General features: G+C 33.0%; 3 protein-coding genes, 1 non-coding gene and 1 pseudogene across 9 annotated transcripts in view; 2 read left to right on the top strand and 3 right to left on the bottom strand.

Annotated features, from left to right (window-relative positions):
• The first annotated feature begins 7042 nt into the window (after positions 1-7042).
• On the top strand, positions 7043-11084 carry LOC130949211 (lysM domain receptor-like kinase 3; annotated as a pseudogene).
• Positions 11085-11536: 452 nt separating this feature from the next.
• LOC130951246 (extensin-like) lies at positions 11537-15860 on the bottom strand. 4 transcript variants are annotated; one of them, XR_009073893.1, is made up of 3 exons: positions 15186-15860; positions 12694-12790; positions 11537-11725 (listed from the first exon to the last, which is right to left on the bottom strand). XR_009073893.1 is itself a non-coding variant. In XM_057879891.1 (2 exons), exon 1 carries the CDS (start codon positions 15708-15710, stop codon positions 15186-15188), a length of 525 nt encoding a protein of 174 aa, XP_057735874.1. In that variant the 5' UTR covers positions 15711-15848; the 3' UTR covers positions 11782-12790. The 4 variants fall into 4 exon arrangements, 2 of the variants coding, with proteins under 2 accessions (XP_057735874.1, XP_057735873.1); XR_009073892.1 differs by lacking the exon at positions 11537-11725 and adding an exon at positions 11751-12575; XM_057879891.1 differs by lacking the exon at positions 11537-11725 and having other exon boundaries at positions 11782-12790; positions 15186-15848.
• Positions 15861-27416: 11556 nt separating this feature from the next.
• Positions 27417-28235, bottom strand: LOC130949212 (uncharacterized). The gene has a single exon (XM_057877998.1). The coding sequence runs from the start codon at positions 28233-28235 to the stop codon at positions 27417-27419; it is 819 nt and encodes a 272-aa protein (XP_057733981.1).
• A 12933-nt stretch (positions 28236-41168) lies between these two features.
• Positions 41169-41276, top strand: LOC130952249 (small nucleolar RNA R71). Its single transcript, XR_009074429.1, has one exon. It is a non-coding gene; the product is annotated as a small nucleolar RNA R71 (small nucleolar RNA).
• Positions 41277-67317: 26041 nt separating this feature from the next.
• LOC130947396 (protein PHYTOCHROME-DEPENDENT LATE-FLOWERING) overlaps positions 67318-72089 on the bottom strand; it is a 10444-nt gene continuing 5672 nt past the window's right edge. For 2 of the 3 annotated variants that reach the window (XM_057876092.1, XM_057876091.1), the window contains 2 exons: positions 69461-69499; positions 67318-69377 (listed from right to left, as the gene is read on the bottom strand). In XM_057876092.1, the coding sequence (XP_057732075.1) occupies positions 67923-69377; positions 69461-69499 (1494 nt within the window). In that variant the 3' untranslated portion in view covers positions 67318-67922. The remainder of the gene's footprint in view (positions 69378-69460; positions 69500-72089) is intronic. The other variant, XR_009072639.1, reaches the window with a different exon arrangement.

Consider the following 72089-nt stretch of genomic DNA (forward strand, 5'->3'; position numbering starts at 1 on the left):
TTTGAAGTTTTATGATTGGCCAATGAGATATTATCGTGTTAATAAAATGTTTTTTGAAATCCACATTACCAAACTTATGATTGAAATTGTTAGTAATGCGACTGAGTCAAAACGTATACTGAGCATGTGGCAGCACCATGTTTCGTATGGATTTCTAGCAGACTCAATGATACTTTTACGTGGATTGGATATTACTATATTAGACAAAGTCCATGGCTTTGGGTAACATAAGTTCTAACTTCTAAGGCAAACCAAAAACCAGGACCATACAACCTTGGTTTTACCATCAACAAGAGAAAATGCTAGTGGTAATGAATTTTTGTTCCCATATTAAGTGGTTGCATTGCAATAAACAATTTGAACACCTTGACACTTGTATGTAATGTTATGTGATTAAGAGTTAAATTATGCATATAAAATTGAAAATATAAATTTAGTTAATATTTGCGATCAAAATATAAGGTGTATCGATATTGTTAAGTGGAAAGCTAATCATAGTTGTATAACACACAGAAACCAATTAAAACAAAATACCTAAGTGCTACAATATACCTCTATTTAACCAAGGTTACCAAACAAAATTGACATTAGTGACTAGTGAGGGAGATTTGACTCTATGGACAAATATAGGGATTATAGTATTATACTATCATAGAATGAATTAACGAGGCTTAAATAATTATGATAATTTATGTCTATATCTTCTGTTTGACTTTGTTCACGAGGCTTAAATAAAATTTTAGATGGATATTTTGGTAAAAAATTTTCCTCCATATGAGACTGTATAACGTCCCACCACTTCATTTACCTCCCTTGGATTTTTTATTTCGAGAAAGTACAGGAAAAACGCTTATTTTTAATCATGTAAATAATAAGTTAAAAAAAGAAAAAATAATTTTAATTTTAAAAGTTAAATTTTTAATTAATTAGATATAATTTTTGTTTTGAATTTGACTTTCAACAACCATAAACTCTTTCCCACGCCTGCACCACGCCTCACCCCTGCTCCCCACAAGGCCACAATTCCCGCTGTCTCTCGCGAACCACTGCACTTTCTCGTGTGTCCCACTACTAAACAACTAGTTATTGCAAACAGATATTTTCGACAGATTTTATCCCACGGAAATACAGACAGAATTTTAGAGAAATTTTTGTCGGAAAAAAAAATAAATGAGCATAAATTACAGATGAAAAAGAGAATCAGTCGATAATTCTGTCGAAAAAATTAATTTTTTCGTGGGAAATGGTTACAGACGGAAAATCCGTCTATAATTAAATAAACAAAATGCTGCATTTTCTTAAATTATTACAGACGAAAAATCCGTCTATAATTTAAAATTTTCCGTCGGAAAATATTGATGTAAACCTAACTTAACCCTAGTGTCTCGAGCTTCATTCACAATTCACAAACGTTCATTCACACTTCACACATGAGCTTCTTCCTCACGAGTTGCTTCTTCTCTGGTCGCACGAGCTTCTTCCGCCGTTGCCGCCGTTTGCATCGCACAATCTCTCTGTCATCTCTTACGTCGCACGAGCTCCTTCCGCCGCCGCTCTCGTCGCGTCTGCTCCTTTCATCGCCGTCGTCACAAAGCTCTCTCCGCCACCGCTCTTGTCGCGTTTGCTCCCTTAGTGAATTTCAGGTATAATCTGATTTTGTGATTTTGGTGCTTAGGGCTCAATTTTTCTGTGCCAATTTTAGGTTTATCAATTTTTCTTCACAGTTTCTATCTTCTTGTTGCTGTTGATGCTGATTGAGCTTTTTGTAGGTTTATCAATTATTTTACTATCAGCAAAAAGAGATTTTTTGTCGGTCATGTCTGCAACTATCCGTGAAAAACTCTGCCCAACTCGGTGAAAACTCGGTGGTTGTTGTTGAATGGCGAAGCTTGAAGCGAAGCTCGGAACGATAGTTGACTCCATTGGTAACTTCTTCTCTGGCAAAGACCAGCATCCCTGGTGTGACCCTGATATCGTCGCTGTAAGCCTTTTCTTTTTCTCGATTCCATTTTCTTCCTTCAGAATTGATATCAACTTGTGATTTCTTGTTATCTATTGGTCGTGATTTCAGTCTTGATGTTTAGGTCAAAATCGAAGTGGCGACCATTTAAGGAGTAGGGATCTTGTGGATAGGTGCCTAATAGTTGTGCTTCTCCTCTTATGGAGGAGGCTAGAGGTATTTGGTCCGACTTTCTCGTTACTGTTCTCTATGAGGAGTGGAGAAAGTGTAAAAGAGGTGAATTTCATATAATTTATTGTGCTGCTTAATTATTGTAGTGTTCAAGAGTTAAATGACTTGTGTGTTTTTCTACAGTTGATGTTTCAGATGGATAGTTTTCTACAGTTGATGTTTCAGATGGATTATGTAATATTTTTAATTTTTTTATCAATCAATTTTTGTGAATAGATTTAGTTATGTTCCAAAAGGATAGTTTTCTATGGTGATCACTCATTTTTTTTCTGTGATTTGTTCATGTAAATGATGAATGTAATTGTTGCAGGTTTTTGGAGCTATTTAGCAAGCTGTGCAGCGTTCTCCTCACTATTCCGAATCACATAATTTACATGGTTTAATTTGTGAGTCTCAAAACGATTACAGATCTGCTACTATTTCTTACAGGATAGCCCTCCATGCCATTAGCATTGCCTCGTTAGATAATCGAAACTCACAGATGAAAGATGTATCAATTAATTTGGCGAGATCACTTTATAAGGTACCTACACTACAGATCTCCAGTATTATCTTTTCCAAATAATGTTGCGATGTTTGCTAACTCATACTATTTGATATAGGCTGGAAATAATGTTGATGCTATACAGGAATGTGAAAATTTGAGGAAAGAAGGTTCACTTCGTATTCACAATTTATCTCTTTTTAGAGTTCTTCAAATTTTTTATTTTATTTTAAAGTATAAAGAATTTATTATTGTGCTTGAATATTAACTGATTCTTGTTTGCTATAAGTTATCAAAGCTTCCTTCTGTTTATAAATGAAAGCTTTAAACTCATGAATTGCCTCATGTAAAGAGGCATTTTTCCTGCAATCTTTGTGAAAGGATATTGTGACTGGTCTTGCTTGGAAAGATATTTCAATTTTTCTTTTCTGTTTACACTGTTGCAGTTTATCTTGTTTAAGGAATGCTTGACTTTAAAGTTTTTCAAGTATATGCAATCTTGTTGTGGCAACTTGGTAAAAATGATTTAGCACTCTCAATAGTCATAAGTCTTGCAGCAAGTGTTTCTTCTATGGAAAAGACAGCCATGGAGATCTCTGTTAGTTTCATCTTTAGATTATTATACTACATCAGTGGACTAGATGCAGTCATAAATAACATTAATGAAAATGCCAAAGGAGCTTATTCAAAGTTCAAAAGTTAATTTTGTTATGTCTACTATCGATGCTCTTGATGGACACAATCGTCTTGGATTTCTTGTCTCAAGTAACCTATATTTTCTCAAAGATCATGATGAAATTGCCAGGGTGCACTTTTTAATAGCACTTGGCAAACTGGTATCTTCCAACCCTCAGACTTCCCTCTTTCCTCAACCCCCATTCCCAAATCAATTTGCTGCATAAAGATGAAAGGGACAATGGTTTGGTATGGTTTTTGACAGGTGAAAAATGGGCATGATGGCTTCCTTGTAGTTCAGAGTGAAATTGCCTACCTCAGAAGAATTCTGCACATCTTCCCTAACTGTAGTTTGATAAGGTAGTCATTTTTTATTACAGGACGTTGCCTAACATTATTTTGATCTGATAGGTTACTCAGTGTTAATAGTTGTCCCTGTAGTTATGCTCAATTTTGTTAGATTTACAATTTATAATCTAATGAGCCTTGTTTGTAGTTCTTTGCCATTTTTTCTAGTTCTTTCCGAGGCTTGCTAAAATTCTTTTATTGAATATTTCTATGGGAAAGGAACCTTGTTGGCTATCTCTCACTATCTGGTAAAGAGTCGAACAGTTGCCATCTGGCTACAAGGTGTTGTAAACTGGACCATCTTGACCTTTCTGATAAAGAAGGTTTAAAATAAGCTTCTGATATTCATAGTGCTGTAGTAGTTGCCTGCTATGCTAATGGGAACAGCAACCCAAAGTCTACTTTTCAAACTTGTATAAATCAGTGTTCTCACTACAAGAGAAAGGCGTATTTGTAACAAAAAATATTGTTACAAAACGTCAAAATTTTGAAACAAAAGTTTTTTGTAACAAAAAAGGGTCCATTGCAGTAAGTCCCGTTACAAAAAGTTTTTGTAACAAAAAATGGAACTGTTACAATTCAATACCATATTTTGTAACAATTTTTTCTGATACAAAAAACCAGAAGCCGTTACAAAAGTGGTAATAAATTTTGATCTTGAAGGTATTTTTCGTGACAGTCAATTTTTTTTCCTATCAAAAAATTTTGTTACAAAATGTAACATGATTTTGTAACATTTTTTTTTCTTTAGTTACGAAAGCAAATTAATTATTTTGTAACAACTTTTTTTAATTACATATTACATGCATAATTTACTAAATTATTTTTTAAATTAACTAGTATATTAACGATTTTAATAAGCAAGTTTACATGTATATAATATGCAAAAACATACATAAGTCAAACAAGATCCTTTTAGCTAAAATTGTCTTGAAACAAAATAACATTACCTAGTGAGTACATTGATTAGTTCAACCAAAACATAAAAATTCTAACTTAGATTAGTGTCTCTATGCATCAAAATATTCTTGAGCCTTCAAGGTAGCATATGGTCACCATTTCAGCATTCTTGTAAATAAGAAAAACCGAAACAAAAAAGTTAGAAACAAGATATAACACTAATTATAATTTTTCCACTAAGTTTTATCCAAAATGTTTAGAAAAATTTCAGCAGAACCTCCCCTAAAACTTGGATATTTCCACCGTCCATGGTTCCAACAAACACAACCAATTCACAACTTATGTCTCAGCCATACCCAATCAAATTTATCAAATCAAATAATAGGACATTTGTCATTTTTCAACCATGACACAAGTAAAATGTGATAAATAAATCCATATACAAATTAAAGAGGGTAACAATGAAATGCCTTCTATTATAAGATAATTGAATGTGATAATAAAAAGATAGTTAGTATAAAATTGTTGTTAATCTGATATTTACACAATACTGAATGATGTTCAAATGAGTGATGATCATGTAACATTTTCTTTTGCCTCGGAAAGCTGAAAAGTCATTGTCACAAGTGATATTCAGAAACAAAACATATAATTTTATTCATAATGATATCAAAATCTAATACTTAAATACTCAAACCAGGAAACTAATTATTGAATAATTAATAGATCCTATGTCATAGATAATTAGAGAATTAAATAAAAGCTCATGAATAAGAACCATCTAATAAAAGTGTACATCAATTGAATAATAACTCTTAACAATATGATAACTTTTCCTTTGTGATAAAATCTCATGAATAAAAGCTCACCTTCCAAACCCATGCTTGACAATGTTCTGAAATGATAGCAAGTTAATCTCTTAGCAGTAAATTCAAGAGAAGGAAGCAACTAAGTGTGAAATCTCATATTTCTAGGGAGGTTTTCGGTAAAGATCCAAAATTTATGTTGAAAGCTTGGTTTAGTGGAAGGCCGTGTGAAATGAAAATTGAAGCCTTAGAGCAACAATATCCAGAAATTCAAATAAAAATGCAACAACAAAGCCAAAGTCCAGGTTCAAAATCAACAACAATATCAACCCAGCCAAAGCATTCCAAATTTTAAATAATCATAAACAAACCAACAAATCATGAGAACAAAAACTATAGATATTCAATTGGAGCAACCAAATCTGGAGCCAACAATCCTCAACAATTTGATCAAGACAGTCACAATCTAATCACAATTAAGCCACAAAAACACAAAGAATAACAGGACAGCAGCACATTTACCATGAATAATCACAAACAGCAATAAGATTGAATGAATTATTGTCTATTGCATTATTAAATTTTTTTTTGTCAATCCAATGACTCAAATTATGAACTGATCCTCCATTACTAATAAGTACTAAGTCTGATGAATTAGTGATGCCCATTTACCTTATAATAAGAGAAACTATTACTTCATAGTATTTTTTCTTTGAAAATCTCTTTACAGCAATATTCACATTTTGTTTTACATGTATCTTCTTCTTGCTATCACTTCAACTACATAACTTGGATGCAGATGGCTTTAAAGATTAGTATTTAACAGCATCTCATCAATTTTAATTCCATATATATAATAAATCAATATATCGTTTCATCCATCAGATTAGTATTCACTTTATTTGAATGAATATGAAAGTTCATGTTAATATACATTCATGAGCTTCAAACAATTTTATAATTCATAAACCTCTTAAAGTGAATTCCAAAAACAAACGCAAGGATCATGAAGGAAGCTAGATGACGGAAATTACATACCTTTTTAGACTCTGCATAAAGTCCCATGCCGGCAACAAAGAACAACACAAAACAATAATCAACAGCCCTAATATTCACAAGTTCTGATAATCAAAAACAATATCCCTAATCAGAAGTTCTAAAAAATTAAACCTAGACTTCCATGGCATTCATAAATTAAAACAGTTAATTTCAAAATAAAATCCCCTACCTCAATTAGCTGAAAGTCGGTAATTAATCGCAACAAACCCTTCGTTTGTTTTTAATTCCTAGTAGCAACAACTTTACTCTTGGAGCAGCAGCAACAATGATCTCAGTAACGACAAGCTCCACCGACGGCAGAGGCGCAGCCAGAAGCTTCAGCAGTGGCGGATCTGGCGGTGGTTCAGACAAAGACGACGCCGGTGACTGGTCGCAGCGATTGGACTGGTCGCGGCCCTCCCAGGTTCTCTATCTCTCACCTGGGGATCCTGTCTCTGCCCGTGGCTCTGCTTGACGGCGACGGACTCAAAGGTGGCGGCGGCGGCGTCACGCGCAGCAGCAGCCCGTGATGGTGACGATGGCGGCGCTGGCTTCATAGCGAGAAGGACGGCGGCGGCGGGCTTCACGGAAGAGACGACGATGGCGACCGGAACCCGCGAAGATGACGACAGAGGCGCCGCAGCAGTGGTTCGCGAGGCGTGGTGCAGCGGCAGCGAGCTTCATCTGCGGTGTTGTGCTTCTTCTCCTCTGGCTCCTTCCTCCGCATCGGTGCTAGCAACGATGGCGGCGAGCAGCTCGGCCCACCAGCGCTGGCCGTCCCCCTCTCCTCTCTTCTCTTCTCTAATTTCGTTTCTCCCTCTCTCCCTCAACGTTTTCTTTCTTTCTTTCTACTGATTTCTTTCTTTTTTATCTTTTTTCTACTGCTATGTGCTGGGTCTGTATGATTTTGGAAGGAAAGCAAAGTTGAAAGGGGTGTGGCGGCTGAAGGGAAGGGGGAAATTAGGGTTAGAGTCTTAGGAAGTATTTAGCAAATTAGGTTTTATTTTGAGGACAATTCACAATATAATTAGGATATAAAATGGTATTAAAAACTAAGTTTAATCTAATAAAATTATCTTTAAAAAAAGTATTATTTGTTCATCAATATATAAATTATTTTTTAATAAATATTTTAATTCAAAAAAAATTAGACATAATATGATTAATTCTCTTTATTTTCCAAAATATGAGTATTAAATTATAAAATATTAATTATTTAACTCGAATCATATAAAATTTTTATTCTCTTACAACTATTAAGTTTTATCATTTAAATATAGAAAATTATTCAATATTATAAGATTAAGTAAAATTTTTAATTTAATTATCAAAATTTAATTTAATTATTTTTAATACAATAATTTCTAAAAATAAAGTCTTTAATAAATTAATAAATTGAAATTAACTTATAATAACATTTTTCGAAAATTCTGAGTCTTACAAGAAAAAGATAGAGTTAGAGGATTGAGTAACTTAAATATTTTTAATAAAAATAAAGATAGTATAATAACTGAAAATTAATTTTAATTTAATAATAGGTATATAAAGATATTATTTAATTATAAAATTTTAAATTATTTTTAAATAAATATTTTAATTTTAAGAATTACAGTAATTTTTAAAATATTATTTTATTATTATTTCAAATTATAAATAAAAAATATTCCATTTAATATATAAATCTCTAAAAATTTATTTTGAATAAATATAATAAATAATAAATAATTTATTATTTAATTTTTAAAATAATTTTAAACTCAAACTATCATTAATTTGACTTAAATATTTTTAGTAAAATAAATTTTTGAATATAAAATCTTAAATAAATATAATAAATCATAAATAATTTATTATATTATTTTTTAAAAATTCAATGTCTTACATTTAGTATGTTGAAACAAAATTTTTTATTAGTTACAAAAAATCTTTGAATTTTGTGACAAATAAATAACTTGTTACAAAAATATTGTATTTTGTGACAAATTAATTTTTTGTTACAAAATATTTAGAACTTTTGAAACAAATAGATATTTTGTTACAAAATATTTTGAATTTTTGTAATAATATATTTTTTTGTTACAAAACATTATAACATTTTGTAACAAAACAACAATTCGATACGAAAGCCAACATAATTTGTAACAAAAGAAATCAAGTTGTTACAAAGTATTAAAATATTTTGTAACAAATTTTTTTATTGTTACAAAATATTCTTATTTTGTAACAATAACTAATTATTGTTACAAAAAATCTATAATTTGTAACAATTTTAAATTTGATACAAATTTTTTGTTACAAATGTTTCATTTTCTTGTAGTGTCTAGAGGTCCTGTAGCAATCCGATACCTATAGAGGTAGTAACTTTATTTTTCTTTTGCTTTATGCCTCATATATTCTCGAAACTTTGGTCCGACTTTCTTGTAGCTTATTTCTCCTCATTAAACACCCCCAAGTCTTAAAGAACCTTTGCCATGGTCTACCCGGATTCAAATAGCTCTGGATTCAGCCAGGGGACTTGAATATATTCATGAACATACAAAGCCTGTATATATCCATCGCGATATAAAGTCGGCAAACATATTATTAGACAAATCCTTCCACGAAAAGGTATGAAACATTTTGAAGACTTATGTGATCTTGTTACTCTTATCTTTGTGCTATAATTCTGAGATACTGTGTATTAGTTAATCTGCAGGATGCGAGTTTTGGACTAAGCAAAGCTGATTGATAAACCCCATTTTTAGGGTTTATCATGTGCTTAATCTAATAGACTTTATCCATTATTCTCACATTTATTCATACAATTCGTATGTTTTACATTTTCCTTCCTGATTTTGTGCCATGATTGATAACATGCTTCTTTGGCCTTATATTTGCTAATTTTAATCCTCTCTTATTACCATTTGATGCCGTAATATATGTGTTAAGTATTTTCAGAGATTACAGGGCAAGGATGGTTTAGAGGATGGAAAGGAAGCATGCAAAAGTGGAAGGAATACAAGAAGCTGAAGGAACTGTAAAGCTGTCAGCTCTGACCTCTTCACACTCAATCGACCATAACTTGAGCTACAGAAATCCAAATGAGGCGGTTCTAGTTGCGTTAGAAAGCTAACGTTCGGGGCTTCGAAATGATACATAATTTTCATAGTGGCCGTACAGCTAGATGATGCGCACGCGTGAATCACACGCACGCGTTGTTCCGCAGAAAATTCAGCGACCCAGAAATCGTCCCCAGCGATTTCTGGGCTGTTTTTGACCCAGTTCTCGGCCCATAAAACACAGATTAGAGGCTGAGAGTGGAGGAATCAAGGGGACTTCTTAGTTTTATACTTTTGGATTGGATATTTACAGAGTCACTACTTCCATTGAAGACTTCATCATTCTAGTTTGTTTCCTTACTTGTTACTTATTCTTCCATATCCTTAATCCTTAGTTACAATTGGATTGCTTTTATGAATTTAATTTTATTATTTATTTAATTACTTCCAATTTTATTCCAATTATCATGTCTTCTTTCTACTCCCTTTTCATGAATGCGGAATTGGCATCTATGTCAGTGGAGTAGGCTTTTAACTTGACTTTGGAGTTGATTAATATTTGATACCCTTGAGTTGGAATACTCAAGAGTTAATTGGTAATTAGAAGTTATTGGCCAGCTCTCTAGTTACTAACGCTAATCCCTCCCAAGGGAGAGGATTAGGACTTGTGAATAGAAATTGGCTTCTAACTTACTTGACTTTTTTTTACTCAGTAAAGGATAACTAAGTAGAACAACAACCTATTACTAATTAATCTTGGAAAATCCAACAAGGATAGAACTTTAAATCAATCTTCTCCTAGTCAAGGCTTTTATTGTTATTAATTATTTTCTTTGGAATTTTCTCTTCTTATTTCTCAATCCAAAACCCCAATTTACAAAACTCATAACCAATAATAAGGACACTTCCCTGCAATTCCTTGAGAGACGACCCGAGGTTTAAATACTTCGGTTATCAATTTTATTAGGGGTTAGTTACTTGTGACAACCAAAACTTTTGCACGAAAAGATTCCTTGTCGGTCTAGAAGCTATACTTTCAACGAGAACTTATTTATAAGAATTCTAGACCACGCAAGAATTTGTTCGTCACTGATTGATATTGGAAGTTCATCAGCTCCCACTGCTAATATGGCAGGTACATTTGGTTACATGCCACCAGAGTATGATGGATCATGTTTGTTACTTTAAATTGACACATTCTCATGGCAAAACAGAACATGCACTTAAGGGATCAAATTCAATTATACCATTGAACCATTTTATTCTCTTATTTGCAGGTATATATATGGTAGAGTTTCTCCTAAATTAGATGTCTTTGCTTTTGGGGCTTTATGAGCTTATTTCTACTAAAGAAGCTGTGATCAATGGTGGTGCTGAAATCAAGCGACTTATAGCTTTGGTGAATTTTGATACCCTACTATGCATTACTTCTTCTTTTGTATGTGATAAGTGATAACATTAGAGGGCCTAGTGACTTTACATAAGTAATTCAGATTATCTTTATGTTCCTTCTTTTCTAATTTTTCTGGTGATTTTTGTGCCAGTTTTATCAAGTTTTTGTCATGCACCACCCTCATTCACTTCCCTCCTCATCCAACAGTTAAGATATTATTTTCTTCCTCTTCTTCTTTTTTTAATAAGTCTCAATATATATATATATTGGGTGTAGAATGCCAGGATTTTATTGCTAGTATTAGAATTGCTGGTGTAGAATGCCAGGATTTTATTGCTAGTATTAGAATTGCTACTATTATAATACAAATATAATTAGTGGATCAGAGCCTAAGTCTGAGGTTAGATTCTCCATGAAACAAATTGATTGTACACATTCTAAAGGTGGCCTTTGTGTAGATTCTGTATTTATTATACCTAGTGATTTGAGAGAGCGTAAGAGAAGAGGCATTTTGAAATAGCCACACATGCAAATTAGGAAGTTTTTTGTTTAGTAATATCAGACTCTATTAGGGTCTAAAAGCGCATATATATATACTTCTGAACAAAATTGAGGATTTGGAGAAAATAATCTTCTTCTTATTTTTCACTCAAATTGTGGTTAGTGATTACATATTTATGGCTGAACAACCTAATTCTGTGTTACTTAGGTGTAAAAAATACACTGTCAGATTCATGAAATACACTGCCTGAACCAGAGAGAACAGTCCAAGATCTTCTGGTATCTCACCGCTTAAGACTCTCAGAATTCAGTCTTTGAAAAAGCTGAATCCAATTGATTTGAAGTGCTTGTCTTTCCATATATCACCACCCCACAAGGCAATTCAAAACAAGAAGATTAATTAGGAACCAGACAGAGAAATAGAAGTGGATCACAAAGATGTAAAAGCTGAAAAGGATGTCACACCAGAGTTATAGCCGATAGTTTTAGTATGGTTAAACAATATACTGGGAATTATAGTTGATGATCAATACACTTTGTTTATGTTTTGAATTATATTGATTTGCTTGTTTATAGTACTTTTCTTTTAGTTTGATAATACGATGAATTTGTTTATTTTTTGAAATATTATAAATATTCGAATACAAATTAGATAAAAATTTGTATTAAATTTATATTTATTTTGTATGAAAAGAAGTTTATTTCGCAATGAAAAAATCTAAAAAAATTATATTTTACCTTACTAATGGATTTACAGACGGATTTTCTGTCTGTATTCAGAGTTTGGGATGATTTTCCAAGATTCCAATTACCGACGGAAAATCCGTCGAAAAGTTTGACGTTTCAGGAAAATGGATGGAGAATTTACAAAGAAAAAATCCGTCGGTAACTGGTAAAAATCCGTCGGTAATTTTTCGATGAAAAAAATCCGTCGGTAAATAATTTCTGACGAGGCTTTTACAAAGGAACAAAAAACGTCGGTAACCAAAAATCCGTCTGTAATAAAGACTAAATCTGTCTGTAAATCTATCTGTATTAATCCATTTTCTAGTTGTGTCTTTAATTGCCGCACGCATCAGTGCTTCGTCGCGTCTCTCTAACCGCCGCATGCAGCCCAGCCTCATCGCACCTCCATCGCACTGCTGCAAGTAGCTCAGCTTTGTCTTCCATCGCGCCACAGTAATTGCCTCTGCCCTCTCGCCTTCATCGTTCATGCAGATGTTTATTTTGCATACAAATAAGATGTTTGTTCTTAATGTGAATGAGATTTTTATTTTTCATGCAAATAAGATGTTTGTTCTTAATACGGAACGGCTTACCTACACTCGGAGTTGGTGACGGTGGAAGACGACAGCGCTTAGAAGCTTTTTTGCTAGCAAAAAAGACTGCATGTTGGAGTAAGTGACAGACAACTAGCTGTGGTGAAAAGGAAATTTGGGTTAGAAAGAGATGTAATTAGGTCAAAATAAAATCAGATAAAAGTGATGAATTTAGAGTATAAAATTAAATGATTAGTGGATTTAAAATGTGATTTGTTATTCACGTTATCTGTATCTCTTATTGTTCACCAAACGAAATTGTTTTATTTCATTATTGTGAACCTGTATGATATAGGAAATTTAGTGAGTCAGGTTTCTTGTTAGTTCTAATGGATCACTGGCCAGGGTTTTTATTTTGGCTTTAGTCTTGTATCAAATTTAATATGATTATAGACTAAGTATAAATCCAGAATTAATTTACTCAGGAACGGTGATTTATTTAAACACTTTAACAATAATATAATATAATTTTTTTTCACAATAATAATATAAAAATATAACAGAAAGATGAATAATAAGACAACAATAAAATATATCTCTACTCTTTATTAGCTCTTCTAATGGAGAGAAAATGAAGACTCTCAATTTAATTTCATATTTTTTTATATATTTTAGAAAAAAGAACAAATAAGTTCTAATTTTTTAAATTTTTGACAAATATATTTCTGACAAAATTTAAATACAAAAAAATTCATAATTTTAATAAATGGAGGACAATTTAATCCTTCCGTTTATTTACCTCTCATATATCAAACAGAACTGACTGACGTGGTTACGTTCAAACGGTATTCAGGTATCTGTTACGGTGCCACGCTGGAAGGGGAATAAAGTTCGAAAGACAAATATGTCATTGACGTCATTTTGCAAATAAAGTTCAAAGGACAAATAGGTCATTGAGAATTTAGTTCATTATGCTTATATATGTATTATATATTACTATCTAATTGAAATATACCTATATTATATATCATATATTACTATCTAATTTAATAATCAAATGTGTCACATGACACTCTTGTTAAAATTGAGAGAAAAAAATTTATTTCAAAATTAAAAAACTTCCTTTCTAAATTCTCTCATCTATCACTCTCCATTTTTTCATTTCTCTCTACTATTTTTACTCTATATATAATTTATATTTTATATTAATAATTTGACAAATCAGAATATGTCATCCAATTTTTTTTTACAATTAAAATATTTTAAATGTAAAAGTATACACGTTAAATTATTTTAAATTTTAGATAACGAATGTTAAAATTAATTATTAATAAAAAATTAGACTTTTTCATATAAAAATAATAACAAAAATCTTATTATTTAATTTTTTATCTACAGATATTTTTGTCTTCTTAACCAGAGATTTTTGTCAACTTACAACTTTTTTATTTTGTAAAAGTAGTTTGATTTTATAAATCTTTTGTGTCATGCATAATTTATACTGTCAGAACAAAGTAAACTATAATTTAAAAAAAAAATATTTTTGTAATGTTATTACAGATAAAAATACTAGTTCTAATATAATACACAAATACACTAATACTAACTTAATACATGAATGATGCACAAGTGAATTAATATCTAACTTGATTTATAAATGAACTGATGCTAACTAATGCTACTGGTATGATAAAAATTGAACTAATGCAATTTAACAAATTCCAATATAATACACAAATGCACTAATTCTAATTAATGCTAACTAATGGGAGAAAATTGAACTAATGCAATTTAAAAAAAAGTAGAAATAGAACAAGTCCAATTTCTGCAATTTTAATATAAATAATCTAAATTACAGAATACAACAAGTTAACTAGATTTTAAAATACAAGCATAATTTTATAAACTAAATTCTCATAATAGAAATATAATAGAAGTATAATAATGAATTAAATTTTTAAGAACCTATTTGTCTTTCGAACTTTATTTGCAAAATGACGTCAATAATTTATTTGTCCTTTAAACTTTATTCCACTTCCAACGTGACACCGTAACGGACACTTTGATACCGTTTCAACCACGTCAGTAAGTTCCGTTTGGTGTATAAGAGACAAATAGATGGAATAATTAAATTGTCATCTATTTGTTAAAATCAAGAAATTTTTTTTATTTAAATTTTGTCAGAGATGTATTTGTCAAAAATTTAAAAAGTTAGGACCTATTTATCCTTTTCCCTATATTTTACTTAAATTATATATCATACGTGAACCTTTATTTATAGATAAACAATTATAATTAATTTTAATTATAGATAAATAATTATAATAGTTATATTCTATATTCTACATATGTAAAATGTAATTAAGTATCTTAGACATTAAATTTAGTTATAATTTCCGATAGATATAGGTCTTTTAAAAAGCATGAACCAAGAAGATGTCCTTAATATGATAATGCAAATGAAATATAAACAACTTAATAAGTCTACTGTTATTGGCACAATACAAGAACACAAGCTAATGGGAAGAAGCATCACCAGAAACAATGCACACCTAAAGTAACAAGTAATATGGAAGCGAAAGAAGGGCTACGAAAGTCAAGTACTGCATTGCTGGCTCCAACTTTTCGCCGTCATTGTAATCATCGTAATCCTCTCCTTCTACTTCCGGCCCTTCAGGATACAGTGATGGCCGTGGTGGTGGTGGTAGCAGTGATGGAAGTGGTGGTGATGGTGGTAATATTGGTGGCAATATTGGTGGCAATGGTGGCCATGGTGGCCGTGGTGGCCTTGTCGGCCATATCGGCCGTGGTGGCCGAGGTGATGGAAGCCCTGGTGGTGGTGGACTCTCTATCACAGGGACCGGTGGTGGTGGACACTCTATCACAGGGACCGGCGGTGGTGGGCACTTTATCTCCGGAGGCGGTGGAGGTGGCAATGGTGGGTTTTCATGACACTCATTGCACATTGTGTGTTGAGGTTGTTCATGATGGCGAGTGATCTCTGAAACAGTTGAGGGTACTGAAAATAAAACCCAGATTATGGACAAGGTGATGAACAACATGGCTAAATTTGTCATTTTCCTTTCACAGAGATGGAAATAGGAGCAAAAGAGAAAGAAATGTTGTGACTGAAAATGGGGAGATATAGTTGTTGTAATATATGGTGTTCAATGACCACACCATTTGTCGGTGTTTTATCTTTAAGGATGTTGTCTCATCAAGATCATCGTCATATAGCAGAGCGAGCATATGAAACACACACTTCCTAGCGAAAATCTGCACCAATATAACTTCTTTTATTCAACAAAGTTCGATAATTAATCATTTTGTATTCAATATATTATTATTATTATTATTATTATTATTATTATTATTATTATTATTATTACAGAATTGTTGGTCATATATCATGATAATTGATAATGGTTATTTTTATTTACTAGTGTTGTGATGCATAAGACATTACAAAAAATAAATCAATCTCGCTACTGTGTATATTTTTTATAATAAATACTATCTTAACATTAATTTTTTTAATAAATAAATAAATATTTTTTATTTTGTTAATTAAAAACTATTCTAAATACATAATTAATTAATAACAATCATATTTTTATACATATATTATGATATGGTATTAGAGTTTTATATTCGAAAAATTTAGACTTTGATACCTAGTAAATTTTAAAATTAAAAAAAATAATATAGGACAAATAAAATAAAAATAAAAAAGAAGGTCTATATAAAAATTAAACAAATTCAAAAAAGATAGTTAAAGGGGAGTGTATGTTAAAAATATAATCATTTATATTGTCTATTTTTATCCGTTTAAATTTTTGAAAAAAGTGATATCATAATTCATGATAAAGTAATAATATTTATAAATAGTTGAATATTTTAATAGTAATTTAAGAACTTATATTTTTAAAACATACATTAAAAATTCTCATTAAATACTGCTTTTATTTTTGTGTAACTAGCAAACCAATAATGATAAAAAAAAAAAAAACTAACACAAAAGTTGTGAATAGATTATCTCCAACACAACAAAAGATTTTTTTTTTTAGTGTATAGTGATAAATCCATGAAAACATATGATTCGATCAAAGTAGAAGTATGAACTATAACTTTGTAAGGCTATAATTAATCTTAGGTTGTAATGTACACCTTTGACGTCTTATACGTTTTATAATTTTTATACTTCGATATGTTCTCGAAACCGATGAAAAAAAAAATATTCATAGTGTATTCTAGTTGTCATATTTTTCAACAATATTCTCAAAAATATTCTCGAAAACGTCAAAAAAAAAATCTCGCTTTAGGAGGTTACATGTTTTTCTTTTTTAATAACAATTATGGCACTTTTGCATAATTAACAATAAATCATTGAGTTGTATACCCCCAATTTGAAGAGCGAGTTCTTATTTACAAACTACAACCCATAATTAACTACAAATTTCCTTTAAAAAGTTAACATATTTTTGTGAGGGTTAAACATGTCTTAAATGAATTATTAGTTTTTTGTTTCTTTACAGAGAAATAATGGAAAATATAAAGATATTTTAAAAAATCCAGGTGGATTTCTTACAATTTCTTTGTATATAATTATAACTTACTTAAAAGACAAATGGATAAATGAAAACGATATCATAGTATCTACCCTGTTTATAAACCAAAATACAAAAATAGAGTTGATGGTCAAATTACATTACAAAAAATGCATTTAATATATACCGTCGGATTTTGCGTTAGACGTTATCAATCAATTCAACGTCAAATTTTCTAATGGTTACGAAAAAAAATTCATTCCTAGAATAAATTACCGTCAGATCTATAACTAAATCTGATGACAAATAGGGAATCGAAAATAAATTTTATTAGTTCCAGGTATAGCGTTAGAAATTTTCGGCGGTAATACAAATGAGTGAAACACAGCGTTTAGATAGCAACGAACACATGACTGTTGATTTTTTTGCCAGTAAATCCAACAATAAATTTGGGATAATATTAAAACGTGAAGCTCCTCCCTCTCACTATTGCAAACTCTCTCTCTCTCTCTCTCTCTCTCTCTATTGTATCTCTCTCGTCTCTCTCCCTCTCTTCCATTAAAAAAAGGTTGTTGTGCCACCACCCAAAACTGCCGTTGGCCCGTCGCCGTTGCTTACTCCTGTCGTTGTCACAGATCAGCACGTTGTCATCACTGTTGTTGGAGTCTCCGTGGAAAGTCTTCGCCGCCGCTGTTGGTATCCCTTGCTGTCGGAAGTCATCACCACCGCTGAAGTCCACCATGCCAAATGTAAGGTTGTTATCCATTTTTCCTTTTGCTTGTTTGTTATATTACACCTAGGATTTACTAAATTTTAGCTCCACCACGATAGGTTTCACTGCTGCCTCCGGTTACTATCACGCTTCCACCATCCTGTAGCTACCATTAAAGATATTTTTTTATAATTTTTATTTTTAATTTTTTTATTGGTTAGGATTTTATTAAGTATTTTATTTGTAACACCCTACCATACAGAGTCTTATGCTTAAGTCATAATTCAGAGATGGCAATGTATTACGACCTCAAATATAAAAATCTAGTACGTATAGTAGTATGAATGAATGATTATAACTAGGAGCCTTTGTAGAAAAAGGGGTAAACAAAAATCGCAACTCGAAAGCGCAACACTCCGGTCGATAACGTAACGAACAAGGATAACCAACGCGAGATTATATATATACAAAGGAGTGTCAAAAACAGGAATATTAAGACTCAAGATCCGGCTGCGAAGATAACCGGTCCGAGCATAGCAATATATACATATGATAAAATAAGGAAAACCCCAAAGGAAACCCAAGGGGACACAAATACAGAAACCTATTCTCCAAAATCTCCCATAAGAGGAGTCATCACAGTTTGTATTATTTAATGGAGATAAAAGTATCTAAGCAAAACATATAAACCAAAACATAGCCCCGAGAACAAAGGATCTTCGCAAATCTAGAAGTCTCCAGCATGCCTCAGTGGGAAACCTCACGTCCTGCATCTGAAAACCACAAAATCCGCATGGGTGAGAACCAGAGGTCCCCAGCATGGTAACATCTTCCACATATATAATACATAATAATAGAGGAAAGCCAAAGGCAATCCTAAAGCTTCCTCCAGATAATATCAAAGCATATAAACAAGCTAAACCATATAAGGGCATCTGACTAAAGATTCTTCAGTCTAACTAATACTTCCCTTTCCAATTCCTTCAAACCTCCCAACCACCAGTAGGAGTATAAAGTAGCAATCACAGTTATATCAAGCAAGAAATATACAATTAGGAACAAGTAAGGCATTTAGACAATTAGCAAGTAATATGCAGTCAAATAGGCAATCTCAAACATTTCATATAGTATGCATATGATGAATGCCTGTCCCTAGTGGCTGATGATATCATCTGTCGGTTATAGAGCCAACCCGACAAGTCCTGGTAGCTAACCCTTGGACTGTCCCTCTGTCACGCATCCCCAACTCGAGTTATACTCGTTATAAACTTGATCATAATCATGATCTATGTCCATCACCCTCACTGGTGAACATTTACAGGGGTGAGCTCATCCGGGTCTTTCACAGTGCCCGGCCACACTTATGACATAGGGTCAAAAGAGCTTCGAGTCTCAACCTGGAGCACGTGGTGGCTAGCCACTACTTCCTCCCAGGGAAACTCTCATCTCCAATAGTGGAAGTGCTACATTCACAATTCATTCAACATCATATATGCATTTGTACATGGCCATACTCATGGCTCCGCCGTAACACGGCAATAATCTAGCCCTCCGGCTCACGGTTAAATCCATAACCAGCCCATTGGCATCACGGTTAAATCCATAACCAGCCATCTCATTAACAAATACGGCCTTTCGGCCCATGGCATAACAAGCACTTCCACCAACATCCTCCGCATCTCACATAATCATGCTTGATCCTCAATGATCATTCATTTTTCCCTTGCTTCACTCGCAAGTTACCACATTCACTAGCCTCTCTTCTTATAGCTAGACATATCCTAATGATTTAAGATATAAGTGGTGAGATCGGAGGCTTAGAAGTATGAGATTTGGCTTTCAAAACACAAAAATCAACTTTGGGATGAAAACAGGGCCACGCGTACGCGCACTCCACGCGCACGCGTGGATGGCCTCAAAAACTCATCGACGCGCAAGCGTCATGCACGCTAACGCGTGGATTAAAAATTTGCCAATCGACGCGCACGCGTCAACCACGCGTACGCGTGGGTGTTCTCGTGCCCCAGGCACAACACTGGCACAGTTCTGGCATAACTCTCTGGAAAATGGCTGGGCATTGGGTGCAACACAATCGGCGCGCCCGCGCACATCACGCGCACGCTTGGATGGCATTTTCTGGAAGATCGGCGTGTACGCGCCAGGTGCGCCCACGCGCAAGGGGTCATTCTGCTAAAAATTTTTCTAAGTTAAAAGCTACAGAATTCACAGATTCAACCCCCAATCTTCCGACGGACATAACTTCCTCATTTTAAATCGTTTTTCACCCGTTCTTCGAACGGCATGGACATCCCGGATCCAATTTCATTTCTAAACAGATTTGGCATAAAACAGAGATCCGTAGTCCAAGTTATGTCCCGTCAAAGTATGCCCAAAAACCATATTTTTCATACAAAACCACAAAGTGCCATTTTCAAAACAAGCCATTTACAACTCTTTTCAAAATCTATCAAAACATGCCAATTTCACCCCTTTTCTTTGAAAATCAATCAAAATGTATCAAATTCAACATCAAGCCTCCTCAACTCACACATTGACACTTTACCACAATTTACAAAATCACTATCTCATCATTTTAACCCACTTCACCCAAGTGGCTCAAACTCAAACATATTGACATATCATATACTATTCCTCATACCAATTCTCAACAACACCAATTCTAACAAATCATTATTGTATACAATCAACATCATATACACCATCAACATGGTTCAACCCACCATTCAACCATAACCAATCATCAAGCATATATCACAACATGCATATTTCTCATACATCATACCACCAAGGCATCATTAATCATCATCACATATATGACCACATCATATATATCAACAATTCAACAACATCAACAATTCAATGCCTATCTTAGGGCCTCTAGCCTAAGTATTTCCTACCACATTACATATTAGATACAGGAAACCGAAACCATACCTTAGCCGATTTCCCAAGCTCAACCGGCGCACTTCCAAACCACTTATCCACAAGCTCTCAAGGCCTCAACACCTCCAAGAATAGATTTTTCACCACCAAATCCTTCCCAAGCTTTTCAAAATCACCAATCAAGCTCCAATATCCATACATACACAACCTAAGCCACAACCATCATACCCATACACAACATCTCAAAACCCAAACATCATAAAACAACAAAATTACACTAGGGTTGAGAATCTTACCACACCCAAGATCCAAGGAGACAAGATTAACCTTCTCCTTCAAGAGAGTTGGGTCCTATAACATCAAAGAACCCAAAATCTCAACATTTCACCCATGAAACTCGAAAATAAGGGCTGGAATTTCGAACAGCAACACGTGGCTTATCTCAAGATTGATTGTATGGGTTTTGTAGAGCTCTCCGCGGTGAACGCGTGGCCGCAAACGGAGCGGTAATCGGAGCTCTAGATCAAAAGTTATGGTGGTTTGAAGATCAAGTGAGAGAAAGAACTTGAGAGAGTGTTCTTCCCTCCATGGCCTCCATTTTCAGCATGTGAGTATGTTTAGTGAGGAGAGAGAATGCTGAAAACTAGGGTTTTGGTTTAGTTATGTTGGGCCAAGGGCCCACTTTGGGTCCGTTTGGCCCGATTTGGCCCGTTCGGTCCAATCTTGGTCCGAATTCTATAAAATTGGTACCGAAATTCTCGTCTCAATCTCCTCTATCACATTTAGCCATAAAAATCCCATTTTAGGCTTTCTAGAATAAATTCTCATTTATGGGTTAATTAGCCGTTAATTAACCGGGTTTTACATTATTAAATATTGTTAATAAAATATGTGATTAGGGTTTGTTATATTAATTTAATTAGTTTAATTAGAAATTATATTAAGTTAGGTTAGGTAAGTGTAATTTATAGTAATTAGTTGGATAAACAGTAAACCCTAATTTATGGTGTAATTAGGGTTCAAATTTCTGTTTTGGTCTTACGAAAAGAATTGCTGCTTCTGGATATGTTGCTTATGCTATGGATTACCCAGGTTTTGGCCTTTAATTTCTAAAGGCTTACATGGTTACATTCCAAACTTTGATGATCTCGGTGATGATGTTATAGAACAATACGCGAAAAGAAAAGGAAATGTTACCATTCCAAAATTTCGTTAGAGGCATGGCCTTTGGTGATTTTATTATTGTTTATATCATAGTACAAATGTGATTTGGTGTCATTGTTCGGATGTTAAGATTGAAAAAAAATATTACCATCTAAAAAAATGTTACTATTCAAAATTAAAAAAGATTTAAGTTTATTATCGGTTAAATTTGTCGGTAGTTATTAATTTAATTACTAATAAATAATATATTACCGTCTGCTACAAGCTCAAGAGTTTTGACAATTAAAAGTTTATATCCACTGGTAATTAATTAACAGCAAACGAAAATTTCACCGGTAAATAGTTACTGGCGAAGTTTTTACCATCTGATTTAGTCTGCCACTAAATCCGATGATAAATAGATTACTGGCAGATTTTTTCAGTAAATCTAACGGTATTCGGTGACTTTCTTATAGTATTAGTCCCTAAAAGATGGGACATTATCCAAATTCTTCCTTGAAAAATTTTATGAATCAAATTAGTCTTTAAAAGATTACAAATTAATTATTTTTGTCATTTCGTCACAATTAATAGTTTTCGTCAATGACTGGTGATATAAAATGTTAACTGATAGCATACATGATACCTAGTATATCCAATTGGATGCTAAATAAATATATTTATGGAAATCTATCAATTTAGTATAGTTTTACAATTACACTACAAGAAACAATGTATTTTTTGACGGCTTATTGTCGATATAATTTAAAAAATATAATTAGAACTAAAACATTAAAATCGACAACCAACCCGTCTATTATTTTGGTGATGTTTTTACTATCATCAGATTGTCGACAAAGACGAGGATGAGAGTTTTTTTCTTTAAAATCGACGGATATACCGTTGATTTTAGTATTTAAAATATCGACATCGTGATGCCGTTGATAAATTTGGACGATCTAAATTGCTTTTGACAAATAGATGGATGGGGTAGATTTAATGTATAAAATAGACGGTTAAAGTGTTCATTTTTTCCTAAATAAAATCGACGATATCGATTTTTATCAACAAAAAATGATCACAACGCACACTTCTTGCGCTTCCTAATTTTATCAAAATTCACCATTTCATTCAAATTCCGTCATTTTACCACTTCTCGCACCCCAACCCTCCTTCTCCACTGCCACCGCACCGCCATCACTCCGTCATGCTTCCGCTACCGTCGCTCCGACACGCTTGCGCTACCGTCGCTTCGACATTCTCGCACGTCGTCGCTCTATCATGCTTGCATGCCATCGCTCCGCTGCTGTCGTGCTGCCATTGCTCATCAGACACTCGTGCTGCCATTGCTTTGTTGCTTTTGCACTACCGTTGCTCCACTACTGTCCTGTCACCGTTGCTCCGTCACTCTGCGTAGTTGTTGTCGCTGCCCTAATTGAAGGTACTCAATAAAAATCAGTTACTCTCTTTCTTTCTCTTTCTGCAATTTCATTCTTCATTAATGATGTTCATTTCTTCGATGATTTGTTATAATTATATCGACATTTTTATTATTTGTTGTGTGTGTTCGCTGTGACCTTGTTTGAATGTTTACATTTGCCTGTGTTGCAAATATAAGTGTTAAGAAAATTTGTTGTGACCTTTTTTAATTGATTCAGCTTCAGATTGAAATGGTTGGGAATGCTTCTAAGGTAATTCAAATTTACTTTCTGCTGCTTTTTGCTACTTAATCCATACAAAAAGGAATAAGAGTGATTCTAAGTTTGTCTATGCTTGTCATTGTTATTAATTTATTTCTTATGTCTAATTTGATTTTATTATTTATTTAAAGTTCATAAACCTGGGTGAGTTTATGATTTTGCATAATATCCTTTGCTTCTAACCTCATTCAAACCAACACATATTGTACATACATTCAACCTTTGATGATGAAGGGAACTCATGAACCAAGTATCTCCAAGAACAAAAGGATACCATCATACCAAGTGTTTAGTACTCACATCTTAGGCAACATAAATTTTGTGGGAAGCAGAGATTTAAATTCAAGAAGGATAAAAATAAAGAAGTGCCACATAAAATAATGCATTATTTGTCGTTGATTCCAAGGTTACAAAGGCTATATGCCTCATTGAGCTCTGCCCCTCATATATTGTGGCATCACCAAAATCGTAGAAACGACAGTGTGATGACACATCCTTCCTATGGTGAAGCATGGAAGCATTTTGACGCGAAGCATCCTTGTTTTGCAAGTGAACCACGTAAGTTATTACATTTAAAAGGTATGGGAGTTACGATCCATTCATTCTTGCACAAAACACTAGACAACTGTATTACATGCCCACAAAGTTATAAGTCTAATTAAAAGGTTGTGAATACCTGTAAACCACGAAAAATAATGGAGGAAGCACAAAATGAATCTGAAACTAAGGTGTATTAGAATGATGAGCCTCCACATGCTAAAATCATTTCAGAAACCGAGTTTCTACCATCATTAGCATCTACGTCAGGAGATGTTGATATGATACAACTTCAAGTGGCTGACCTCCAAGTTCCTAATGTAAACAATGAGGAGGATGATGGCATTGAGATCTATGATGATGATGATGATGCTTACATTGATGATGATGGAGGTTCGGAACTCTTGGATTGAGGTTTTAGTTGTAAATTCTTGGTTTGCAAATATATTAATTTACTATAATTCATATTTTGTAATTTCTTGTATTAGTTATGTTATGGATAATAATTTGCTTATTTCAATGTGTACAAGATATGATTGGTAGAGGCAGAGATCGCGTTCGTGGTCGTGGTCGAGGCCGAACGGGTGCGCTAAGATCATGCGTTCAACAAGCCAATGAGCCTCCTAACACCGCTATTTCTCCTCAATGTAGGAGATATTTCAAGAGTGCATGTTTCAGGCTGAACATGAGCGGCAAGCTACTATAGAGACTGGTGTAATTGATCCACTACTTATCTCTGAGGAAATAAAGCATATGGATTGAAATAGTGGGTGGAAAACGAAGAGGTATGGTATATGACATGGCCGTAGTGACGGATCCAGAAAATTTTGGTAGTAGGGGCAAAATTTATATAATATGATAATAATTTTTATAATAAAAATAATATTTGTATATAAAAAATTAAATATTAAATTATCTATTAATCACTATATATCTGTGTATAAATATATATATTATTTAACTTATTTTTAATTTGTATTTTATATTTTAATATATATTTTATACAGATAATTATTTTTTATGTACATATAGCATGATTATTGTTATGATTAAATTTTGTTATTGTAAAATATGATTAGCCTTCAAAATATCTAATATACAAATTAAAGCACTAAAATAGTAATTTAAATAATAATATATAATTTAAAATTCAATTCTTTTAGGTTTTATATTTTTAAAAAAATTAATTAATTTTTTTCTTAACACTACCATCAAAATTTTTCTCCTGCAATATATATTACTAAACAATTATTTAAAAATTCACAATTAGAAGCCGATTCTTATTGATATTCATAGTTAAAAAAGTTCTTTCAATTAATATAGTTGCTACGCAAAAATTAAAGTTAATTTGAAAAGAAGATAAATAATATTTTTTTGAGTTGATTTTTAAAAAAGAACACTAATTTCGTTTAAATCTGAGAATTGATCATTCTAACGAATATCTAATATAAAATTTTTAAATTGACGATTAAGTACCAAAAGTTGAGTAAAAAATTATTGTGGGGTCAAATTTAATAATTTAATGGGGGCAAACAAATATTATTATCATATACTACTCAAAAAAATTCCAAATTGTAGTGGGGGCGCTTGCCCCCACACCTATGCACTTAGAACCGTCCCTGGACATGGGTGAGGTAAGAAACTCTTCCATGGTGCGACCTCGGGTTGATAGGCCAACCACAACCACCAACACCGATATTTTGGATATTAGAAAACGAATCACAATACTCAATAAAGAAATTGAACAACATGCCGCTAAATATAGAGAGCTTGAAGGCCGCTACCAAAGGGAGAAAAGAGAGTGACAACAGACTGTTGAATCCTTGCATGAGGACCTCAACACCAATAACTCACAAATGGATCAGTTTAGTCATCAACTCAGCAGCGTGACTGAGTATGTGAGGGTCATGAATCCTAGTAGTTCTGGAACACGTGTCCCCCACCTCCTCCTTTTGCTTTTTCAAGCTCCTAGAAAAGCACAGCTCCAGGTAAAAAACTCTCACCTATGCTGCAGCCACAGGGTTCTCAAATGGAGGATGATTCTGATGATCTCGATGACTTAGATGAGGACTATTTAGACGAGTACAAATAGGGTTATTTACTATACTTTGAATATTTTGTATTATTAGTGGATTGCAATTTAGAAGAATATAAGTCTGAGTTTAGTTATTTATGTTATCTTAAATTTTTATTTTAGAGGATTATTTATTATTTTGATAAAATTATAAACTCATTATCTAATATTTAATATAAATTTTATTTTTATATTTAAAAATTTATTTGCCTTGTTATCTAATATTTAGTATAAATTTTATTTCTATATTTAAAAATTTATTTGCATTAATTGTCTGCTATTTTTCAAATAAAAAATAATTAAAAAATATATGGCTATTAAAATTGACGGCATCCTTGTTACTTTTTAAATTTAAAATAGATAAATAAAAATAAAAATTGATGACATGTTTGTCGGTATTTTAATAATTAAATCGATGGCTAGTTTGTCAAATTTAATGTATCAAACAAGTTTAATCACCTGTGCCATGCACGTGATAAGATTGAAATTATAATTTTAAGTTGTTACGTTAAATTTCATTTTAATTATAATAATTTAATTAATAAAAAATAACTTGTATGCATTGTTTTTCTTTTCTTAATATAGTATTAATTGTATTAACTATAAAATAGTTATTTAATCTACTTTTTTCAATAAATCAGGCATATATACTCAATATGACCATAAATAATCTAGTAATACTTAAATCTACCAACAGAGTTTTATATGTTGGTTTACTGTGAAGTAAGAAAATATTAAAATTAGCTCAAAATGAAGAACAAATTAATAGAAAATCCTAATGCAAAAAATTTTGTAATAAACAATAAATAATTTAAACCTACTGAATAACAATTCAATGTTATCCTTTGATACCTGCAAAATATATACGTGAAACAACACTGTATCAATGCTTGTATATAAAATTATATGATTAACGTAATTATAAAATTGTTTGTCAAGAGAATAAAATTATACGAATTTTAATGATAATTTTAATATTCTCAAACTATTAATGTACAATAAGAATTCATCTATTAGTTTCTAGAATTTCTAAATTTTTTTAAGTGATAGTAATAAATTTTAATAAATAAATAGATTTAGTAAGACATTTTATTATTACCTTTTTATTATAGGCTCTCAAAAACTTCTCTATATACTACATTCATCATGCAGTTATCTTCCAAGTGTCAATGATCTTGCAATAGCACTCGCAGATCATCTTTACTCGTTACCCTTGATAACGCAACATACAATTGACCATGGGTGAAAACTGGCCTTGGAAGGTAAATTCCAACTTTCGATAGAGTTTGTTCCTGGGACTTATTTATTGTCATTGCAAATGACATGATAATTGGGAATCGTCTTCCTTGAAACCTGACCGGCAATGTTTCATTATTTGGAATTAGATTCAGTCTTGGGATAAGAATAATACTTCCAGCTTTGTTACCAGTTAAAGTCTTGCATTCTATCACATGATTTTCCATTCTTCTAACTTGCATCCTCGTTCCATTGCACAAACCATTAGTTTGGTCTATATTCCGTAGCAACATAACAGGAGCGCCAACCTTCAGAACCAACTTGTGTGGTGGTAGACCTGAACAATTTATTCCATTTAGAATCTCCGGCGAGAAAGCATCTAACTCAAATTCTATATTTCCCTCTTCATCACACACAGAGTCTGAACTTAAGTAGACTCTTTCTTGTCCAGGTAACCCTTCAGTCATCTTGTTGTTGACATCAGTGACACAATCCAAAGTTGGTGCAAGAATTACTCTATCCTTGAAATAATTTTCAACGGATAAATTGGATAACATATCTGGATACACGAAATCAATGAGGTCATCCAAAGCTGTCTCAAAGTTCTTAATCAAAATGTCAGATGGTATATGAACGATCGATTCACCATCTGTTGAATCACCAGCCAAACCATCACCAATTTTGAGTAGCCATTCTGCAAAATTTCTGAGTTCTTGTATGTTGTTGTTTTCACCTAGTGACAATCTCATGTTTTTTGTAAGCTTCAAAACCTTACAGTTATGCCACAAATATGAAGAATTAATAGAAGATTGAATTATATCTTGCCTTGAGCCTCTGATAATCACAGGTAAAATTTGTCTAAAATCTCTTTCGAGAACAACAACTTTACCTTCAAATGAGCATTATACGAATCTGAGCACCTTAAGATGTCTCTGAGGCATTTGTCTAAAGCTTCGTAACAATACTTACTTATCATTGGAGTTTCATCCCATGTGATTAATTTGGCCTTGGATATTAACCTTGCAAGAGGACTTCCCTGTTTAATGCTACACAAAGAATCCTCATTTATAGCCAAAGAAATTTTAAACCTTGAATGTGCAGTTCTTCTATTAGGCAACAAAAGTGCAGCAATCCCACTCGAAGTAACATTTAAAACTATACCTCATTTAGACCTAATTGAGCATGATATAGTTGACCATAAGAATATTTTTCCACAATCACCTTGACCGTATAAGAAGAAAAGTCCACTCATATTACCGCTAACAACACCAATTATTTGATCGTATGCAAATTTCTGTTCATTAGTTAGCCTTTCTAAATACCCACTTAGTTCATTCGCAAGAGCATTAACGTCAAAATAATTGAAACAATTGACTATTACGACTTATATATATATATATATATATATATATATATATATATACTAATTACAAACGATATGAATTTTTAATAGAAATACTTGATACTAATAGAAAAAAAATTATATAAATAGAAATTATTTAATTTCAATTTCAATTTCATATAATAAAACAGTGGTCTTCAAAAATAATGGAATTTTTTTTGACATATGTATTATGCCATACGTATAAATTATACGGGTTATTATATAAATTCATATATATGCATAACAAAATAGTTTAATATTATATATTTTTTACATTAATTATATGTCAATATTTTAAAAAAGAGATAAAAGAAGAGGTCTATAAATATGTATAATATTATTGCTATATATGAAGCAGTTTTATATTGCTTTAATTATAGAGACTTACTATAATTATATAAAATTTAATTTGAGGAAATAATTTCCCTTGCCATAAATAATATACTAAAACTGTTAGTATATTATATTATTTATGGTTAATTGAATTTATCAATGATTTTTTCGTGTAAATCGTTATTACCCAATTTTTAATAATTATGTAATATACAAAATTTGAAATTGAAAATTGTTAATACTAATTCAATTAACTGGTTAATTAAGTAATAATTATCAAATTATTAAGGTGCAAAATCATTAATTTACTCAATTGATTTCCATATATTATTTATATTTTAAGTAATAATTTGAAATTATATTATTTACCCAGTTAATAATACTATTATTAAAAATTATTTTTTGCATTGCTTTTTAAATCAATTATTAAATAATTATTTTTGTTAAGATAATTGTTTATAAATTATTTCAAATTATATTTTGTTAAGATATAATTATTTAGATTATTACTCATGACACAGGTATAATTTTATTTTATACTAATTAATCAATTATAATTATATGACACATGTGTAATTTCAATTTTATCTACGGATTATTTTTCGTAATAATATACAACATATTATTTACCGTGATAATTTGATTTGATTGATTTCTAATTATTTACGTACATAAATGATTAAAATATATAACATAAATATCGTAATTATTATAATTCTATGATATAATTATAATTAACGTATTTTATCATAATTAAATATTGATTTGATATAATTATAATGAAAATACTTTCTCAAAATAATATAATCTACTATTATTCATCCACTAATTATTTGGCAATAAACCTTAATATGATTTTTTATATCTCCACTATGAGAAATAACTACTTAGATATACCAAATAATATGTAACATATTACTACTTGTATAAGTTAAGGCACAAAAACAGGATTTAATTAAGGTGATTAAAACTTTCACCAAACAAAATATGACCTCAATCGAATAAAAAAGGGTACTCAATTTTGCATTAATTAGCTAGTCGAAGAAATAACATACTCATTCATTAATCATGTTTCATTATATTTTTTAAATAATATATAGAAAACATATATCTTGTGTATAAAAATGTGACTATTAGTAATTTTATTAATAAACCTTTTTTTAAACTATTACTAATTTCAATTTTAATAGAAAATTTGAGGAAATAATTTCGCTTGCCATAAATAATATACTAAAACTGTTAGTGTATTATCTTCTATATGGTTAATTGAATTTATCAATGATTTTTCCGTGTAGATCGTTATTACCCAGTTTTTAATAACTACTTAATATACAAAATTTGAAATTGAAAATTGTTATTACTAATTCAATTAACTGGTTAATTGAGTAATAATTGTCAAATTATTAAGGTGCAAAATCATTGATTTACTCAATAGATTTCTATATATTATTTATATTTTAAGTAATAATTTGAAATTATATTATTTACCCAGTTAATAATACTATTATTAATAATTATTTTTTGCATTGATTTTTAAATCAATTATTAAATAATTATATTTGTTAAGATAAATGTTTATAAATTATTTTAAATTATATTTTGTTAAGATATAATTATTTAGATTATTACTCATGGCACGGGTATATATAATTTTATTTTATACCAATTAATCAATTATAATTATATGACACGGGTGTAATTTTAATTTTATCCACCGATTATTGGCAAATAAATTTTATTCCAATTATAAATAAAATCTGTTTTTATTGGCAAATAAATTGTCTTTAGGTCAACGATTTAATATATGTGTAGGTTCATTTTTTGTCAAATATAATAAAAATACAAATAAAAAAATAAAGGATAAAAATAAACTTAATAATATCTGACACTACTTCATTTTATTAAATTATTTAAAAATAGCACATTCACAAAAAATAATCGTAATATATAAATTGAGGCAATAATTTAAAATTTTATAATTATAATTTAATCAAATACTAATAGTAAAACCAAATTACTTAAACAATATTGAATCTATTCTAGTCCTTAGTCACGTATAGTATAGAATCATTCTTGTAACGACAACCAACTGAAATAACATCGTAAGTTTCAATATTTAGAATTCGTGCAAAATCAGACCATCCTCTTGTTAGATAAGCTTCATCATCCGCTATCCATGCAATGCGGTAAGGTATAGAATTGCCACACCGAAAAACCAAACTAACTCTTATTCCCCTCAATGGCATTGCATGCATGCAAAAGAAAGCTTGTAATTTCTGAAAAAAATAAAAATATGTTAAAAAATTATTCTAATAATAAACAGCTTAAACTAAGAAAATTTAAATATATTACTAATCGTTGAAATTGCATATCTGAATTTGTCATAAATTTAGCAAAACTTAACGCTTACATCCTTCGGTAAAGTAGAGACTATTGCCTCTTCTTTGAATGCTTACATCCATGTAGTTGGAACCCGAATCAGTGAAGACAACTCGATCGATGAGGTATTTCATGGATGTGATGCATTGTAAATAATTGTGGCAAAAGACAATCGAACTGGAGCATTAGACGATAAGAATAATTTATAATAACAACAAATAAAAAATTATCAAAAGAATAATATAATAGAATGAGTATATAAAAAAATTATAAATTGTACCTTAAAAGGATCAACTTCAATAAAAAATAAAAAATACATTCGTATTCTATGAAGTAGTAAAAAAAATACTAAATATAAAATTATGAATTGACTCTCAAATTTATATTCATGTACCACAGGAAAACACTATATATAGACTTTAGTAAAACAAAAATAAATATGTAAATTACCTATTATTAAGGTAATTTTTTAATAATGCATTAAATTTTGATTTGATATAATTATAATGAAAATATGTTTCTAAATTAGTATAATTATATATTATTTATTAAATATTAATTACAATATAATTATATTAAAGATATTTTTTATAAAATAATTTAAAAAAATTATTTGATATACGTGAATCGGGTAACAAAGATTTTTTATTATTATTATTACTATTATTGATATTATTATTATCATTAAAATTATTAAAAGTATTTTTAATTGATAATTGATAAGTAGTTTAATAGTGCATTAAATATTGATTTGATATAATTATAATGAAGATATGTTGCCAAATTAGTATTATTATATATTATTTATTTAGTATTAATTATAATATAATTACAATAAAATAATTTAGAATAGAAAAAAAATTTTATTCGTTTTGGAAGGAAAACAGAGGCATAAGAGATCGACACGTCACCTTTAGTAGTTGGGGAAAAACCCAATTTTAGTATATTAAGTAGATATTGACAGACGCGTTATCGATTTTACTAAATAGATAAAAATCTTAATATCATATTATAGATGGAAATGGTGTCAATTTTATTGAAAAATTATCGACGGTATCCGGCAAGCCGTCGATTTTATTAGAATTTTGAAAAATTATATATTTAAAAGCAACATCTTATGCCGTTGATTTTGCCATCTACTTTTAACATTATCAACAGCAAAGCCATCAATTTGGTCATCGATTTTAATGGTATTTCTTGTAGTGTTATAAAAATCCTAATTTTAATATAACCTAACGACACTAAATTTATAGATTTTCATAAATATATTTATTCAGCGTCTAATTGGATATGCTAAGTGTCATATATGATGTGAGTTAATGTTCTGTATCATCAATCATTAACGAAAACTATTAATTGAGTGACTTAAGGACAAAAATAATTAATTTATAATCTTTGAAAAATTAATTTAATTGATGAAATCTTTTAATAACAAATTTAAAGAGCAAATAATTTTTCAGAGACTAATTTGACTTTTAATCCTGAAAAAAATAATGCAACATCAACAACGCTAACAAACAAAGGCTTAAATAGTTATATATCCTAAAGCTATATGTATAGACAATCCCTCTTATATATGACACTTAAATATTTTATTATTCATAATTTATGTATGTTTATTAGTATAACTCGATAAAATACTTATATATTAGATAATTTATTCTCGAGTTGAGAACATGAGTGACGAAATAGTTTATTATACAATCTCAAGATTATTTGCAATTATAGTGACATATTAGTTGAACGTTTTTCCAGTGATTAGTATATAGTAATAGATATGGAATAGTAAATCTCATACTATATAAAATTTGATGCCAATATCAAAATAGATATGCAGATTGTAGATGACTGTTTTTCCGTGAATAGTATATATATAGTAATAGATATGGAATAGTAAATCTTATACTATATAAAATTCAACAATACTACACATATAAGTTTCTTTTACAGCTAAATTTAATTAAATTGGTCAAAGTATAACAAAAACTAGTTTTATTATCCAGTGCGTGCGAATACGCTCTCACTCTCCATACATATGATGTTTTAATGCGAGCTCTTTGACACGAAAGACCATTTTGAAACCTCATTTTAACATTAAACTTGAAAGGACTCTCAAAAATCTCTCAACCAACCTCTCTTTGCTACGTTGAATCACCAACAATAACACCAAACGAAAAATCTCTCAATGAACCTCTCTGTGCTAGATTTCAAATCATCAACAACAACACCGAACAGAAAAACTCTCAGCGAAGCTCTCTATGCATTTCTAAAAAACAAAAAGACGAAGCATTATTGAAAGTAACTTGATTTTGAATCATGCATTTCTGCTTCTATATAGTTATAGTGTTTCTTATGTGATTTAAGCCATGTTGATGATCTTCTGGTATATCATTATTTCAAGTTTCGGTGATTTAGATTTGGTGTGATTCTTGTCTATGCTTGTCATAGGCTTGGATTTGGAGTCTCTATGTAGTTGTTTCTTTTATTATTTAAGTCATGTTGATGAGTCTTCTCAGGTCATCATTTCTAATTTTCGGTATCATTTTGATATAGATTTAGTGTGATTCTTGTCATAGGCTTGGATTTAGAGTCTCTATATAGTTGTATTGTTTCTTATATGATTTAAGCCATGTTGATGATTTTTCTGGTGTAATCATTTGCAATTTTCGGATTTTATTATGAGTTACATTCAGTGTGATTCATATCATAGGCTTGGATTTAGAATTTGTATTGTTTCTTCTGTGATTTAAGCCATGTTGATGAGTCTTCTCGTGTTATCATTTCTTATTTTCGGTGTCATTTGGATTTAGATTTAGTGTAATTCTTGTCATAAGCTTGGATTTGGAGTCTCTATGTAGTTGTATTGTTTCTTATGTGATTTAAGCCATGTTAATGAGTCTTCTCATGTCATCATTTCTATTTTTTATGTCATTTTGATTTAAATTTAGTGTGATTCTTGTCATAGGCTTGGATTTGGAGTCTCTATGTAGTTGTATTATTTCGTATATGATTTAAGTCATGTTGATTTTCTGGTGCGTGATGCGTGAGCATCTTTCCTATTTTTTCCTAGTGAATTTGCATTTAATTTATTGAGTTTAATCAAGAATTAATTATCTTTTAGCCACTATGGATGCTACTTTGAGTCTTGTGCAATTCTGTTTATTTTAGGTAGCATTCGGCTGGATTTGATGAAGTTTCTGCAGAAGAAGAGATGAAGGCTAATGATGCTGTCAACCCTGACCTCTCTGCACTCAAACCTGAATAACTCGAGCTACAGAGGTTCAATGGATGTGATTTTAGTGGCGTTGGAAAGTGGTGCACGAAATTGTGATCATCAATGGCGCCATCAACATGGTACGCTCAATTGAAATCTCAACTCTTTATCACAACTTCGCACAACTAACCAGCAAGTGCACTGGGTCGTCCAAGTAATAAACCTTACGCGAGTAAGGATCGATCCCACGGAGATTGTTGGTATGAAGCAAGCTATGGTCACCTTGTAAATCTTAGTCAGGCAGATTCAAATGGGTATGGGTGATATATGAATAAAACATAAAGTAAAGATAGAGATACTTATGTAATTCATTGGTGAGAATTTCAGATAAGCGAATGGAGATGCTTTGTCCCTTCCGTCTCTCTACTTTCCTACTGTCTTCATCCAATCCTTCTTACTCCTTTCCATGGCAAGCTGTATGTTGGACATCACCGTTGTCAGTGGCTGCAATCCCGTCCTCTCAGTGAAAATGTTCAACGCACCCTGTCACGGCACGGCTAATCATCTGTCGGTTCTCAATCAAGTTGGAATAGAATCCATTGATTCTTTTGCATCTGTCACTAACGCCCAGCCTTCAGGAGTTTGAAGCTCGTCACAGTCATTCAATCATTGAATTCTACTCAGAATACCACAGACAAGGTTTAGACCTTCCGGATTCTCTTGAATGCCGCCATCAATTCTAGCTTATACCACGAAGATTCCGGTTAAAGAATCCAAGAGATAAACATTCAAGCCTTGTTTGCTTGTAGAACGGGAGTGGTTGTCAGGCACGCGTTCATAAGTGAGAATGATGATGAGCGTCACATAATCATCACATTCATCAAGTTCTTGAGTGCGAATGAATATCTTGGAATAAGAACAAGCTGAATTGAATAGAAGAACAATATTAATTGCATTAATACTCGAGGTACAGCAGAGCTCCACACCTTAATCTATGGTGTGTAGAAACTCCACCGTTGAAAATATATAAGAACAAGGTCTAGGCATGGCCGAATGGCCAGCCTCCCAATACATGATCAAAAGACTCAAAATGATCAAGGATCCAAAGATTCAAAGATCTAAAGATGATCAAAGGTCCAAGGATGAAAAATACAATAGCAAAAGGTCTTATTTATAAAGAACTAGTAGCCTAAGGTTTGCAGAAATGAGTAAATGACAGAAAAATCTACTTCCGGGCCCACTTGGTGTGTGCTTGGGCTGAGCATTGAAGCATTTTCATGTAGAGACTCTTCTTGGAGTTAAACGCCAGTTTTTGTGCCAGTTTGGGCGTTTAACTCCCATTCTTGTGCCAGTTCCGGCGTTTAACGCCGGGCAGTTTTGAGCTGATTTGGAACGCCGGTTTGGGCCATCAAATCTCGGGAAAAGTATGGACTATTATACATTGCTGGAAAGCTCAGGATGTCTACTTTCCAACACCGTTGAGAGCGCACCAATTGGGATTTTGTAGCTCCAGAAAATCCACTTCGAGTGCAGGGAGGTTAGAATCCAACAGCATCTGCAGTCCTTTTCAGTCTCTGAATCAGATTTTTGCTCAGGTCCCTCAATTTCAGCCAGAAAATACATGAAATCACAGAAAAACACACAAACTCATAGTAAAGTCCAAAAAAGTGAATTTTAACTAAAAACTAATAAAAATATACTAAAAACTAACTAAATCCTACTAGAAACATACTAAAAACAATGCCAAAAAGCGTACAAATTATCCGCTCATCACAACACCAAACTTAAATTGTTGCTTGTCCTCAAGCAACTGAAAATCAAATAAGATAAAAAGAAGAGAATATGTAATGAATTCCAAAAACATCTATGAAGATCAGTATTAATTAGATAAGCGGGGCTTTTAGCTTTTTGCCTCTGAATAGTTTTGGCATCTCACTCTATCCTTTGAAATTCAGAATGATTGGCTTCTATAGGAACTCAGAATCCAGATAGTGTTATTGATTCTCCTAGTTAAGTATGATGATTCTTGAACACAGCTACTTTATGAGTCTTGGCCGTGGCCCAAAGCACTCTGTCTTCCAGTATTACCACCGGATACATACATGCCACAGACACATAATTGGGTGAACCTTTTCAGATTGTGACTCAGCTTTGCTAGAGTCCCCAATTAGAGGTGTCCAGGGTTCTTAAGCACACTCTTTTTGCCTTGGATCACAACTTTATTTCTTTCTTTTTCTTTTTTTTTCTTTTTTTTTCATTTTTTTCTCTTTTTTTTGTATTCACTGCTTTTTCTTGCTTCAAGAATCATTTTTATGATTTTTCAGATCCTCAGTAACATATCTCCTTTTTCATCATTCTTTCAAGAGCCAACATTCATGAACCACAAATTCAAAAGACATATGCACTGTTTAAGCATACATTCAGAAAACAAAAGTATTGCCACCACATCAAAATAATTAATTTGTTATAAAATTTAAAATTCATGCAATTCTTCTCTTTTTCAATTAAGAAAATTTTTCATTCAAGAAAGGTGATGGATTCATAGGACATTCATAACTTTAAGGCATAGACACTAAGACACTAATGATCACAAGACACAAACATAGATAAACATAAGCATAATTTTCGAAAAACAGGAAAATAAAGAACAAGGAAATTAAAGAACGGGTCCACCTTAGTGATGGCGGCTTGTTCTTCCTCTTGAAGATCTTATGGAGTGCTTGAGCTCCTCAATGTCTCTTCCTTGCCTTTGTTGCTCCTCTCTCATGATTCTTTGATCTTTTCTAATTTCATGGAGGAGGATGGAATGTTCTTGGTGCTCCACCCTTAGTTGTCTCATGTTGGAACTCAATTCTCCTAGGGAGATGTTGATTTGCTCCCAATAGTTTTGTGGAGGAAAGTGCATCCCTTGAGGTATCTCAGGGATTTCATGATGAGTGGGATCTCTTGTTTGCTCCATCCTTTTCTTAGTGATGGGCTTGTCCTCATCAATGGGGATGTCTTCCTCTATGTCAACTCCAACTGAATAACAGAGGTGACAAATGAGATGAGGAAAGGCTAACCTTGCCAAGGTAGAGGACTTGTCCGCCACCTTATAAAGTTCTTGGACTATAACCTCATGAACTTCTACTTCTTCTCCAATCATGATGCTATGAATCATGATGGCCCAGTCTATAGTAACTTCAGACCGGTTGCTAGTGGGAATGATTGAGCGTTGGATAAACTCCAACCATTCCCTAGCCACGGGTTTGAGGTCATGCCTTCTCAGTTGAACCGGCTTCCCTCTTGAATCTCTCTTCCATTGGGCGCCCTCTTCACATATGTCTTTGAGGACTTGGTCCAACCTTTGATCAAAGTTGACCCTTCTAGTGTAAGGGTGTTCATCTCCTTGCATCATGGGCAAGTTGAATGCCAACCTTACATTTTCCGGACTAAAATTTAAGTATTTCCCCCGAACCATTGTAAGCCAATTCTTTGGGTCCGGGTTCACACTTTGATCATGGTTCTTGGTGATCCATGCATTGGCATAGAACTCTTGAACCATTAAGATTCCGACTTGTTGAATGGGGTTGGTAAGAACTTCCCAACCTCTTCTCCGAATCTCATGTCGGATCTCCGGATATTCACTCTTTTTGAGTTTGAAAGGGACCTCGGGGATCACCTTCTTCATGGCCACAACTTCATAGAAGTGGTCTTGATGCACCCTTGAGATGAATCTCTCCATCTCCCATGACTCGGAGGTGCAAGCTTTTGCCTTCCCTTTCCTCTTTCTAGAGGTTTCTCCGGCCTTGGATGCCATAAATGGTTATGAAAAAACAAAAAGCAATGCTTTTACCACACCAAACTTAAAAGGTTTGCTCGTCCTCGAGCAAAAGAAGAAAGAAGAGAGTAGAAGAAGAAGAAATAGAGGAGATGGAGATGGCTTTGTGGTTCGGCCAAAGGGGGAGAAGTAGTGTTTAGGTTGTGTGAAAATGAAGGAGTGAAGATGGGTTTATATAGGGGTGGAGAGAGGGGTAGGGTTCGGCTATGGGAGGGTGGGTTTGGGAGGAAAAGTGGTTTGAATTTGAATGGTGAGTTAGATGGGGTTTTGTGAAGGATGGATGTGGGTGGTGAAGAGAAAGATGGGATTTGATAGGTGAAGAGTTTTTTTTGGGGAGGAGTGGTTGAGGTGATTGGTGAATGGGTAAAGAAGAAGAGAGAGGGTGGTGGGGTAGGTGGGGATCCTGTGGGGTCTACAGATCCTGAGGTGTCAAGGAAAAGTCATCCCTGCACCAAGTGGCGAGCAAAATTGCTCTATGTGCCAATTCTGGCGTTAAATGCCGGGCTGGTGCCCATTTCTGGCGTTTAACGCCAGCTTCTTGCCCTTTTCTGGCGTTTAACGCCAGTCTGGTGCCCCTTTCTGGCGTTAAACGCCCAGAATGGTGCCTGACTGGGCGTTAAACGCCCATTTGCTACCCTTACTGGCGTTTAAATGCCAACAAGGTCTTCCTCCAGGGTGTGCTGTTTTTCTTTCTGTTTTTCATTCTGTTTTTGCTTTTTCAATTGATTTTGTGACTTCTCATGATCATCAACCTACAGAAATCATAAAATAACAAAGGAAAATAGATTAAATATAACATTGGGTTGCCTCCCAACAAGCGCTTCTTTAATGTCAGTAGCTTGACAGTGGGCTCTCATGGAGCCTCAAACATACTCAGAGCAATGTTGGAACCTCCCAACACCAAACTTAGAGTTTGAATGTGGGGGTTCAACACCAAACTTAGAATTTGGTTGTGGCTTCCCAACACCAAACTTAGAGTTTGACTGTGGGGGCTCTGCTTGACTCTGTTTTGAGAGAAGCTCTTCATGCTTCCTCTCCATGGTGACAGAGGGATATCCTTGAGCCTTAAACACAAAGGATTCTTCATTCACTTGAATGATCAAGTCTCCTCTGTCCACATCAATCACAGCCCTTGCTGCGGCTAGGAAGGGTCTGCCAAGGATGATGGATTCATCCATGCACTTCCCAGTCTCTAGGACTATGAAATCAGCAGGGATGTAATGGTCTTCAATCTTTACCAGAACATCCTCTACAAGTCCATAAGCTTGTTTTCTTGAATTGTCTGCCATCTCTAGTGAGATTCTTGCAGCTTGCACCTCAAAGATCCCTAGCTTCTCCATTACAGAGAGAGGCATGAGGTTTACACTTGACCCTAGGTCACACAGAGCCTTCTTAAAGGTCATGGTGCCTATGGTACAAGGTATTGAAAACTTCCCAGGATCTTGTCTCTTTTGAGGTAATTTCTGCTTAGTCAAGTCATCCAGTTCTTTGGTGAGCAAAAGGGGTTCATCCTCCCAAGTCTCATTACCAAATAACTTGTCATTTAGCTTCATGATTGCTCCAAGGTATTTAGCAACCTGCTCTTCAGTGATATACTCATCTTCGTCAGAGGAAGAATACTCATCAGAGCTCATGAATGGTAGAAGTAAATCTAATGGAATCTCTATGGTCTCAGTGTGAGCCTCAGATTCCCATGGTTCCTCATTAGGGAACTCATTGGAGGCCAGTGGACGTCCATTGAGGTCTTCCTCAGTGGCGTTCACTGCCTCTTCATCCTCTCCAAGTTCGGCCATGTTGATGGCCTTGCATTCTCCTTTTGGATTCTCTTCTGTATTTCTTGGAAGAGTACTAGGAGGGAGTTCAGTAATTTTCTTGCTCAGCTGTCCCACTTGTGCCTCCAAGTTTCTAATGGAGGATCTTGTTTCAGTCATGAAACTTTGAGTGGTTTTGGTTAGAGCAGAGACCATGGTTGCTAAGTCAGAGTGGTTCTACTTAGAATTCTCTGTCTGCTGCTGAGAAGATGATGGAAAAGGCTTGCCATTGCTAAACCTGTTTCTTCCACCATTATTGTTGTTGAAACCTTGTTGAGGTCTCTGTTGATCCTTCCATGAGAGATTTGGATGATTTCTCCATGAAGAATTATAGGTGTTTCCATAGGGTTCTCCCAGGTAATTCACCTCTTCTATTGAAGGGTTCTCAGGATCATAAGCTTCTTTTTCAGATGAAGCATCCTTAGTACTGCTTGGTGCATTTTGCATTCCAGACAGACTTTGAGAAATCAAATTGACTTGCTGAGTCAATATCTTGTTCTGAGCCAATATGGCATTCAGAGTATCAATCTCAAGAACTCTTTTCTTCTTATTTGTCCCATTGTTCACAGGATTCCTTTCAGAAGTGTACATGAATTGGTTATTTGCAACCATTTCAATTAGTTCTTGAGCTTCTGCAGGCGTCTTCTTCAGATGAAGAGATCCTCCAGCAGAGCTATCCAAAGACATCTTGGACAGTTCAGACAGACCATCATAGAAAATACCTATGATGCTCCATTCAGAAAGCATATCAGAGGGACACTTTCTGATCAATTGTTTGTATCTTTCCCAAGCTTCATAGAGGGATTCACCTTCCTTCTGTCTGAAGGTTTGGACTTCCACTCTAAGCTTACTCAATTTTTGAGGTGGAAAGAACTTTGCCAAGAAGGCATTGACTAGCTTTTCTTAAGAGTTCAGGCTTTCTTTAGGTTGTAAGTCCAACCATATCCTAGCTCTGTCTCTTACAGTAAAAGGGAATAGCATAAGTCTGTAGACCTCAGGGTCAACCCCATTAGTCTTGACAGTGTCACAGATTTGCAAGAACTCAGCTAAAAACTAATGAGGATCTTCCAATGGAAGTCCATGGAACTTGCAATTCTGTTGCATTAGAGAAACTAATTGAGGCTTAAGCTCAAAGTTGTTTGCTCCAATGGCAGGGATAGAGATGCTTCTCCCATAGAAGTCGGGAGTAGGTGCAGTAAAGTCACCCAGCACCTTCCTTGCACTGTTGGCATTGTTGTTGTTTTCGCCTGCCATGTCTTCTTCTTTGAAGATTTCTGTTAGATCCTCTATAGATAGTTGTGCCTTAGCTTCTCTTAGCTTTCGCTTCAAGGTCCTTTCAGGTTCAGGGTCAGCCTCAACAAGAATGCTTTTGTCTTTGCTCCTGCTCATATGAAAGAGAAGAAAACAAGAAAATATGGAATCCTCTACGTCACAGTATAGAGATTCCTTGAGGTGTCAGAGGAAAAGAAAAATAGAAGGAAGAAGTAGAAGAATTCGAACTTATCAAGAGAGATGGAGTTCGAATTGTTCATTGAGGAATAGTGTTAGTCCATAAATAGAAGGATGTGAGAAGAGGGGAAGTAATTTTTGAAAATTAAGTAAAAGATTTTAAAAAACACTTTGAAAAATACTAATTGATTTTCGAAAACTAAGAGTGGAAAAGAAATCAAGTGATTTTTGAAAAAGATTTTGAAATTAGAAATAAAAAAGATATGATTGAAAACTATTTTGAAAAAGATATGATTAAGAAGATATGATTGAAAAGTTATGGTTTTAAAAAGATGTGATTGAGAAGATATGATTTGAAAAACAATTAAAAAAAGGATTTGATTTTAAAAATTAATGACTTGGCTAACAAGAAAAGATATGATTCAAACATTAAATCTTTCTCAATAGAAAAGGCAACATACTTGAAATGTTGAATCAAATCATTAATTGATAGCAAGTATTTTTGAAAAAGGAAAGAAATTGATTTTGAAAACATATGATTGAAAAGATATGATTTGAAAAAGATTTGATTTTGAAAAATTTTGAAAACTTGAAAAAAAATTTGAATTGAAAACAGAATCTTCCCTCTTGTGCCATCCTGGCGTTAAACGCCTAGAATGGTGCACATTCTGGCGTTTAACGCCCAAAGCACTACCCTTTTGGGCGTTAAACGCCCAGCCAGGCACCCTGGCTGGCGTTTAAACGCCATTTTTCCTTCTTCACTTGGCGTTTTGAACGCCCAGCTTTTTCTGTGTAATTCCTCTGCTGTATGTTCTGAATCTTCAATTCTCTGTATTATTGACTTGAAAAGACATAAAAAAAATTTTTTGGATTTTTAGTAATCAAAATGCAACTAAAATCAAATAACAATGCATGCAAGACACTAAACTTAGAAGTTTGTATACTACTGACACTAACAAAATGAGAATGCATATGAGAAACAACAAAACACTCAAGTCAAGAGAATTCAAAGATCAGAGCAATGAAATTATCAAGAACATATTAAAGATCACTTAAGACATATGAATGAATGCAAGAAGAACAGAAACATGCAATTGACACCAAACTTAACATGAGACACTAGACTCAACAAGAAACATACAATATTTTTTTAGGTTTTTATAATTTTGTAATTTTTTTTTGGATTTTTCGAAAATTAAGTGGAAATGAAAATAAAGATATCAAAATTCTTAATGAGAATTCCAGGAATCATGCAATGTTAGTCTAAAGCTTTAGTCTAAAGAAATTAGACATGGTTAGCAAAGCTTCAGCAGGACATTACATTCAAGATCTAAATTGATGAGAATCAATCAGCTTTGGTGATGATAAGAACATCACCTTGAAACACTAGAATTCATTCTTAAGAACTCTGAAGAAAAATACCTAATCTAAGCAACAAGATGAACCGTCAGTTGTCCAAACTCAACAATCCCCGGCAACGGCGCTAAAAACTTGGTGCACGAAATTGTGATCATCAATGGCGCCATCAACATGGTACGCTCAATTGAAATCTCAACTCTTTATCACAACTTCGCACAACTAACCAGCAAGTGCACTGGGTCATCCAAGTAATAAACCTTATGCGAGTAAGGGTCGATCCCACGGAGATTGTTGGTATGAAGCAAGCTATGGTCACCTTGTAAATCTTAGTCAGGCAGATTCAAATGGGTATGGGTGATATATGAATAAAACATAAAGTAAAGATAGAGATACTTATGTAATTCATTGGTGAGAATTTCAGATAAGCGAATGGAGATGCTTTGTCCCTTCCGTCTCTCTACTTTCCTACTGTCTTCATCCAATCCTTCTTACTCCTTTCCATGGCAAGCTGTATGTTGGGCATCACCGTTGTCAGTGGCTGCAATCCCGTCCTCTCAGTGAAAATGTTCAACGCACCCTGTCACGGCACGGCTAATCATCTGTCGGTTCTCAATCAAGTTGGAATAGAATCCATTGATTCTTTTGCGTCTGTCACTAACGCCCAGCCTTCAGGAGTTTGAAGCTCGTCACAGTCATTCAATCATTGAATCCTACTCAGAATACCACAGACAAGGTTTAGACCTTCCGGATTCTCTTGAATGCCGCCATCAATTCTAGCTTATACCACGAAGATTCCGGTTAAAGAATCCAAGAGATAAACATTCAAGCCTTGTTTGCTTGTAGAACGGGAGTGGTTGTCAGGCACGCGTTCATAAGTGAGAATGATGATGAGCGTCACATAATCATCACATTCATCAAGTTCTTGAGTGCGAATGAATATCTTGGAATAAGAACAAGCTGAATTGAATAGAAGAACAATAGTAATTGCATTAATACTCGAGGTACAGCAGAGCTCCACACCTTAATCTATGGTGTGTAGAAACTCCACCGTTGAAAATACATAAGAACAAGGTCTAGGCATGGCCGAATGGCCAGCCTCCCAATACATGATCAAAAGACTCAAAATGATCAAGGATCCAAAGATTCAAAGATCTAAAGATGATCAAAGGTCCAAGGATGAAAAATACAATAGCAAAAGGTCTTATTTATAAAGAACTAGTAGCCTAAGGTTTGCAGAAATGAGTAAATGACAGAAAAATCCACTTCCGGGCCCACTTGGTGTGTGCTTGGGCTGAACATTGAAGCATTTTCGTGTAGAGACTCTTCTTGGAGTTAAACACCAGTTTTTGTGCCAGTTCCGGCGTTTAACGCCGGGCAATTTTGAGCTGATTTAGAACGCCGGTTTGGGCCATCAAATCTCGGGCAAAGTATGGACTATTATACATTGTTGGAAAGCCCAGGATGTCTACTTTCCAACGCCGTTGAGAGCGCGACAATTGGGATTTTGTAGCTCCAGAAAATCCACTTCGAGTGCAGAGAGGTTAGAATCCAACAGCATCTGCAGTCCTTTTCAGTCTCTGAATCAGATTTTTGCTCAGGTCCCTCAATTTCAGCCAGAAAATACCTGAAATCACAGAAAAACACACAAACTCATAGTAAAGTCCAGAAAAGTGAATTTTAACTAAAAACTAATAAAAATATACTAAAAACTAAATAAATCCTACTAGAAACATACTAAAAACAATGCCAAAAAGCGTACAAATTATCCGCTCATCAGAAAGCTAACTTCTAGAGCTTTCCAACGATATATAATAGTCTACACTTCTCTCCCACCAATTTGGCCATGGCTGAAGGAGATAGACAGCGAGAATCGATGCGTACACGTGACATGCGCCACGTGCAGAAAGTGCAAAAAGCGTTGGGGGCGATTTCTGGGCTGTTTTTGACCCAGTTTTTGACCCAGAAAATACAGATTAGAGACTGCAGAGTGGAGGAATCAGGGGAACACTTGTCATTATTTCCCAAGTTAGGCATGGATCTTACGAAACAAGTGGTCCCCATCCATCAATTGAAGACTTGCTGATTGCTATAATTAATTCTGATTTGAATTTAAATTTTTATTTTAAAAATAGGAAAAGATATTATTTAGTTTTAAAAATTATAATTTAAATTAATTAGGATTAGATATAAAAGAGAAAAGAAACTTCTCTTCTTGAGGATTATCCCATTCCATTTTGATAATGTAAATTATAATTTACTTGAATCCTAGTTTTTCTCTCTGAACCATGAGCAACTAAACTTTCACTGTTAAGGTTAGGAGCTCTGTCTATTTGTATGGATTGTTCTATTTTAATTCATATACTGATTTATAATTTAAGAATTATTTTCGTTCTTTATCTTATGAATTTAGGTGGAACGGAAGTATGATCCTCTTTCTAATTGAGTTCTTGTATAACTTGGAAAAGCTCTTTACTTTAACAACAGCTTGAAAACAATTTCTCATAAATTCTAATTATCTGGATTTAACGGGATACGTGACATATAATCCTCTTATATTGGATAATTAAGATTTTTGTGGCATAATAACTAGAATTAAACTTCACCCCCTAATTGGAATCAATTGACCAAGGAATTGGCGGTTGATGAGAGTTAGAGGAGACTAGAAAGGTCTAAGGAATTAGGGTCTAGTCACATATAGTTTGCCATGAATTAAATCTTGCATGATTAAAATAGTTAGCAAGAAAAGTTAATCCGAAAAATAGATAAATCTAAAGCCTTAACTGCTTTCTCTATATTTTATTCCCAACTTATTTATTTGCCTTTCTTCTGATATTCTGAAGTTCCTGTTTAATGCTTTTGGAACTCTCAAATACCGTTTTCTACTTGTCTAACTAAGTAAATTAATCAACCATTGTTGTTTACTCCATCAATCCTCGTGGGATCGACCCTCACTCACCTGAGATATTACTTGGTATGACCCGGTGCACTTGCCGGTTAGTTTGTGGGTTATGAATTCTGCACCAGTGCGATCATTTACAATTTTCTATTATGAGTTACATTTAGTGTGATTCATGTCATAAGTTTGGATTTAGAATCTCTATATAGTTGTATTGTTTCTTATGTGATTTAAGCCATATTGATGAGTTTTCTAGTGTGATCTTTTGCAATTTTGGGTTTTATTAGGAGTTAGATTCAGTGTGATTCATCTTTTTTATTCCTTACAGGTAAAATGACAAAGTAAAAAGTTACTGAGAAGAACATTATACCTGAAAAGGCATCAAAATATTATGTAAGCATATTTTAAAGAAAACAACTTTGTTTTTGTTGCATAAATAAATTTTATAACAATTTTCAATTACTTTGCAGAAAACTCATGATTTGCAATGCTCTACAAGAACTATAGCTGATGTTTTTAGAAAAAAAGAGTAAAGAGAAAAAAGTTATTATGGATGAAATGGGATTTGGTGCTCTGAGCCATATCCTATTCTTAAATGTGACACACAAGCTTATGAAGAAACTGGCTAATTCCTTCGATTTGTATGAAAACACACTCATCACACGATATGAGAAAATCACCATAACCCCTGTAAAGATAAAGGATGCCTTGAATTTGAATGCAACAGCTAAAATTTGCTTTTATAATCTATTCTCATGATTAACTTTCGGTGTTTTTATTCTTTGATAACGTTGTTTTTGTTTACCCATTTCAGTGTTGTTATAGGGGATTTTTTTTAGAAAAGATTATAAATAAAGACATCATTGAGGAGCAAAAGAAAGTTATTGAAAGTATCAAAGGCTCTTCATTGTCTTCTTTGACAAAACCTTTGTTGGAAATGTGCGTGGATGGAGAGGAAAATAAGTTGAAATTCAAGAGGACGTTTATTCTCTTCACCTAAAAATGCTTATTATCAATGTTGTCCGAACTGGACCGGACCGGCCGGTCGGTGAACCGGTAGTCTGAACGGTTCGGTTAGACGTCTAGACCGTATACGTAATTAACCCGTTAAGAACTGGCCAGTTCGTCACAAACCGGCCAAAACCGGCCGGTTCAATGCAAATCGGTGAACCGGCCGGGTCCTACAGTGCTCCCACCCTTCCGCAGGTCCTTAGTGCTCCAGCGCCTCTTGTGTCGTAGAGATCCTCGTCCTCGGTGCTCCAACGTTGATTGAATATTAGATAATATGAAAAAATGCATGGAAGGTGGCTCGAACTCATGCCATCCAGCAAGAGAAGAGCATTATATGCCTTAGTTATTATTCTAATTATTATATATATTATACATATGTACACAATTATATTATTTTATATTTATATTTATATAATTTAACTTTAGTTTTATAATTTTTTTAATTTACAATTTTTTCAAAATTTATACAATTATTAAAATAAATATAAAATATTTTAAATATTTACATAAAATTTTATTTTAATGTATTGACAGTGTAAAATATTTTGAACTCACTTATTTTTTCTTTTCATAATTATATAATATCTATTAATATTATTTTTTAATAAATATTTGTAGTACATAATAGTATAATAAATATAAATTAATTAATGAATTATTAAAATTTGAAAATAATAGTTATTTTAATATAAAAATAAAATAAAATATTTATGATAGAGTAAAATTAACAAAATACTTATCGTTTCTGTTTCATATTATTTTAAAATAGCTAGATATTCTTCAAATATTAGTGAAAAAAATATATTTTAAATTTTTTACTATTTTTTATTTTTTATTTACATAGGACCGGGTTAATCGGTTCAACCAGTGACCTACCGGTTGAACCAATGATTCAGTAACCCAGTGACCTGACCGGTTTGATCACCAGTTCGGTTCTGATAACTATGCTTCTTATTGCCAACAACCATAAGCAAAGTCTCCCTAGTTCACATGCCAGCAATCCTTGATACTGAAAACATACGAGGATAGAATTGGGCTACTCATGTGCTGAACTTATTAATTAAAGGAATAAAGAGTCACAAAAATTAAAAGAAATACTCAATCGATGGGTGTATTTTTGCACTCATGATTATATACTTTTATAAGTCTAAATTTGGTGATTCCATAGCCAATACGACACCCGGACTACTGTATGTTTCCCACTGGACAAAGGAGATGTTTGTTAAGAGGATTAAATGTGAGGGAAAGGAAGAAATGGTAAAATAAAAGAACTCATTTCTTTCAAATTTTAGTATCATTATTTCTTTACAAAATAACACCAGATGTCATTCAAATTAATATCCAAAGTCATGTCTTATAGAACTAAATATGCTAATTAATTAAATTTCTATTTTAGGGGATTATAGAAAGAGCAGAGCTCAAGCAAGAAAAATAGGATAAAAAGAAGAAGAGTGAAAAGTGTAACACCCTACTACACAAAGTTTTATGCTTAAGCCGTAGAACAGAAGTAGTGTGGTGTTACGGACCTCTAATCAATAACATAGGTACATTTAATAGTGAAAAGAGATAATATACGAGGAGTCTTGAAAAACGGGTAAACAAAAATCGCAAAATGAAAAGTGCAACGCTCGAGGAATATTATTACTTGCGTGCTAAGAAACCTAGTGGATAAGGATAAGAATAAGCGAAAGAGTAAAGAAAGCCAAAAATAAATCATAACAAGCTCCTTACTCAGCCCGCGAAGCCAAGGCTGGCCGAAAAATATATATATACATAGGCAGGTATCCCAAAATACTCAAAATACAAAAATAAGCCCCTAACTCTCCTGTAGCCTCTAAGAGGAACAAAATAAACAAGTTTATTGGAGAGCAAACTAAATACATATATACATATATACAAGCAGAGACCCAAAATACACCTAGGAATTACTTCGCTTCAAAGATCCAGACGCCTAGCGAGGAGCCTCTCGATCTGCATCTGAAAAATAACAACACATTATGGAATGAGAACCGGAGGTTCTCAGCATGGTAAAGGTGCCACGCGTATAATAAATAAGGTCTTGGAAATGTCAGAGGCAATCCTAGAACTCCGTCATACAATTGTAAAACTTAATCTCTAAGTAAAAGCCATAAATAGGGGTAGGTAATCTAAGTATACTATACTCACTTGCCTTGAACCTAACACCTAACACTTAACCAATTCACCATTCCTCCGTCCCTCTGTCATCCATAATTCAACAAAGACAAACAACCAAACAGATTCACACACAAGTAAGAAATAGATAGCGCAAGTGACAAGTATACAAGTAGCAGGATACAAATATTCAGTTAGGCAATCCCAGGTAGTGCACAACAACCAAAACAAACAAATGCACATGATGCATGCCTGTCCTATGGCTGATGAGACTCATCCGTCCGTTATCCAGCCAACCCAACAAGTCCGAAAACCTTAGACTGTCCCCCCTCGCGCATCCCCATGAGTCTATGCATAGTTTCACATTCATTTATCATTCAAATTACTCACTAGGGGCTATCCATACCCGGGAATTTATACATGTCTGGTCACTTTTACGACGTAGGATCAACAGAGTATCGAGATTCGACTTGGAAGACGTGGTGGCAAGCTGCGGTTCTTACCCAGGGAAACTCGTATCTCAGATATCATCATTCATAAGCCATTTCATAGTTATAATCATTATTTAATCATTCATCAAAGCCATGACATATTAACTTCATTCATTAACCACTTTCCTTTCACATTTCTCACCATATTTACCTCTTTCTTCATTAAGTTACCTTAAATTCTTAACTTCTGTTATTTACTAAAATTACTAGTGGAATCTAAGATTAACAGGGCAAAAATAGAGGGTTTAGGGTTCAAAATCCTGTTTAAAACAGAAAAATAAAGGTGTTGGAAAATAGGGTGTGTGCGTGCGCACAACTCAACAAGAAAGCAGTACGTGTGCGTGCGCACGAGTGCGTGCGTGCGCACACATCACTTGGTGTGCAAGTGCCTCACCTGTGCTAGCGCCACCAACAGAAGGCCCATCCTGGCATGTGCGTGCGCACAAGGGCATCCGTACGCACACTTTCATGAAAAATACCAGGTGTGCATGCACACAAAGGCGTGCATACGCACAGGTAGATTTTTGCTTCTATTGGGTGCATGCGCACGGCTTTGTGCGTGGGCACACATCAAAAAACCTAGTTCTGCTGTAACATACAAAAATTCAGTTTTTCGCACCAAATTTCTGGCATCCATAACTTCCACTACAAAATTCGGTTTTTCGTAAACTTTTTATCGATATCAAGCTTGTTAAACCCTCTTTAATTTAAAACAAACCTCATCTTTATTCAAAATTTGCAGAGCAAGATATGGACTACCAAAGTTCATCAAAATTCACATTTTACCAAAATACCCCAAACCCCATTTTTCACCAATTTCTCATTCTCTACCCACAAAACCTGCATATTTACAACACAACAAGCCTTATTCCATCATCACCAACCACTAGCACATCAATGTCCATACCATTCCACAAAATCAACATGTATCACATATATCAATTCTTCAACACATATAATCCTTAAACACATATATCAATCCTTCATTAATAATTACAAGAAAAAAACACTTATTCAACACCAACAACTCATACTCATAATTTCCAATACAAGTTCAACCATAAGTTTATTCAACATCTTCACTAAACAAATTATTTAATGCATTTAGCCACTTCAACTTAACATATGGTTCTCTGGCCTAAGTTATCACAACACCTTAAATGTTAAACGCGCGAAACCTAAATCATACCTTGGCCGATCCCTCTATTCAATCCAAGGCAGCCTCACAAGCTAGAACACAGCCCCCCAAGCTCAAAGAAACCAGCCATAAATTAAGCTTCAATCACCAATAAGCCTCCAAATACTCACTTTTTTAATTCCAATGCATATATATGAACTCAATTCACACCTAATTCACAAATATACTCCAAATTCAGCTTCTTCATAATAAAATCAAAATTGATTAGGGTTTAGGTTACTCTTACCGTACCCACACGCATACTGACTCAAGCCCAATATGCTCCGGAAGCTAAATCGAACCTAAAACACCAAATTGGGTAAGATTTCATCACAAGGGTTCAATTTCACCATGAAAAAGGGGTAGAGATTCTGAAACAAAAATGGAGCTTACCGGTGAAATTGATTCAACATAAATGTAGAGCTCAACAAGCCAGATGCGTGGCCGCGAATGGTGCGACGATCGAAGCTCGGACGGAAAAGTTATGGTGGATCAAATATTGATGAGGGTTTGGGAGTTCTTCTTCCTTCCCAGCCCCGGTTCAACCGATTCGGCCCTTCCAGTCCAATGTTGGGCCAAATTTTTTGAAATTGGTATCAAAATTCTCGTTTTGAGGAGCTCTATCTTATTTTGATATTAGTTTCGCATTTTTTATTTTCCTAATTAAAGTTTGATTTATTGACTAATTATTTACCGATTTTAGCGGGATTTACAAAAAGATTCAAAAACAAGGGCTGATTCTGACTATGAATAAGATATAGAAGCTATATATTTATTTAAAAATATATTCTATTTATTGATCCAAATTTTTTCTATTTTAGAAGAGAAGAAAGGAATGAGAAAATTAAAAAAATGAAAATAACCAGAAAGAAGAACAAAGAAGAATGACAAACCTGTAGAAGTAAAGGAAAAAAAGGATGTTCTACAGAAAAAAATAAAAAAGAGAAAGATTGTTCAACCTAAACAACAAAAAAGTGAAGAAGACTCAACAGACGCTTAGCGTGCTTCTTCAGAATAGTAAATCAAGATCTTATATTGTTTTCTTTTTGTTTCTTTATATAATTTCTTAAAAGCTTTTCTTTTTTCTTAGAAGACTGACTATCATTTTGTCGAGTGCGAATGATTTTGTGTTTCAAACACAGTCAAGCATTCAGGGGTCTTTAAATGCACTAAGTGACCCATGTAATTTTTCTTACTATTTTTTTATTTCTTAAATATAAATTTACTATGTTAGCATTGTGTAGTTTATGTGCTTTTAAAATGAATAGCTTGGTTCATAACTATAATTTCATGTCTTTTTTTAGAAAAAAAATACAAGAATCCCCTATAAGATTTTTTTCAAGAAAAAAAGGCATGAAAAAAAGAGTTTACTACTTGCAACCTTGTAAGTTCTCCTATATAACATAATTTTTTTATTCCTATTCAATTATTTCTATGTTATCTTGATATAATTTTGGTGCTATTCAGTTTGGAAGTGCCGAAGGAGAAAATGAAGGAAGATGTCCAAGTTGAAATAGCACCAATGGAGGAAGAAAATGCTCCTCTTGCTGAAAAAGAAATCTAGGGAAAACCAAAACTGGAAGATGCACCAAAGTCGGACAAGTAATGTATCTTATCTTTGAGTTGATACTGCACAATTTCTATTTTATTAAGACCATATTCATATGTGTCACAAAATAAATTCTTGTGCTTTAAATCAGTAACCCAACTGTTGATCTTGGGAGTGAGACTGGTGTTTAACAACAAATGCATATGGATACATAGTTATCAAACTCGGACGGGTCGGTTCGACTGAAAAACCAGTGAATCGAATCATATACCGGTCTGGGTTAACATTCTAACCGGACAAGCAAACGAACCGGTCAAACTCAAAAAATTCGGTCAAATCTGGCCTAAATTGAGAATTGAACCAGACTGGTTGGCTCGCAGACGTCAGCATGCGCATCACACAAATTTCAAAAATTTGGATGAAATGCTGGCTGCTAAGTTCAAACATGGCACCTTCAAAACGTAAAGGAGCCTTCAACCACTAGACCAAGTTTAGTCTTTGTATTATATTGTGCCTTTTCATAAATATATTACAAACTATTAGACATATTTTAATTAATAACTTTATGTATTAACTCTTTTAGTCATGTTAATTGAAGATATCTTTTATTCTTTTGTCTTGTTATTCTAATGAGTAGTGTTCATATTAATTTAATTTTTTATTTTATATTTACTCTTTCTTAAATTAATTATTTTTTAATTATATATAATTATTAAATAAACATTAAACTTTGTTAAATATCTATAACTTAAAAAAGATAAGCAAAAAAATTTTCTTAATCATAACATTTTTTGTTATTGATAATTATATAACATCCATTAATATTAATATTTTTCAACATATATTTGAACAATGTAATATATACTATTTAATTAATGAATTAGAAAATAAGATAATTTAATATATTATTATAGAAAAATTAATTTTTATATAATTATTTAGTTATGACCGGGTTTATCGATTCAACCTGTGACCCACCGGTTAAACTAGTGACCCAGTAATCTGACCGGGTTTATTGTTGGTTCGATTCTAATAACTATGTATGGATATGTGAGTTTCCTATTTTAATGAATTTGATATTTTTCACTTAGTTAAATATAATTTTTTTAATAACATGCAGTTTTTGTTTGCCTTCATTAGAGTGCCAATTCATCCAACACCACCTCAACAACAAGCACACACATCCACCTCTAATCCTCCACAACCTGAACAATAAGCCCAAAAATCTCTTTATGCGTAAGTTCTAGTTAAATATATTTTTTTATAATTTCTGTGTTATTCCATTAATTATTCTGTATTGAATTATTCTAAACAATTTTCTATGTCATCTTGCAGCTCTCATGATCGTGACATCTATGGACCGTCATTTGACATTGGTATAACTTCTGCAAGCACTGAAGCTACTATTATGGAATCCATTCCATCACTAACTCAACTTCTGAATATGGGAGTTTCCTATTTTTAATGAATCTAATATTTTTTATTTAGTTAAGTATAATTTTTTAAAATTTCGGTGATATTCCATCGATTATTCTGTGCTGAGTTTGGTATTATTCAGCACTATTTTAATAATATGAACCTTTTGTTTGCCTTCATTAGAGTGCCAATTCAAGCCATTCATCCTACATCATCTCAACAACAAGCAGACACACCCACCTCCAATCCTCCACCGCCTGAACAAGTAGCCCAAGAACAAAAAGCACACACATCCACCTCTAATGCTCCACAATATGAACAACAAGCCCAAGAATCTCTTTATGTGTAAGTTCTAGTTAAATATATATATTTTTTATAGTTTATATGCTATTTCATTAGTTATTATGTATTGTATTTCTTCAAAGTATTGAGTTATTTTAAATAATTTTCTGTGTCATCCTGTAGTTCTCAAGATAGTGACATGTATGGATCATCATTTGACCTTGTTATGAGTCCTTCAAGCAATGAAGCTACCAGGGACGGATTTACTCAGCACCTAGTGAGGGCAGTTGCCCCCAGTGAATTTGAAAAAATTAATTAGTAGTTCTCAGTGAATTGTCTAATTTTTCCCCACCATCTAATTCATTTTGACCCCACTCCCCACCCTCCAAATCCCTAACTAGCTAACCCTTCTCCTTCTCCCCTTTTTCAATTTTGTTCTTCTGCTCCAGCCTCTAACCTCCACTTTCCTCAGTTACTGTCATCTGCCGCCACTCGCCCACTCCGTCAGTTTCTCTGTCGCTGTACCATTCAGCCTTTCTCCCGCGTCGGCTTCGTCGGTTTCTCGTTGCATCACCGCGTGCCCGCGTCTGGTTCTGTTGCTGCGTTCCTTCAGCAGTTCAGCGTCTGGTGTCTGGTGAGGTCATTTATTTAGTTTACTTAGTTTTTTCATTCAGTTTTTATTCTCATTTGCTGCATTGTTATTAATTTGATATAGTTCATTAATTCATTCAATTTGATATAGTTCATTAATTTGTTCTGATGTGATTGAATTTATTCTAATATAATTGTGTTCTGAATTTCTGATAGAGTTCTAATGTAATTGTTGGTTACTTTGTTAATTAACAATTGTGTTCAGTTCTGATGAAATTTAATGGGGTTCTAATGTAATTGTGTATGTGTGTTCTGATGGAGTTCTAATATAGCCTTTTATGATCTTCCTTCCTTGACAAGCTACTATATAGAACCCAATCCATCACTAAATGAAAAGATGGAAAATTTGCTTAAAGTAATGGATGTTGGGGTTGAAGTATCATTGGACTATGCTAAAAAGAATGATCCAAAATAAAATTTGGAGAATATGCAGTCAACTCTGAGCTTTCTTGACAAATTTAAGACTCCAGTGAAAGAGACAAAATAACAGAGGAGCTCAAGGAGAAATGCTATCATTGGGCAAAAAATACAAAAATAACAAAAGTAGAGAGAGCAACAAGTACGAAATCATATATATGCTGAATCACGAATATCTTTACGAGGAATATAGAATGCACTTTATGTCTCTAAAACCAAGAGGACATGTATAAAAAGTGGTACGTTCTTGTGCTATAACATTAATTGTTTCTCTTATGAGTTATTGTGCCATGCATTTAAAAAATTTGTGTCATTTATTTTCATAGGTAGTCTCTGTAATATGTCACATTCTAAACAGAGAGAAATCTAAAAGATTTTAGGAGCTCATATACTGCCTCCACTAGATATGGTGGCAAGGTTTACTACCATTTCATAGGTGCTTTTTGGATATTATTTTTCTGTTATTTGGTACTGATTTTGGTGCTATTCACATTTTTTAGAATAGAATGTTGATTAATCATAATTGTCAATACATTGATAAAAAAAGCCAAAAAGGCCTTTAGCATCAATCAATTTTTAGAGTCATAGCTTTTCTGGACAAAAAAAAGATAGCATCCCAACCATTTGTAAGTTTTCTTTTCTAAAACTTCTAAAAGAATTTTGATGTCATGTTGAATAAAATATTATTTTATGTGCCCCATCTGCAACTATTTGTCACAGTTTGTTACAGAGGCCACTGGTAGCTGTGGATTGCTGATGTTCAAAAAAAAATATTTCATGTCCTTGACCTAATTCATAAATCATGTCCCGCTAAAGATAGATTAAACCTTAATAAATTTGTTGTAAGTTTTTTACTTTATCAATTCTCTATAGTCAAGCCTTTAGTCTTAGACTTTCTTATATTTTGCTTTCTGTGCTTTTCAGAGCTTGATCATAACACAAATAAGGGTGTTTGTTAGAGCATCACCTTTGGTAGATAATGAAGAAGGCATTGAAGCACCATACATCTCAATCGCTAGCCAGCAAACAGACTATGCATGTTTAATCTCTAAATCGTGTTGTTTAATATATTTCACTACTTTTATCTCTTATGGTGCTATTCAACATATTTTACTAAGTTATTTAATCTTTTCTTATTAGCTACGAATGCGGATTATATGTCATAAAATGGCTGGAGGTCATTGATCCTGCAAAAATAAAAAAAGGGAAATACACATGAAAAAATTGGGAAAAAAGTATATATATTTAAACATAGTTGATTTTCTAATTCTAAGTTGGAAAATTTGGATTAATAAGTTTCTTTCAATTGTAGGATGAAGTTGATAATTTCAGATAGGAATATGCTTTGCGGGTTCTCTTTGATGAAACAAATAAATTGAAGCATAAAACCATTGAAGAATATGAAGTTGTAAGACTCTCGAAGCCATCTGCTGCAATTACAAGCCCTTTTTGTAAATTTTCATCAGGGAATATAGAAAGTAAATAGGATGAATATTATACTTCTCATTTTGAATTTTATCAATACTGTTTCTTTGTAAATATGTTGAAAAATAGCAGGTCCATGGATATTAGAAAATTCTGCACTTCTTGGATGTATTTTGATGAAAAATGATAGATAGTTTTGTTTAATATTGTGTAACACCAAAATTAGTTAATATTAACACATAAAACTCTTTACCTCAACACCATTGCAGAAAGTATTTACCAAAAATTGCTGATATTAAAACCCAAAATTATTTAACCACAAAACAATTGTAGAAAACTAAAATTTAGTATTTCAATATTCATTAACACAACACAACTCAGAAAGCAAACATCAATTTTATTATATTAAACAAAAAACACTGAATTTCATTCAAATTAAAACCTAAAATTCTATCTTATTGCATTGAATCTCTGAATTGATAATTCATAATTTGTTCGTGATAAAGGCTTCAATTTGGCTGCGTTAATAATCCACCATCTAAAATGTTCAACTGCAAAAGTTAAAGCATATAGTAGCACAAGTATTTACATGCAAAACCTCAATTTTATCTAATAAAAGCACATCAATTTACCTCATTAACGGCTTTCTTTTTCTTTTTCTTTGATGCATTTGCAATTTGTTTTTCAGTATTTGGTCCTAATCTATTTTTGGGATGTCCTCTAGTTCTCACACGTGACGGGCTTTGAACATCGTTAATCTGATCCAAGGAAACATCTTCATGTGATGAAAAAAGCATTTTCCTTTACTTTTTGGATGCATGTTCTTGCATCTTAATCATTACATTATCATAAGCACACTACAAAATTGCAGTCAACTCCACTGATTCTAATGCAAATTCACATATATTGTGTGACCAAAACACCAAATCATCAAATCTCCTACTTCTTGGCTCCAATAAAGGCTCATCATGATTGCTCTTGATATGTGTGTGCCTCCTCTCTATATTCTTATTCCAACGTTCCAATATGTATCTTGGTGTCACTTTATCTACGTGTTTAAAACTTAATGCACTCAAACAATGACAGCACAAAATGCCTATTGACTCGAATAATAAGCATTGGCATTTTACTTCCCATGATATTGCGTCGTATGTAACCACAAACTTGTTGAATTTGAAGTTTGAAACATGTTCTAAAACTTCATATGCCGTAAAACCTAGAGTGGATTCAGTTGATCTTGTGATATAATTCATCTTTCTTCTAAATTGTGCTTGACCTTTCTTGAACTTCACATGAGTATACATGTGTTGAAATTGGGTTTCTATTGGTTTGTTGTACAAGGTTTGGTAGTACGAAAATTTGCAGCATTAGATTCTCTCTCTCTCTCTCTCTCTTTTTGTTCTTTGCTTCCTAGTCAATTATTATATTGTTTCACAAATTAAATCAATAAACTATTGTGCGTAATAAACTTGTTAAAAAAAGAATACATGCTCTAACTCTTTTGTGTGCTTCTCATCCCAACCCAAAAATAGTGATCTAGATATATTGGTATCCATAAATGCCGATCTTCAAAAAGTTCTGAAAAAACATCAAAATAGTAAATCAAAAAGCACAACACCGAAAATGTATATAATTTATTAATGTTATTACAATTCAAAAACACCAAAATATCTAATAAAGCCATTGTTACCTAATAGCTACTTATTGTCTACAACACCATACTTCATGACAAAATCATTCTAATTTCTATCAAATGCATCTTTTGTAAGAGAGTTTTAAATAATATGCCCCATCTCTTGTTGAATTTCTTCATGTCTCTTGTAACCATTTAATTTCTATAAAATCTTATTTAAAATATGCCAAATACACCACTTATGGATTGTAGTTGGCATACAAATCTCAATAGCTATTTGCTCTAATGCACATTGATTAGTAAGAATGTCTTTGAAGCCTTTTCTCTCATGCAACAAAGCCAACATTTAAATAACCATTTGAATGATTGAAAATTCTCATTTTTCATCAAAGCACATCCAAGAAATGTAGAATAACCATGGTGATTCACACCAACAAAAGACCAAAGTAAATTATACCTAAACTCAACAACACAACAACAAATATCAAATATATATTTTTAGAAACATAATAACTGTTTATAATTGACACAGAAAATGTTTCACAAAGCACATCAAAGAATTTATTTGTATTATAAGTGGTATCAAATGAAACATCACTAAAATACTCAAAAGTAGCCCGGTTTCGTGCATCAATCCAAAAAATATTTTTAATTTATTCACCAACCTCAAGTTCAAGCTCATAAAAAAAATTGAATCTTCTCTTTCATTCCAAATAAGAATGTTCCAAATTTTTTGGCATCATCTTGTTCAGATATATTATGAACTTCCCTTGTAATGTAATTTCTAACATCTTTTTCAATAAACCTTAGTTCACGATGACCTCTTGCTGCTGTAACAATTGATTGATATGTCTTACTTGGTCTAATACCAGCTTCATCGTTATTCTCAATTGTGCAACGGTCAAACATACTTAGCTGCCTATGTTGTTTAAGCATCTTTGCTTGATTTAGACAGCAAGCATGTGTATTATTAAAATAACCTTGAAAATAACCCAAACACCAGTCTCCTTCAATTTATGTATATAAATTCTTGCAAGACAATTTAATCTAGCTAATGGATTTGTCTTCACAGTAGAAGATATGTTGGATTTTCATTTCCTTTCTCTATTGCATGTAATTAATTGATTTTGATTTCATTTTCCTTCCTATTTATGTTTCTTATTTTGGTAGCAAAACTTGCAATTTTATCATAATCTTTGTAAAATCTTTCAGCTTCTTCAAATGTATTGGAAGTTATCCCAACCTTTAGCACAAACTGCTCATCAACTTCAAACTCTAATAACATAGAAAAATGGTCAATACAACACCATTACAACAGCGAGATTATTCATATTTAAAATCAAATAATTTCATCAACTCATTGACAAATGGAAATCACATAAAACTAAACACACAATCATAATTCTATTTAGCACAGAAATTTAATGTAGAAAACACCAAATCAGTAACGTCATTCTTTATCTCTGGAAAACACCAAAACTTTAATTAAACGTAACATAAACATGTTTTCACAATCAAATTCAAAACAATTCAAAACTCATAGATTTCAATCAAATTCAAATTCTTAATCATCAACACTGATTTATTCTCTCAATCAAACCTCGTCAACTACATTTGATTGAAAAAAATAATTCAACTCGCCCTAGTTCAACATATTCGAACTTGCATCATCCAACTCGCCCTCATTCAACGATCTTGCATCATACATTGTTTGCTCTCAATGTTTGATTTTAGAAACACAATGAAACAACGATCGAAAATGAGAACGCATAGAAGAAAAGCAAAAACTATGAGAACACAAAGAAGAAGAACAAAAAATCTGAGAACGCAGAGAAGAACAACAAAAAAACCGGAATGAAATCATGAAGCTGAGAACATAGAGAAGAATAGCAAAAAATTCGAAATGAAATCACGAAGAAAACGTTAAAAATCAGCTAGTTATGATTCCTTCTTTGGCGCGTGAATGAAACATAGATTAAAATGACTTGGTTAGACTTGATTACTTAAAACACTTGGTTGTAAAGCTTTTTTGTATAAAATTTGATGCCAATGTCAAAATAGATATGTAGATTGTAGAATGTAGATACTTATATCGTAAGTAAATTAAACAAGATGTATGGATAATATTCACGTGAAATTTTAATAAAGTCAATGAAATATTATTTAGATCATATAAGTCCAATATAATTCTTTAGCAAAAAATAATAATATTCCAATATTGGATTAATATAATTATTTATTTGATTAAATCAAAATAACAAATAAACAATTTTTTAACAAATATTACAGCACTTCTTAGCTTGTGATCTCATAGTTTCAATATTAAACGAATGGTTAACTAGATATACTAAATTTATTAATTAATGTTAATGTCTAGCAACATTCCTCAAAGATTCGATAATATAAAGTAATATATTTTTATTAATCAATTTCAAAGAAGAACAAATTTCTTCCATCTCTTCACCTTAATCTACAGAGTATGGTATAACTATTAAACTCTAACATTGTATATTTATTATAATGAACTAATCAATGACCTAAAAAATTCATTTATTCATTTATTCAATTTCTTTGGCCAAAATTTTATTTTAGTCATTATAATCGTGAAGCTCGAACTCGTTACCAAGATTTGACAAATTTCTTATTAGCTAATTATTATTTTTATAAATATTTAAATTATATCCGATATTCATTTAATTAGCACTTTAAAGTATTAAGTGTTCAAAATCAAAGTTTAATAAATACTTTAATTATCATGATAATCACAAATTAAAGAAAAAATACTAATACTATGTTCCTCATCTGTTGACAAATATACAATATGATACCTATTAAGATTTTTCATAATATATATTGATCTATTTAGATTATTAATGTCTTTTTTAATAATTTTACAAATAAATCAATTTAAATTAAATTATAAATAATTTGTTATAATACATACAAAAAAATAACAATAAATTAGACAGTCATTATACTGAATTTCAACAAATTCTTGGACCTAACATGACACATTCTTATGTAGAAAAAAACGGAAGGGTGAAGAGGGAAGAATGCCGAAGGAGAGAATCAAGGGAGAGAAAAGGGAGTTGCGGACTTGTGGTGAAGGCGATTTATGAATTTACTTTTGAATTTTTGGACTTTTTCAATTTAGTTGGGAAAATTTTGTAAATAAATGTATTTTTGGATAATTCTGCAAATACGAAAACTTCTTTCCTTCAGTAGTTGTGTGCAGTAAATGGTTCATATGGAATTTCTATAGGTAAAAATCTTTATCACTATTGTGATAAGATAGCTTGAGGTAGATGCCCATTTTCCATTAGGCTCAGGTTTTCAAGAGAAATTATATTTAATGAAGTTTGAAAGTAATGGCCATGTACGTGTTTAAATATAGGACAAATTCTGAGACAAGAATAGAAACCATCAATAACAACTCTCTCTCTCTCTCTCTCTCTCTCTCTCTCTCTCTCTCTCTCTCTCTCTCTCTCTCTCTCTCTCTCTCTCTCTATTGCCTATATACAAAATTTTTCCCTCTCTCTCTCATACATTACTAACATATATATATATATATATATATATATGAATTATTTGTATGATATTGAAATATTAATTGTAGTGAATATTAATACTAGTGTTTCCTACTTACACTTTCTTATTTTATATTTATTATATTTTCCTTAGTTATTTATTTCACAACACATTATCAGCACGAGACTCTGATCAAATTTTAGGAAAACTCAGGTAACAAATTTTTATTATGTCGAAACTTTCTCATCTTGAATTTAATGATCTTGATATATCTGAAAATAACTATTTATCATGGATACTAGATGCTGAAATCCATCTTGATTCAATAGATCTTGGAGATACCATTAAGGCTGAAAATAATACATCCCAAAAGGATAAAACCAAAGCCATGATCTTCCTTCGTCGTCATCTTGACGAAGGATTGAAAAATGAATATCTCACATTAAAGATCCAGCAGATCTGTGAAAAGATCTTAAAGAAAGGTATAATCATCAAAAGACGGTGAACTTCCTCAAGCAAGATATGAATGGACGCACTTGCGTCGACAGGATTTTAAATCCATAAATGAATATAATTCAGCAATGTTTCGAATCACCTCACGAATGAAATTATGTGGGAAAAAGATAATTGATAATGACTTGTTAGAGAAAACTTTTTCGATCTTCCATGCCTCGAATGTGCTCCTGCAGTAGTAGTATCGAGAAAAATGATTTAAAAAGTATTCTGAACTAATTTCTTGCCTTCTTGTTGCTGAACGCAACAATGAGTTGCTCTTAAAAAATCATGAAGCGCTCTCAGTTGGCGCCGCCCTATTTTTTGAAGCAAATGCGGCAAATCATAACCCCAGAAGAGGTAAATAGTAAGGTTTCGGCAACAACAAAAATTATAGAAGGAAGAAAAATTGTGTTCACAAGAAAAGATCTCACCAGAAGTGGGATAAAGAAAGAAACATTGGGCAAAATAAATCAACAGATGATAAATATTTCCGTTGTGGTGGAAAGGGCCATTGGTCGAATACCTGTCGTACCCCAAGGCACCTAGTCGATCTTTATCAAGCATCTTTGAAAAAAGACGACAAAGGAAAGGAGACAAATTTTGTTTCAAATTATGCTGAAAATTCCACCACTCATTATCATGTATTTGATTTCTTTGAGGATCCTAAAAAAATTATTGGTCATTTGATCAATGATGAAATAGTTTAATATGTAGGATTGTTAAGTATTTTTGTAAATAAATAATGTAAGAAACTTATTGTTAAGTTTTATTTTCTATTCATCTGAATTTCAAGTATGATGTATAATAAAATATTTATGAACTTCAAAATTACTAAATGTGTCAAGTTCTAAAATAACAATAATAAAATTTTTAGTATATGATACTATGTACATTATTTCTTAGAAAAATAATCAAGAAAATAATTTTATGCGCATATACTTCTACTCATTTTATTATTTGTCTTTGAAGAAAATGGCAAAGACATATAGTGAAGATGTTTGCCTTGTGGATAGTGCAAGTTCACATAATATTCCCAAAAGTAATATATATTTTATTCATCTTGTGCCAAAAGAAGAATATGTTAATACTATTATTGACTCAACCAATGTGATAGAAGGCTCCAGAAGAGCAAAAGAAGAATATGTTAATACTATTATTGACTCAGGCAATGTGATAGAAGGCTTCGGAAGAGCTATAATTTTGTTTCTTGGAGGAACAAAATTTATAATAAATAATACACTATTGTCTACTAAGTCTCTAAGGAACTTATTGAGCTTCAAAGATATTCGCCGAAATATCCATTTTATTGAAACACTGAATGAGGAAAATCATGAGTACTTATATATCACAACTCATGATTAAATTAAAAGGGTTATATTAGAAAAGTTACCATCACTTTCATCTTGGTTGTATTATACTAGAATTAGTGCAATTGAATCACATGCCATTGTAAACCAAAAGTTTACTAGCCCAAATAAATTCATAACTTAGCATGATCGATTGGGTCATCCGGGAACAACCATGATACGGAGAATTATTAAAAACTTCCATGGACATTCACTAAAGAACCAGAAGATTCTTAAATCTAGTGAATTTTGTTGTGATGCATGTTCTCAAGGAAAGTTAATTTTAAGGCTACCACCAGTAAAGATTGGATTTGAGTCCCCTAAATTCCTAGAAAGGATTCAAGTTGATATATGTGGACCTATTCATCTACCATATAGATCTTTTAGATATTTTATGATTTTAATAGACGCATCTTCAAGATGGTCACATGTGTGCTTATTGTCTTCTCACAACCTGACATTTGCGAGATTGCTTGCTCAAATTATTCGATTAAAAGCACATTTTTCAGAAAATTCAATCACATCAATTCATCTTGATAATGCTGGTGAATTTACTTTCCAAGTTTTTTTATACTTATTGTATGGCTAACAGAATAAGCATTGAACATCAAGTAGCTCATATTCACACATAAAATTGGTTAGCGGAATCACTTATTAAATGCCTCCAATTAATTGCTAGACCCTTATGAGAACAAATCTCCCAACCTCGGCTTGGGGGCATGCTATTTTACATGCCGCAGCACTTATTCGTTTGAGGCCAACAAGTTACCATCAGTTCTCTCTTATTCAACTAGCTTTTGGCCAGCAACCAAATATTTTTTATTTAAGAATATTCGAGTGTGCGATATATGTTTCCGTTGTACCATCTTCTCACACTAAAATGGGACTCCAAAGAAAATTGGGAATATATGTTGGATATGATTCTCCCTCTATAGTGAGGTATATTGAGATACAAACTGAAGATGTATTTAAAGTCAGATTTGCAAATTGTCATTTTGATGAATTAAAATTTCTAACATTAGGGGGAGAGAATAAGCTTTCTAAAAAGGAACTTAATTGGAATACATCATCCTTGATGCATTTAGATCCTCGATTAGGGCAATGTGAACTAGAAGTTTAAAAGATTATACATTTACAAAGAATAGCAAATGTATTGCCTGATGCATTTTTTGATACAAAGAGGATAACCAAATCTTATATACCAGCGAAAAATGTCCCAATTCGAATTGATGTCCCTATTGGACAAGTGGCCACTGAAACAAATTCACGCCAGAAGCGTGGTAGACCTGTCGGTTCCAAAGACAAAAATCTTCGGAAAAGAAAAGAGGTAAATACTATTCCTATTGAAAAAGACATAGTAAAGACATCTGCAATTGTCCAAAATTCTAATGTAATTTTAACGCCAGAAGACGTTCAGGTACCTGAAAATTGTGAAAATGACGATATCTCAATAAATTATGTCTTTACAGGAGAAAAATGGGACCAAAATAAGAAAATTGTCAACGAAATATTTGCATATAATGTGGCATTAAATATCATGCATGAAAGTAAAGATCTTGAGCAAAGAACAGTCGAAGAATGTCGACAAATGAATGATTGGCTAAAATGGGAAGAAGCCATAAAGGCTGAGTTAGACTCACTTGCAAAATGTGAAGTCTTTGAACTTGTAATCCGTACACCAGAAGATGTAAAATCTGTTGGATACAGATGGGTATTTGTGAAAAAACAAAATGAAGTTATACGCTATAAAACTCGACTTATGGCACAAGATTTTTCACAAAGGGCCGATATATATTATGAAGAAACATATTCCTTATAGTAGATGCAATAACATTGCGTGATTTGGTTAGCTTATTCGCATATCATAAATTACATATGCATTTAATGAATGTGGTAACAATCTATTTATACGGATCGTTAGATCATGATATCTATATGAAAGTCCCTGAAAGACTAAAGATGTTTAAACCATCCAATGAATATTCGCAGGGGTTAATACTAAATTAAATTGCAAAGATGTTTATATGGTCTAAAGCAATCTGGACGAATGTGGTATAATCGTCTTATTGAGTATCTGACCAAAAACGGATTCAAGAATGATGATATATGTCCATGTGTTTTCATAAAGAAATATGCATCTGGATTTATTATAATTATTGTGTACGATGATGATTTAAATATCATTGAAACTCTTGAAGAGATTCCAAACTCTAAAAGAAGAGTTTGAGATGAAAGATTTTGGAAAGACTAATTTTGTCTCGCCCTGCAGATCGAACATACAAAAAATGGGATTTTTATTCATCAACATACACATAAAAGATCTTGAAGTGATTTTATATGGATAAGTCACATCCATTAAGTACCCTAATAATCGTAAGGTCCTTGGATGTGGAAAAGGATCAATTTCGTCCTAAAAAAGAAAATGAAGATATCTTTAATCTTGAAGTACCATATCTTAGTGCCATTGAAAATATAATGTATCTTGCTAATAACACATGACCTGACATATTATTTGCGGTGAATTTACTAGCAAGGTATAGTTCCTCTCCAACGAGAAGACATTGGAATGGAATCAAACAAAATTTTCGATATCTTCATGGAACGGTTGATATGGGATTGTTTTATCCATATGGATCCAAGTCACAACTAGTTAGCTATGCAAATGCAGAATAATTGTCTTATCCACACAAAAGGAGATCTCAAACAAGATACCTATTCATATATGGTGGTACAGCTATATCATGGATGTCCAGAAACAGACGATAGCAGCAACCTCCTCTAATCATGCCGAAATACTAGCGATACATGAAGCAAGTCGTGAATATTTTTGGCTCAGAAGTTTGATCCAATATATTCTATCATCATGTGAACTGATTGATCATAAGATAGCTCCAACTGTCCTGTTTGAAGATAATACAACATACATTGCTCAACTTAAAGGTAGATACATCAAAGATGATAGAACAAAACATATTTCTTCCAAATTCTTCTTCACTCGTGATCTTCAAAATCAAAGGACAATTGATATCCAACAGATCCACTCAAGTAATAATCTGGCAGATTTATTTATAAAATTACTCCCAAAATCTTCTTTTGAAAGATTGGTACATCAAATTGGGATGTGCCAATTTCGAGATATTAAATAATGACGACAAGAGAGTGAAAATGTACTATTTTTCCCTTGATGAAGTTTTTTTTTTCATTGATTTTTGTTGACAAAATTTTTAATGAGACAGTCCTCATCACAAAAGATATTGTATTTTTTTTTTTCACTAAATTTTTTTTTCTTTAATAAAATTTTAATAAAACATAATTTTAAATAGTCATCCAAAAAAAAATATTGTGATAAGATAACCTGAGGTGAATGTCTATTTTCCATAAGGCTCAAGTTTTTCAGAGAAGTTATATTTAATAAAATTTGAAAATAATGACCATGTACGCGTATAAATAAAAGACAAGTTCTACACACACACACATAATTGTAATGAATATTAATATTTCCTATTTACACTTTCTTATTTATTCATTATATTAAAATATTAATTATAGTAAATATTAATATTAGTGTTTCCTATTTACACTTTCTTATTTTATATTTATTATATCTTCCTTACTTATTTCACAACAATCACTTCAATATGAACCATAGTATTAAACTTTATTCTAACCAAATAATAATAATCAAACAATCAAGCCGACAACAGTAAGCATAAACTGTAAGACGTTTCCATGGATCGGCTAGTTTACATCAAATTTAAACTACATGAGGCTGGGCAATCCACCAACCCAAAGACTGGTGAAATATTTTTTCCTAACACTAAAATGCATGCACAGGGAGCCCAGCAACTGTGCAAGAGGCACATTCCTGTACCAGAAACTGTAAGCTGATAATGCACTCCGAAACGTGGGCAGACGTCTGAACAAACATTGGCCTAAATATGGAAAATTTCTGTTCATGAGAGTATTTTAAAGGGCTATCAGTTTCATACGTGCAGTGGAAAATAAGAAACTACTTACAGTTGACAATATGTTAATATGTCAATCCTTCTGAAGTAACTTCCAATTAGCACACCGTAAGCTTCATGAGTTTATATACTCTGTTTCAATCTTGTGACTCGGTCAAAATACATTTCGTTGCCCAAATAATTTACTCCCTTCTCTTGCTTTAATACACTTTCCGCATAACTCAGTTGCAGCAGCAGCATTGATCAAGACCCAACCCAAGGTTTAGGGAGCTTCAACTGTGGACAGAATTGCTCTTGTTAACACCTTGCATGTCCATAGGTGAGTTTGCTATACTGCTGACAGACCCTAGCGTCTGTGAGCTCAACTGTGGACTAGCTGGACAAGCTTCTGGATTACCAGCACTCAAAGCATGAATTGCCCCTGAGCTCATCTGCTGTGGGCTCATTGGAGTCCGTTGACTCATTTGCTGTGGGCTTGCTTGCTGCTGAGTTTGTTGATTCAGTGATGGAACTCCCATCGTAGATGGTGAGCTTACCTGTGGAGGTGAAACAACTGCCTGCAATTGCGAACTTGTTTCTTGTTGCTGCTGTAATTGTTGCTGAAGTTGCTGTTGTAGTTGCTGCGTTTGCTGTTGTGCTTGCAACTGCTGTTGCTGTTGCTGCTGCTGTTGGGGTTGAAGTTGCTGCTGCTGCTGATTCATATAAAGATTCATCCCTGCTGCCATCAGCTTAGGTGGACCCATAGGTCCGACAGGTCGTGGAAGTGTATTCATACTCCTACTCAGAGATTGACCCAACATAAGACCAGCAGAACCAGGGTGAATTTGTCTGGAGCCTGACATGCCAGCTATGCTAGACTGAGGAGACCCTAACATGCTTCCATTATGTGTCATTCGAAGCTTCGATGCCAACATTTCAGCCTGTGACGGAGTAATACTTCCAGACCTTAACCGTTGGCTTATTGCATTCGAAATATTTGAGGCTGGATTAAGATTCATTGGGCTCTGACCCATATTTCCCATGCTAGAAATGGATGTCATTGGTGCAGAGATTCCAGTTCCTCCTATACCTCGCCCCACTCCCATTCCCATAGGATTACCCATGGGTCCAAGCCCAACTATGTTATTTCTCATGTTACCCAAACCCACAGTTGTTCCCAATCCCACCATTTTCCTTTGCATTTGCGGCTGTTGGTTCTGTTGCTGTTGCTGCTGTAACATCTGAATTTGTAGAGGTGAAGACTTGCTGAGCATGTGATTACCCAATGATATGTTGGAGTTCTGGCCAATTGCATTTAAGTGTGGAAATTGATTTGTTCCTAGAATCATAGACCTCTGGAATTGAGGATTCTGCTGTTGAATGAGGGTGTGCTGTTGTAGCTGCTGTTGCTGCTGCTGCAGTGCTTGTGCCTCCAGCTGCTGTGGTCTTGGTGCCATTGAAACACCAGAGAGAAGTCCTTGTGACATCTGTAAGGCCTGAGGGTTTCCAGGTGGTAGCATCCTTGGGTTTGCCACAAGATTCTGAGGTAAGTTTAAAGAGGCATTACTGTTACTAGCCGGTTTTGCAAATTCATTGGATGATTGACCAATAGTTGGGTCTCCATATTGCTGCATTTCAACTACAGAGTTATTCGGAGGTACACTAGATTGACTTCCTGCTTGAAAGTTTACCCGGTTTGGCATGATTTGGATTCGGTCATCTTCCTTCATATATCCTTCACGTGCCATCTGCAGTGTGCATATTAAAATTAAAATATCAGAAAATGACAGACATTCTTTCATATGGTTCCAGCTCAGTCAGTGAAAAGTACCTGGGAGCAGAACTGTTTTGCAAGCAAATCCGCACAATGCTGATCCAAAAGGTAATGAAAAGTTAAGTGTGATCAATTTGAGAGATACATTCATTATATTAAATAGGAGAGAATTCAAATTCGAATAGAAGAATGGCTGATAGTTCATTAAGTCTCATAAAGGTAGGGACATTGTGGACCATGACCAAGTTCATCCATAACTACAGACAAAATATAGGCTTTAGATGATGAATAAAACATGTTCTGCAGCCAATGATGAGAAAGGAGAGGGGCCTATATTTCTTTTTTTTTTTTTTTTTGTAAAAGTATAATTCATTAACATGGATGGTAAAAAAAATAAGAGGATAAGTGGTTCTCATACAGCAGCCAAACAAGACGAGTTCATCTATAAAGCATCATTCTCAAATCTCTCATCATGTCTAAGATGAAAATTCCTCTAAAAGAAAAAACATGAGCTTTACATCAATTAGATGTTAATCGTCTAATCCTATACCATAAAACTTGTTTCTTAGAAAATCTGTCATTGAGTGTATGCGAATTGCACTCCAACCAAATACTGCAGATTGTTGCATAAATTGTGCATTGCCACAGATTTTGCCTCTGCTATTCCCAAACCCAACAAACCATTCAACATAACTGATCTAGAGATCCAGCATGCACCAAAAATATTAAACAAAGTATTCCAAACATAAACAGCCATAGGACAGAAATAGATGTGCATTGATTCTGAATTTGCCTCACACACATTACACACACACATCAGGGGAGATGGCCATGTGTGGCCTTGGAACCTGCAACATATTAATTCTGTTGAGCACAGTAGCCCAAAAAAGGGTTTGACCTTAAGGGGAGCTTTCCATTCCCAAATCGAATTTAAATGTAAAAATACGAAATGCCTCAAGAGACCCTTTTGTCTGGGTTCGGAGTAAAAGAAACATCATCAAGAATGCACAAAACAAGTATTGGATCAGAGGACTCCTATCATTCAAATTACAGAAGTTGAAATTCCAAGCAAATGGGGGAATTATGCAAGAGGAAAGATGATACAGATGAGAACGGTGTATAATATAAATGGAAAATAAAAATCCAAATGGGGCCATGGGGGTAGTAAGAACCCCAGGAACAACTACAAGATGAAATGAAAGAGACACTCTCTGAAAGAGCATAAGCAAAAGAGAAACCTCTCAATGAATTGTAGTTTTCTAATCTCTCCTATGTCTACAAGGAAAATTCCCCCTAAAAGTATCATGAATTTTATGTCAAAAGAAAGCACACTATCCCAAGATCACCCAACACAACCCAATGATTTGGCATCCTTTCTCGTAAAACCAGCAACACAAGTCAAGAAGAACTTATCTCTGGTTGCAGGGGGCATTGCAACCCTAACAAAGGATACTAAACAAAGATCATAAACATAATAACTAAAGTAATCCACAGAAATAGACAAGATAAAAATGTTGATGTTATGCAGTAAACAAGATGTTGATAACAGCAGCAATTGCACAAGAGACCCTAGCTCGTTCAGTTAAATGATGTTGCAAACTCAGAAAGGTACCGAGCAGACAAGGGGAAAGAAGGAAGGCTTCCAGAATTTAGTCAATGCTTTGGGTCTATTTGAGCAGGGAGGATCAGCAGACGGCAGTATTATCAAGGTTTCTTTGCTTTTGTTAAGTACCCAAATGAAGAGAAAGAGAAGGTTGAATGCCAAAAAGGATAAAATACCTCCACTGCCTTTTATTTACAGCAGGAAGCATAAGAAAGAGTAACAAGGGAGAGAATCAAGTGGAACCAGCTGTGTAACAATAAGACAGCTGGTAGGAGAGTGGAGAGAATCCATGTGTCGTGAACAATTCTATTAGAAAAGAAAAAATTGAGTGTCTATTTAAGAGAGTAGAAGAATTAGAGAGGACTCATTCAGGAATTTATATAGAACATGACCCCATAGCGTGGTAGCCTCTTAAATCCTACCTACCTCTTTCTTTTTCTGCAATTTCTACATTCAACAACAACATATCAGGAAAGAAGGGTAAACTACCAAAAATGTACTCGAATAATTTTGGCGCTGACAAAAATGCACCCGAATTTTACTATCGACAAAAAAGCCCTCAAATAATTTTAAAACGCGACAAAAATACCCAACATTAAATATGTATTTCTCAAAAAATGCTTTAGAGATTGAATTTTGATGCGGTTCTTTGCAAGCATGAGTAGAAAAATGAAATATTTTTATCCTTAAAATTTGGTGATTTTTCGCTATATATATATATATATATATATATATATATATATATATATATATATATATATTGTGATTTTTTTGGCGGCTTGATCAAACCAAGCCTCATCAATTTTGGAATCTCCCTGTTGAATGGCCTGTTCTCCGCGGTCGGAATAGGTGAGTAAATTCCTTCCCTTAGAACCGGTACTTGAGAGTTTCCTGCCTCATACAGCTCAGCAGTCAATTGTTCCATTTTTCTGGAATTAACCAAAAGAAAATGGAAAAAACACAATATATATATATATATATATACACTTAGTGAAAATCACCAAATTTTAAGAATAAAAATATCTCATTTTTCTTCTCATACTTGCAAAAAACCGCATCAAAATTCAACCTCTAAAACATTTT

This window comes from Arachis stenosperma, chromosome 9, assembly GCF_014773155.1.
Source record: "Arachis stenosperma cultivar V10309 chromosome 9, arast.V10309.gnm1.PFL2, whole genome shotgun sequence".
Classification (NCBI taxonomy): domain Eukaryota; kingdom Viridiplantae; phylum Streptophyta; class Magnoliopsida; order Fabales; family Fabaceae; genus Arachis; species Arachis stenosperma.

Coding starts and splice junctions, on each gene's coding strand:
- LOC130951246 (XM_057879891.1), bottom strand. CDS start 15,710: ATGACAAATTTAGCCATGTTGTTCATCACCTTGTCCATAATCTGGGTT.
- LOC130949212 (XM_057877998.1), bottom strand. CDS start 28,235: ATGAGATTGTCACTAGGTGAAAACAACAACATACAAGAACTCAGAAAT.